This window comes from Myripristis murdjan, chromosome 1 (assembly GCF_902150065.1).
Source record: "Myripristis murdjan chromosome 1, fMyrMur1.1, whole genome shotgun sequence".
Lineage (NCBI taxonomy): Eukaryota > Metazoa > Chordata > Actinopteri > Holocentriformes > Holocentridae > Myripristis > Myripristis murdjan.
The window spans coordinates 866,499-938,587 of NC_043980.1; the positions used below are offsets into that span (position 1 = coordinate 866,499).

At 44.0% G+C, this 72,089-nt stretch overlaps 1 protein-coding gene and 1 long non-coding RNA gene across 3 annotated transcripts in view; both read left to right on the top strand.

Annotated features, from left to right (window-relative positions):
• The window catches only part of LOC115357293 (reticulon-3-B-like), a 6,709-nt gene extending 1,663 nt beyond the window's left edge, over positions 1-5,046 (top strand). Inside the window, exons 2-8 of one of the 2 annotated variants that reach the window (XM_030048718.1) lie at positions 1,318-1,468; positions 2,240-2,296; positions 2,581-2,719; positions 4,149-4,218; positions 4,402-4,463; positions 4,694-4,752; positions 4,860-5,046. In XM_030048718.1, coding sequence (XP_029904578.1) covers positions 1,318-1,468; positions 2,240-2,296; positions 2,581-2,719; positions 4,149-4,218; positions 4,402-4,463; positions 4,694-4,752; positions 4,860-4,908 — 587 coding nt within the window. In that variant the 3' untranslated portion in view covers positions 4,909-5,046. The remainder of the gene's footprint in view (positions 1-1,317; positions 1,469-2,239; positions 2,297-2,580; positions 2,720-4,148; positions 4,219-4,401; positions 4,464-4,693; positions 4,753-4,859) is intronic. The other variant, XM_030048726.1, reaches the window with a different exon arrangement.
• A 33,391-nt stretch (positions 5,047-38,437) lies between these two features.
• LOC115357324 (uncharacterized) lies at positions 38,438-40,124 on the top strand. The gene is made up of 3 exons (XR_003928100.1): positions 38,438-38,563; positions 38,716-38,857; positions 39,830-40,124. It is a non-coding gene; the product is annotated as an uncharacterized LOC115357324 (long non-coding RNA).
• The last annotated feature ends 31,965 nt before the right edge of the window (positions 40,125-72,089 follow it).

Here is a 72,089-nt window from a genome sequence, read left to right on the forward strand (position 1 = left end):
CTGCAGAGTTTCTCAGTTTTGAAACAGACGTGACGTCCTGCTGCAGAGCTGAGGGCTGGAGCGCCTTGTTCTCTGCACTGATGGATCATGGGAAGAAACTGTCAAAGCTGCCTCTCTCTCATTTTACACCAATAACTCAACGTTCAGAGACACTGGTCAGACTGGTTTCACTGGGACAGAAGCAGCAGGCAGCCGAGGCTGAAATTCAGCGGCATGCACCTTTAATTAATGCTCATTATGGTATGCAGCTCAGTGTAAGGAGGCTCACATGACCTGTGTGTGTGTGTGTGTGTGTGTGTGTGTGTGTTATGACCTGGATAATCCTCAGCTGTGCAGCAGCTGCTCACTGACCAGCAGCAGACTGGCTGTACTGGTTGTAATGGTTGTAGTCAATCAATCAAACTTTATTTATATATTGTCAAATCACAACAGAAGTTATCTCATGACGCTTTACAGGTGGAGCAGGTAGAGACCACGCTCTGCAAATTATAGGAGAAAAAAAACAAGAAAAAACAAGAAAAACAAACAATAAAAACAAACAAGAAGTGATTCTAATGGTTGTACTGGTTGTCTCTGCAGTGATGTGTGAGTGTGTGAGTGTGTGAGTGTGTGTGTGTGTGAGTGGTGTGCAGACATGAGGCATTGTTATTCAGATTATATATGGAATATTAATATTAATATTAATATTAATAGACTGACAGACAGACAGACAGACTGACAGGCTGACAGGCTGACAGACAGGCAGACAGACAGACTGACTGACTGACAGACAGACAGACAGACAGACAGACAGGCTGTGAGCCTCAGAGCCCTGCAGTCAGTGAGGACACAGCACCACCTGCTGGACACCAGCAGCATCACATGATGAATAAACCAGTTTCACCTTGTTAACCTGCTCACTGAGAAGAGAGACAGTTTACTGTGGTACTGATGTCTGTCTGTCTGCCTGTCTGTCTGTCTGTCTGTCTGTCTGTCTGAGTCTGTCTCTCTCTCTGAGCCTGTCTCTCTCTCTCTCTGAGCCTGTCTCTCTCTCTGTCTGTCTCTCTCTCTCTGAGCCTGTCTCTCTCTGAGCCTGTCTCTCTCTCTCTGAGCCTGTCTCTCTCTGAGCCTGTCTCTGTCTCTCTCTCTCTGCCTGTCTCTCTCTCTTTGTGGCTGTCTCTCTCTCTCTCTGAGCCTGTCTGTCTCTCTCTGTGTCTGTCTCTCCCTCTGAGCCTGTCTCTCTCTGAGCCTGTCTCTCTCTCTGAGCCTGTCTCTCTCTGAGCCTGTCTCTCTCTCTGAGCCTGTCTCTCTCTCTGAGCCTGTCTCTCTCTCCTCCAGCCTTGCAGCTTGTTTACTGGCGGGAGCCTAAGAAGTCGGCCGTGGCGTTCGGCGTGTCTCTGCTGGTGCTGTTCGCCGTGGCGACGCTGTCTGTCATCAGCGTGGTTTCCTATTTGCTGCTGGCCAGCCTCTGCGTCACCATCACATTCAGGTGGGCGGGGCCACTGCCACAGCCAATCAGAGCACACTGTAGTCTGAGGGGTTTCACTGCCTGAACAGCTGATGTTGCCCAGTATGAAATCTTGGCAATTTAATCAATAAAACAGCAAATTAATTCAGATTACTGATCAACAAGACAGCAGGAGAGGAGAGTGTTGTGTCCAGCGGGGGCAGCACTGAGCTAAACAGCCTGCAGGTCAGTGTTGTGTCCAGCGGGGGCAGCACTGAGCTAAACAGCCTGCAGGTCAGTGTTGTGTCCAGCGGGGGCAGCACTGAGCTAAACAGCCTGCAGGTCAGTGTTGTGTCCAGCGGGGGCAGCACTGAGCTAAACAGAGCAGAATCTGTGTGGGTCAGTGGGGCTAAAGGCTCTAAACTGATCAGTCCATTTGATCCAGATATTGATCAGTAACTGGACTGTTCCTGTCCATATTTCTGCTGCAGACAGGATTGACCCTTTATCTAAGCCCCGCCCCCCGGGCCACTGAAACGCCTCTCCGTCCACTCCCATTGAAAACAAGGTGATTTTCAGTTGCCTCATATTGACACTTAATGAGTCAGTTCTTATTTTAAGCTTGGTTGTAGAATAAAGGTACATCTCTGGGAGTCTACAGTGATGGGGGAAAACCTGTTATTTGGGAGTGGCTACGTGGAAGAAAAACTGCTGATTGGTCAGTCAGGGACCAATCAGGAGCCGGATAAAGGGTCAGGTGTGCACTGAGCGGTGAAATGATGTGGTCCTAACAGCCCTCTGCTTCCTGTGCAGGGTCTACAAGTCTGTGATCCAGGCCGTCCAGAAGTCAGACGAGGGACACCCGTTCAAGTAAGATACACCCACTTCCTGTTAGGGCGGGGTCAGAGCTGGGGGCGGGGTCAGGGCTGGGGGCGGGGTCAGAGCTGGGGGTGGGGTCACAATGTGAAACAGGCCTATTGAGAAATATAACAAATATAAACAGCACTAAATGATCTTCCCAAACTGTCGAGTAACAAAACACCTGAATTCATTTCTTAACCCCCTCCTCCTCTTCCTCATCGTCCTCCTCCTCCTGCTCCCCCCCTCCTCCTCCTCGTGCTCCTCCTCCTCGTGCTCCTCCTCCTCCTCCTCAGGTCTCTGTTGGACAGAGATGTCTCCGTCTCCTCCGAGTCGTTCCACCAGCTCTCAGAGAAGTTTCTGGTTTATCTGAACAGCTTCATCCGTCAGAGCAGGAGGCTGCTGCTGGTGGAGGACCTGGTGGACTCTGTGAAGGTCACACACACACACACACACACGCACTCACACTCACACACACACACACGCGCGCACACACACACACACACACACAGCATTGTTGCCATTGTTTGTTGATGGATGGCATTTTGTGGATTCTGTGTTTTTATGACTTTAGTTTGTTGTCTGACTGCTGTATTTTATATGACTGCTGGATGTTGTATGACTGTTGTCCAACTGTTGTCCGACTGTTGTCTGGCTGTTGTCCGACTGTTGTCTGGCTGTTATCTGACTGTTGTCTGACTGTTATCTGACTGTTGTCCAGCTGTTGTCTGGATCTTGTCTGGCTGTTATCTGACTGTTGTCCGACTGTTGTCCGGCTGTTGTCTGACTGTTGTCCAACTGTTGTCCGGCTGTTGTCTGGCTGTTATCCGACTGTTGTCCGACTGTTGTCTGGCTCTTGTCTGACTGTTATCTGACTGTTGTCTGGCTGTTGTCTGGCTGTTGTCCGACTGTTGTCTGACTGTTGTCTGACTGTTGTCCTACTGTTGTCCGACTGTTGTCCAACTGTTGTCCGACTGTTGTCTGGCTCTTGTCTGACTGTTATCTGACTGTTGTCCGGCTGTTGTCCGACTGTTGTCCGACTGTTGTCTGGCTCTTGTCTGACTGTTATCTGGCTGTTGTCCGACTGTAGTCCGGCTGTTGTCTGACTGTTGGCCTACTGTTGTCCGACTGTTGTCCGACTGTTGTCTGGCTCTTGTCTGACTGTTATCTGACTGTTATCTGGCTGTTGTCTGGCTGTTGTCCGACTGTTGTCCGGCTGTTGTCCGACTGTTGTCCGACTGTTGTCTGGCTCTTGTCTGACTGTTATCTGACTGTTGTCCGACTGTTGTCCGGCTGTTGTCCGACTGTTGTCCGACTGTTGTCCGACTGTTGTCTGGCTCTTGTCTGACTGTTATCTGACTGTTATCTGACTGTTGTCTGACTGTTGTCTGACTGTTATCTGACTGTTGTCCTACTGTTGTCCGACTGTTGTCCGACTGTTGTCCGACTGTTGTCTGGCTCTTGTCTGACTGTTATCTGACTGTTATCTGACTGTTGTCTGGCTGTTGTCCGACTGTTGTCCGACTGTTGTCCGACTGTTGTCTGGCTCTTGTCTGACTGTTATCTGACTGTTGTCCGACTGTTGTCCGGCTGTTGTCCGACTGTTGTCCGACTGTTGTCTGGCTCTTGTCTGACTGTTATCTGACTGTTATCTGACTGTTGTCTGACTGTTGTCTGCCTGTTATCTGACTGTTGTCCTACTGTTGTCCGACTGTTGTCCGACTGTTGTCTGACTTTTGTCTGACTTTTGTCTGACTGTTATCTGGCTGTTGTCTGACTGTTGTCTGGTTGTTGTCTGACTGTTGTCTGCCTGTTCTCTGGCTGTTGTCTGACTGTTGTCTGACTGTTTTGCTGCCTGTTCCAGCTGGCTGGTGTCATGTGGGTGATGACGTACATTGGAGCTGTTTTCAATGGCATCACCATCCTCATCCTCGGTAACGCAGACGCCGCCTGACTGACTGTTTGGTATCACACAGGCTCAGCATGACCGCCTCACGCTGACTGTCTCTCTCTCTCTCTCTATCTCTGTCTCTCTCTCCCTGTCTCTCTCTCTCTCTCTCTCCCTGTCTCTCTCTCTCTCTCTCTCTCTCTCTGTCTCTCTCTCTCTGTCTCTCCAGCTGACATCATCTTCTTCACCACACCGCTGGTCTATCAGAAGAAGAAGGTGCTGCGTGCGTGTGTGTGTGTGTGTGTGTGTGCGTGTTTGAAACTCTTTACATTCAGCCACTGAAACCGATTCATGTTTTCATTGTTACCATGACAACCAGACCTAATTTAAAGTCAGCAAAACTAACAGAACTGTGAAAACCCACTGTGCAGTCATGTTTTACTTTTGTTTAATGTGTGTGTGTGTGTGTGTGCGTGTGCGTGTGCGTGTGTGTGTATGTGTGTGTGTGTGTGTGTGCGCAGACACAGATTGACCGCTTCATAGAGCTGGTTCAGACCAGGATGGAGGAAACGCTGCAGAAGTGAGTGACATCACAAACTACAACACCAAGCTTCCAGCCAATCAGCAACCAGCATCTGCCTCACTCACTGTCTGTCTCTCTGTCTGTCTGCCTGTCTGTCTCTCCAGGCTGCAGGACAGGTTACCAGGAGCTGTAAAGCGAACCAAAGTGGAGTGACCAATCATGGCTCTGGCCACGCCCCCTGCTGTCCCTGTGATTGGTCGGTTAGCTGACTGGTTAAGCCGCTCAGTTCAGTCTGAGGAGAGTTTGTGAAAATTGGTTCTTCTACAATAAAACAAACTGTACCAAACGACAGCAGCCGGCTCGTTGATTCAGTGTGTGACTGATCTGTGTCGTTTAACAGCGTTCGCTCTGTTCGCTCTGGACGAACAGCCATAGGCGGAGTTTGAAATTTGCGCTGGGGGGGGCAAACATTTTTTTTTATTATTATTTTATTTATTACAATACCAAACATAATGTAATTCAGATTTATTTCTGAAAATAATCTTATTTTATTGCATTGCTTAAATGTTTATAGATATGTATACAGGAAAAAAAAAAATATTGGACCTATTTTTGACTCAATGTAGTGACACATTTCAGACGCTAGGGGGGGCAATGCCCCCCCTGCCTCCCCGCAAACTCCGCCTATGCGAACAGCGCCCCCTCTCTGTTGTGTGGCAGAATGCAGGTCTCCTCCGCCGTCACGGGTTTGTCTCATGTCAATGACCTAGAAGTCGCTCAGTCTTCTTTAGAAAACTTGAGTTTGCTGAACGAGCTGGTCCTCGTGTTGCCATGGAAACAGCAAACCGTTGTTCCTGAAACCCGCAGCTCCAAAAATGTCAGGTCGGCAAATTTACCTCCAGCATTTCAGTCCCAGTTAAAGACCAAACTGGCCACTAAACTCGCTGGCTTTTCTATTTCATAATTGACTCTTAATAATTCTGCTCCTAATTGGCCAAATTGGATTTGTTTTTGTTCTTAACCTCAGTTTTTTTTTTTGGCTAAATTTGTTTTTAACTTATTATTATTGTTGTGCAATCTGCTTTCATTTTAATGAACCAGTTTGTCTTAACTTGGCCTCATTTTTTGTCTCATGTTTTATCTGTCATTGTGAATTTAAACGTGCTGGAGGAAATAAACTGACTTGCATGAAAACAGGAAGGACGGCTGTTTTCAAAGGCTGCAGCATCAAAACGACAGGTCACACAGCTCCCATTCAACTCTCTCTCTCTCTCTCTCTCTCTCTCTCTCTCTCTCTCTCTCTTTCTCTCTCTCTCTCTCTCTCTCTCTCTCTCACACACACACACACACACACACACACACACAGGATAGAAATAACTGGTTGTGTGCAAGTTTAGAAATTAATATTTTGTTGATTGTATTGCTCATTATTGTTCTTTATTTTTCAAATGCTGCAAATCCTGTGTTGTTGAGAGATCCAGGTCAATCTGTTGATTGGCGTGACGTGACTGTTGAGTAAACCCCGTTGAGATGAGGCAGATTCATTTGACATCAGGTCATGTGTTAAATCAAAAGATTTACATTACCTTGATAAATGAGAACTGTGAGAATATAATTTGCAGTCAACTCAACAAATGGCTCTAACAGTGACTCAGCAGTTTCCACGTCACATCACTCCTGTGTGGATAAAACAGACGAGTCAGGCTTAATCTGTTACCACAACTGATGTCAACCACAAAATGCACAATCGTTTATTACAACTTCAGACATAATGCACTTTTTTTTTTTTTTTTATTGCTAAGGCACATATTTTTAGAAGAAGAAGAAGAAGCTGAGCAACAGCATCTGACCCAGTTTCCCCTCAGGGACCAATTAAGCATTTCTGATTCTGATTCTGATTGTTCCTGAGGTTTTTTTTCTGCTTGTAAATAGTTCAATAAGTTTATAAAAATGTCTTTGCAGTGAACTGTCATGTCAGCAGCTGTCTCTGATCAGCAGTGTGAAGACGCGACTCTCACTCCTCTTATCCGACACAGAGACACTGAGGAGTCAAACCAAACCCCAAAGCCCGGGTACAGAGGCTGAGTGAAGGTGCTGCTGAAGGTGTGGAGGTGGATCAGTGTGTTAGAGGAGACGCTGTAGAAGGACAGAGAGCCAGCACGCCAGTCCAGATACACTGCCACTCTCTTAGAGGAGGAGGGGGCACGGATGTCTGTCTCTCTGTTATTGTGTCTGGCAGTGAATCTTCCATCAGAGCAATCCAGACTCCAGGAGTTTTCATTCCCTCCAAGCTCACAGTCATCACTGCCTCCTCTCCTGCTGATTCCTCTGTAAGTCACTGCTATATAAACCAATCCTTCCCACTTGACCTCCCAGTAGGAGCGACCAGTCAGACCATCTCTACACAGGATCTGTCTCCAGAGCTCAAACCTCTCTGGGTGATCAGGATATGGCTGCTCCTCTGTCACTGCTGTCACCTTCCTGTTGTCCTTAGACAGGACGAGGCGTCTATTCACTGTGTTTGTGTCCAGTTTGAGTTCACAGGAATCTGATGGAGAGAACAAGACACAACAGACCCGCTGTGGTTATTATCTGCTGATTGATTCACAGTTTGATTATTGATTTGTTGACTCTTTGATGAAGACACATTGTGTCAGCCGTCCTCTTCATTCACAGCAGGATCTCAATGAATGGACATCACAAACTGCTGTGGAAATTCACTTTATCTGGAAGAGCCATTTACACACAAACTAAACTACATTTAGACTTCATATATGGCGTTATAGAGGTATGAAGATTTATATTATTATTCACTTGGTGTAAGCATGCAGCTGAGAACAAAGAGCAGAAACTGCAGCTGCACCATCTAAACAGCTGAAGGTTTTGTGTTGATGAATCAAACTAAATCCACACTTACACTTCCTCAGGCCTGGTTTCAACCTCTGCTCTCCACCATGGTCCACCCTGGAGGAAGAAACAGAGTCAGAGCAGCAGATTCTCTTTGAGGATGGAAACATGGGCAGTAAATAACCTTCCCTATGAAGGATTTAGCAGACCACGTCACTCATATCCACCATGAAACATGAAACAATACTCCTCAGCCCTCTGTAAGACATTGTGTGTGTCTCTCCATACCTGAGAGCCTCCAGTCTCCAGGTTGGATCCTCCAGTCCAGCAGAGAGCAGCTTCACTCCTGAGTCTCCTGGATGATTGTAGCTCAGGTCCAGCTCTCTCAGATGGGAGGGGTTGGAGCTCAGAGCTGAGGCCAGAGAAGCACAGCCTTCCTGTGTGAGCAGACAGCCTGACAGCCTGCACACCATCACAAACACAATCAGTCCACCACATCATCTGCTTTGTGTTTTCACAAAAACCTACACAGCTTAGGAATGTGTTCAGTGACATGAAGCTGCATGGAAATCAGGACTGAACTGGTCATGTGTTGAGCAGGTTGAGGAATCCTGACCTGAGAGCCTCCAGTCTGCAGTGTGGACTCTCCAGTCCAGCAGAGAGATGCTTCACTCCTGAATCCTGCAGATCGTTGTTACTCAGGTCCAGCTCTCTCAGACTAGAGGACTGGGAGCTGAGAACTGAGGCCAGAGCTGCACAGCTTCTCTCTGACAGATTACACACACTCAGCCTGAGGAGGAATCAAAGATGAAAAAAATTCTGTTTCAAAAGTATAGAAAATGTCATGTTATGTGTTTAATATGTCCAGTTTTCTATGAACCTACACAGATTTCCTGGAGGCTTTGACCACTGGCAGCAGCCTCAGAAGAGCCTCCTCTGAAGCAGAGTATTTCTTCAGGTCAAACACCTCCAGATCTTCTTCAGATGACAGTAAGAGGAAGACCAGAGCTGACCACTGAGCAGGGGACAGTTCCTCTGTGGAGAGATGTCCTGATCTCAGGTACTGTTGGATCTCCTCCACTAGAGAATGGTCATTCAGCTCATTCAGACAGTGGAACATGTTGATGCTTCTCTCTGGAGAGGGATTCTCCCTGACCTTCTCCTTGATGAACTCAATTGTTTCCTGATTGGTCTGTGAGCCACTTCCTGTCTGTGTCATCAGGCCTCGTAGGAGAGTCTGATTGGTCTGCAGTGAAAGACCCAGGAGGAAGCGCAGGAACAAGTCCAGGTGTCCATTTGGACTCTGTAAGGCCTTGTCCACAGCACTCTGGAGGAGTTTTAGTTCAGATTTGTTGTTGAATCGTGCAGACCACCAGGAGGCTGATTGTTGGAACAGCAGATTGTCTCCAGAGTTGATGAAGGACAGAAAGACATAAAGAGCAGCCAGAAACTCCTGAACACTCAGATGGACGAAGCAGAAAACCTTGTCCTGGTGCAGCCCACGCTCCTCTTTAAAGATCTGTGTGAACACTCCTGAGTACACTGAGGCTGCTCTGATATCAATGCCACACTCTGCCAGGTCTGCTTCATAGAAGATCAGGTTGCCTTTCTCCAGCTGCTCAAAAGCCAGTTTTCCCAGAGACAGGATCATCTTCCTGGTCTGTGGAGTCCAGTGTGGATCTGTCTCAGCTCTCCCATGATACTTGATGTTCTGCACTTTGGAGTGAACCAGCAGGAAGTGGATGTACATCTCAGTCAGGGTCTTGGGCAGGTCTCCTCTCTCACTGGTTTTCAACACGTCCTCCAGAACTGTAGCAGTGATCCAGCAGAAGACTGGGATGTGGCACATGATGTGGAGGCTTCGTGACGTCTTGATGTGGGAGATGATTCTGCTGGCCTGCTCCTCATCTCTGAATCTCTTCCTGAAGTATTCCTCCTTCTGTGGGTCAGTGAAGCCTCTCACCTCTGTCACCATGCCAACGCACTCAGGAGGGATCTGATTGGCTGCTGTGGGTCGTGTGGTTATCCAGAGGCGAGCAGAGGGAAGCAGGTTCCCCTTGATGAGATTTGTCAGCAGAACGTCCACTGAGGTGGACTCTGTAACATCAGTCAGGATCTGGTTGTTGTTGAAGTCCAGAGGAAGTCGACACTCATCCAGACCGTCAAAGATCAACACAACCTGGAACTGCTCAAACCTGCTGATTCCTGCTTCTTTGGTCTCAGTGAAGAAGTGATGAACAAGTTCCACCAAGCTCAACTGTTTCCCTCTCAGCAGATTCAGCTCTCTGAAAGTGAATGGAAATGTGAAGTGGACATGCTGGTTGGCTTTGTGTTCAGCCCAGTCCAGAGTGAACTTCTGTGTTAAGACTGTTTTCCCAATGCCAGCCACTCCCTTTGTCATCACTGTCCTGATTGGTCGTTCTCTTCCAGGTAAAGGTTTAAAGATGTCCTCACATTTGATTGGTGTTTCTGGTGTGTCTGGTTTCCTGGCAGCTGTTTCAATCCATCTGACCTCATGTTCCTCATTGAGCTCTCCACTCCCTCCCTCTGTGATGTACAGCTCTGTGTAGATCTGATTCAGAAGTGTTGGGTTTCCTGCTTTAGCAATCCCCTCAAACACACACTCACACTTCTTCTTCAGCTTAGATCTGAGTTCAGGTTGGCACGCTGCAGCGGCAGTTTCTGAATGAACACACAACAAAAACATCAGTAAGTGAATGTCACATTAATGAGAGAAATGTGGATATTTGCTGGTAAATGTATCTGAGTTGTGGCTGCATGGCATCCATTTAGCTCATAGCTGCTGGTGGAAAAACCAGTCCTGACTGTCTGCAGCCAAATGTGAAAGGCAACATTTTCCATGTCAACTTTGTGTTCAGCATTTTACACAAATATGAACAAATCAACACTTTAACCAGGTTCTCCATGAGGATTGTGCTCATTTCCCTTCCAATCTGGGTTGCTGAGCTCTTGTTTTAGAAATGTCTGTACTTCCAGCAGAGGTTACAAATGCAAACATTCAGTTTTCCCATCATTCCTCCTTTCCATCCTGTTAAAGGAGTTAAAAGCCTCTTACTGCTCCACAGGCACTCAGCCAGCTCCTCCTGCTTCATTCTCCTCAGGAGGTGCAGTGTGATCTGCAGAAAAGCCTTTCTGCTGCTCCACCTCTGCTCTTCCTCCTCACCGTCCAACACCTCCTCATCCTCCCTCTGCCTCTCTGAGCATTCTGGGTAATCTGGACTCAGTGACCTCTGGAGGTTTTTCAGCTCCTTCTTCACAAAGGTGTTGATGTTCTCCTCCAGCAGCTGCAACAGAAAAATCAAAGAATTCAAGTTCCATTTTCAAATTTGGACCCAAAACACAAAATCAGATCCAGGTTGAAGAGCCTGAAAGTCCAAAGTGCAGCATGGAGACGATTATGAGCTGAGCTGCTTCTCAGTTTGGACCTTGTTGTTCATTACACAACAGTTAGTGCCAGTGGAGCAATCTGATTGGACAAGAGGCGTTCCATGAGAGCTGATGTTCAGTAGAACAGCACTCGCTCTGGTGTCATATCGCTGCATTTACACACCAGAAATATGGAGGCCACGTGTGTTTGATGCTCCTGGGCAGACTGACCACTGGGATCCTCTGAGCTCTGCTGCTGGACTCTGAGGAGGACACACACACACACACACACACACACACACACACACACACACATATGATTAAAGGTGTTGTGCTCTGTAAGGATGAATCCTGGCAGAAACACAAAATGAACTCCATGTTAGAAGCTGCTCTGATTATTGGATGTGATGTTTTGAAAGAGGAAACTCAGTCAACAGAGTCTGAGGGGCCGAACACATTCTGGATCTTTAAATAATTACCCATCATCAGCAGAGGGCTGTGTGCCTTTGAATTCGTAAAATCGCTCCATAGACCAGTTGCTCTTGAAGGACACACAGCTGGGTCCAGGGGAGTCTGGTCTCTCCTGCTGGACCCTGATAGAAACATCATGAACACACCAGTGGTGTAAAAACTCATCAAATTCATTCTTAAGGAAAAGTAAAGACACATCGTTTAACAACAACTCAGGTAAGAATGTAAGTCATCCATTACAGTACCGGATCTTTAAATAATTACCCATCATCAGCAGAGGGCTGTGTGTCTCTGAAGTTAAAAAGTCGCTCCATAGATCCACTGCTCTTCATGGACACACAGCTGGGCTCAGGTCCAGGTCCAGGTCCAGGTCCAGGTCCAGGTCCAGGTCCAGGTCTCTTAGAGGCAGGGAGCCCCTCCTCTCTCTCCTCACACACATCCATAGCCGAGCCGACACCTTGACACAAACACAGCGGCTGATTGATGACAACAAGCTTTCCATGACAGGATGTGTGCTGTCTTCCTGTCAGCACCATGTCACATATACAGAGTGGACGTAACACTCAGAGCAGCCGCCCTTTACATCAAACCCACTGAGCAGCTTCATCTACAGAGGACTTTGAATCCTCTGGGACTCTTCACACATGGACTGGAAACTACTGACGTTTACAAAGCTCTCATTTCAGCCTCTCAGCAACATTCACTGCATTTTGGCTTTTCATTTTCCAGAGGGGAAGTTTTTAGTAACTTTGAGATGTTTATTCTTAGTAGTTATACATCATGTTTATTTGTTTTAGAAATTACTTTTCAGATTTTCTGGTAATAATTTTGCTAACATTCTTCTTTCTTTTGTGTGTTTTTTATTTGTTTATTGTTTAAGTTATAGCAGTGTAAAAAAATAAATATAAAAAAATAAAAATAAAAGTGAAACAGGTGAAATAATTGAGGAACATGTTTTCCTCTCTTGATGAGTCAGCAGCAGAAAAAGGGAACTTCAGTCAAGCTGATCCAAACTGTCCCACTGTGTGTTTCCTGTTTAGTTCAGCAGTGAAATGAGTTCAGAGTACAATCTACCTGAACTGATTTTGAACACGGATAAAAAGATAAAATACAAAAACATTTTAAATATTTTAGACAAAGTTAATTTTGTCCTCATTATCAGACATTAAAAGTGAACATGACGGTACAATGAATATTTATTTCTCTAAAACATATAAATCACATGTTGACAGACCCTCCCACCATCTTGTGCTCCCAGTCTGCTCTCAGTCTTCCAGCTGTGAGACACAAACATCTGTACTGATCCCTGGTCGGGTCTTTACCTGCTGAATCACATCCACATCAAATCCAAGAGACTTTCCAGCTTCATGTGGAGAGGAAACCCAGAGAGAGAAGACGCCGCTGCTTCTCCTGTTGCTCCGAGGCTGCAGTCACTTCCTCATGACTTCAGTGTCACAGTGTGGAAACGTCAGAGCCACATCCCAGCTGAGAGCGTACAAGCTGTCAGAGACATGAAGGGGCTGCTCAGGATGAAGGACTTGTCCTGAGCTGCAGGGAGAGCGGCCAGTCCAGTGGAGTCCAGCTGCTTCACAGCAGCAACATGGACAATCTCAACTTTCAGCACAGAGGGAGCAGCACGGCCCGTTCAAAGCAGCACCAGGCTCTGCTTTCACTCTCACATTCTGTTTATGGAGCGTGAGCGCCACCGGGTGGACAGGAATGGAAGTTCTCTCAATCCTTTTCATCCGTCCAGAGAATATCAAAGTGAACAGCAGGCTTCTGGACTTTTAGAAATGGCTTTGAAATCCACAGTTTTGAGGTGTTCTCATTCCAGAGCTTCTTGTCCTCCATGCCAACACTGTAAACAGCTGAGAAATATTTCTCATGAATCACCGCCCATTTGAATCTGAACAAGCCAGCTGCTAAATCTGCTGCCCTCTCCACGTTCCTTGTTAATAGCAGACTGGAAGACTTCTCTCTCTCTGCCTTAAAAATCTGTGGTTGTTTTGAATATGTCCATATGGAAGAAAAAATATCTCATTAACTCAATCATCACTCACACACACACATACACATACATTCACTCTCTCTTAGCTGACCATAGGGTCCGATGATAATGCTTGCTCCACGTAGGATGGGGTTGGGGGCGATATCAGCATTGCTGGCATTGGTGCTACTTAATGTGGTTATGCAGGCCAATGCGTATCCTCCTTTGAATTTAGATGTCATCAGTCTTTTCAGTCACCATGGTGCATGTAGATTTCCAGTCTGATCGGTTTAACACAGGGGATTCCAGTTGGCCAGGATTGATATTGCAGTGCTTGATGAGGTCTTTGTTGTGGTCCTTATACCATCTTTTCTGTCCTCCAGCAGCCCGCTTTGAACTTTTCATTTGGCTGTAGAGGACGTGGAGGGGGAGGCAGTGACTCGGCACACGGATGGTGTGTCCAACCCATCGAAGGTGTTTCCTCACCAAGCCTGCTTCCACACAGGTGGTGATGGCCATGAGAGGAATCTCTGTGTGAGGGATTTCAGTCTTCCCAAGACAAACTGAGGATTTTCTGTAGGCACCTGATGTGAAAACTCTCCAAGCTGGTTATATGACGCCTGTATGGTGTCCATGTTTCAGCACCAAAGAGCAGAGTTAAGATGCAGACTGCATTGTAGGCCGCTACTCTAGTGTTGACTCTCAGGTTTTTATTTTCAAACATGAGAGATTGAATAGGACGGGTGCCAGCACGCTCAGATTGTCCAGGAGAGCTTTGTGGGATTTGTGTCTTTCTTGTAGAAGTGATTGAATTTGGTCTGAGTGGCTGTTGAACCAGTCCTGGTGATGTTTTCTGGTTGTACCAGGAGCCTTTGATGCTGCAGAGTGGATGGCTCTGCATAGGAGTGGCCAGTCATTGGCTTCCTCCTGATCTTGCTCGAAGTTGTGGGCATGGAGTTTTCGGAGGTTACTGGTGGTGGTGGGATCTCCTAGTGCTGCACAATTGAGTCTTCTCTTTGGGGCCCCTTTGAGGCAGGAGGGTTGAATTTCCAGAAGAAGTTTGGATCTGAGCAAATGGTGGTCAGTCCAGCACTCGGCCCCACACATGGCTCTGGTGAAAAGAACTTGTCTGTCCCTCTGACGGACAATAATGTAGTCGAGAAGGTGCCAATGTTTTGACCGGGGATGTTGCCATGTGGTCTTGAACTTATTTTTCATCTGGAAGATGGTGCTGGTAATAACCAGCTGATGTTCTGTGCAGGGCAGAGGAGCCGCAGCCCATTGTTGTTCATTTTCCCCACTCCATGCTGGCCAGTGGTCTTATTCCAGGTATGATGTTCAGTCCCGACTCTGGCATTGAAGTCTCCCATAAGTATGACCTTGTCGGCTGCAGGGATATTCTGGATAGCAGCATTAAGACTCCTGTAGAAGACATCTATGGTGTTGTGATGTGCCTCCAGCGTTGGTGTTTAAACACTGATGAGGGCAGCAAACCGTTTCTGTGTGGGAGGGATGTGCTATATCATTAGCCTTTCACTGATCCCGATGGGGGATTCAGGAATGTGTTGTAACAGTGTGGACTTTAAGTCCGATTTATGGTTCTGCTGACTCTGGACACTGCAGTCACACAGTTGCTCTGCAGATGGTGTGTCAGACCTGTGTTCAAGGGCGGGCTTTAGGGGGCTGTGCCCACCCTGATCATCAGCTGGGCCCGCCCTGAACGAAAAGCATCAAAAAGCTTTTGTTATTTATTTTTCTCGACATGAAACATTTTACTATTGTCTCTTTGAGTTAAATCTTTTCTATCTGTCTCTTTAAGTTAAATCTCCATCACATTAAATCTCTGTGATGACTCCAGGGCTATTCTGCATCTTATTGGCTTACCTGTTATTACCAATCAAACTCCTCTGGCCTAAAACCTGACTAGAGAAGGAGAGAGACTTAACGTTAGTCTGTTAAAAAACTTAATCGGAGTGAATTAATTACAAATATGGATGCCAAACATTTTTAAAATTATTTTAGCGAGAACAATGCCGGCCGCTTCGCTGTGAGTGAGCCCTGAAGAGGCAGGAAGAAACATCTGAAGTCGGTTGGCTCTAACGCAACATTACGGTGACGGTCTGGACTTGCTTTAGTTTTCTGTCTGCTAGCTAGCTAGTAGCTCCAGACTCCACAAAGCTGCACTCTGACGTTAGCTATGAAATGACTGAGAGGCTGAAAAGACTGAAGCTGGAGGTGGGATTACAAAGCTTCTTCATTCTTGATACAGAGTGCTCTGACTGAGAGCTTGGCTTTCTCTCTCTCTCTCTCTCTCTCTCTCTCTCTCTCTCTCTCTCATTATTGTTCTTTATTTTTCAAATAACATTAGGGTCGTTTTCACAGGCTTGAACAAAAAAATGGATTAAATTTAATCTTGCCCAGGTACCTTTCTCTTGCCCTTTTCTCTCCCTCTGCGAGCGCACAGCAGTAATAATCAAACAGGCGAGTGATGACTAAAGTTAATTGCAGTGTAATGTAACATTTCATGATATTTAAATTATCATTTCAAACTGATTATAATAAGTATATTTGCGCAAATAAAGGCTACATAGCCTATATATGTGTATATATATATCCATTTAAAATTGTTTTAACATCTGGAAGAAAAAAAAATCATCATTCTGAAGGTGTGGCGACTTTTATTTTGCCGTGGCGGTGCGCCACGATGAATTACATGTATCGGAAACCCTGGGTGGCACTTGGGAGAGAATCGCCTAAAACTAGTGGTCAAACAACTGCTGTTTTCTCAGTGACAGTAAGTCCGAGCGGAAAATAAAAGGTATAAGGAGAAAGGTAAGGCTTTGGGCTTTCAAACTGTGTCGAAATATTCTAACTTATTTTCTAACTCGCGAGTTGAAAAAGTGTGTGTTTCTCCTTCTCTCCCCCAGACGTCTGTCGCATTTAGTTTAACTTTACTTTTTACTTTACTTTACTGTTCAGCTCGCTCAGTCCCCTTTTTTTACAGTTTATGCTCCCTGCTCTCGCTCTGTGTCTGTTCATTCTTTTCTTTGTGTTTTCTTGCGTTTCCATGGTTTCTCGCGCAGGTTGCACTGCAGACTGTAGCGTGTCTGCGCTCAGCCAATGGGCGTCTGATACGTCATCACGTAGCTCTGCAGCAGTGTTCATGGGAAATGTAGGAAGTACTGCCAGGGAGGCAAATGACCGAGAACTGTAGAGCGGCTCTGACTGACATGATTGCCTCATGCATCACCGGCCAAACTGGCTAGTAAGTTTTTATTAACACCGGCGGGTGTTAATTTAGAACCCTGGTTATGTCATATATGATACAGGCCATGTTGGCATAATCACTGTTTTTATTATTTGTAATAATTCGATTATACAACTATTAGCAACAAAATAAAATGTATTATCAAAATGTATCCATACTGTGGGCATTTCGCTCGTATTCTCTCCATTTCAGTGGAAATCCATGAGATCTGATGGTAACTAGTCCTTGTCAGCAGCCAACTTGGGCTTATCATGTTTTCTAGACATCGTGATTTCCCCAAAACTGAAAAAATACCACACACAGCAACACAGAACTGCTCTGCTAGCTCAATCATGTTGTATTTTTTTTCATGGACTGATAGTTATACTTCTGCCGACTTCTCAGTCATTTTTAATCTGACAGGTGCCGTGACAACGACTCACCAACACAGCTGATCTTTATCTACAACCAACTTATATGAACAGTTCTATTTAAATACAGGCTACTGCTTTCCAGTGTCAGCCACAACAAACATCTGTCTTTTCATAAACTCACCGGCAGATGTTTTATTTCAGCTGGGGGTGTGTCACTCCAATTTAACGTCAGCTCCGATTAATGTGGCTAAGCAGCAAAAGTAAGGACAGTAAGCAGTCACATTAAGGCTGAACAGAGTTATAGAATCACCTTTTCAGGCTGTTATCAATTTACCTCTGAAATAAAGACCACAGTTTTCACAGATGTGTTGATTTATTAAATGTTCATTTCAATGTACAGATGCAAACAAATTGACAAATTAATTAAATCAATGGCCTAGGAAACTCATAAAGAATAAACAAATTAAAAACAATTAATAGGCTAATTAATAACTGATAACATTAAAACATTAATAACAAGAACAAAGTTACAGCCGCACATCTCCATGGAAAATCTTACAGGCACTGTCCGTGGTGCTGAATCTGCCTCAGCAGGTACTGTCCGTGGTGCTGAATCTGCCTCAGCAGGTACTGTCCGTGGTGCTGAATCCGCATCAACAGGTGCTGTCCGTGGTGCTGAATCCGCATCAACAGGTACTGTCTGTGGTGCTGACTCTGCTGAGGCATGTCATTCTCTTTATTATAGAAATTAAAGCTCCATAAAATTCATGGAGGATCTTGTTTAGCTCTTCTTTCCTTACAGGTGAGAAATCAGCTGTTTGCCCAGTGTTTGTCAGGTAGTCTTGTAGACATTTGACGGCCCAAGACGTTGACCGGGCCGTACCGGCTTCATTTCCTGACCTCTCCAGCTGATCCAGCTCTTCACTCGTCACTCTCGCGTATCTCTCCTTTTTCTCTTTTGTCTTGTCTTCCTCGTTCAGCCATTTATCCAAACTTAGGTCGCCAAAGAAATCAAAATTGACAACAAATCGGTCCATTATGCAAGCGAACAAAGCTGACACTGGCTTTTGATGCGGGTTTCAGTGAAACATTTCGTGTTGCCATGGAAACCACACAGACTCGGGCAATAAGATATAGGCGGAGTAATATTTTCAGTGATGAGGTATTTTTCATTTGAGTACAGCTAGCCGTGCTGTCATGCTCATTTGAGCACATTCTAAACGTCTGATTGACCAATCACATTGTTGTATAATAGATATTTCATATGCATGCGCTATGCAGTTTGAGTTCTGCTGCATTAATTGACCCTTGGCCATGCCAAGGACCCCACCACACTTTACTGTCTGTCTGTCTGTCTGTCTATCTATCTATCTATTTATACAGACAGACAGGCAGACAGATACACAAAGACAGACAGGTAGATAGATACATTTATGTCAAAAACACAGAGGTAGGCAGGCGCAGTGGGGGGGTGGGGGGGCTTTTTGGGGCTTAAACCCCAGATCTTTCTTCAAAAGCCCCGAATCTTTTTTGAGCATTATTTCTTATTTTATCATTATTTTATTATCCTATACAAGAAACGTGCATCTTGTGGGGAAGAAGCGGTGTGTCAATTTTTAAACCGATCGGACTTTGCATTTTTTTGTAACTTAACAACATCAATGAGCAATGGTGGTCAATAAGCCTAAACTCAAACAAAAACACAAGCCCCGATGGCAAAGTGGCTAGTGTTCTTACCTGCCATGCAGAAGGCCGTGTGTTAGATTCCTGACCTGTACAAGAGAGCATCCATACCTTATTACCTAATTTTTGTTGTTAACAATGACAATTAAGTGATTCTTATTATTCTGCCTTTCATTGGCTAGAGGAAACACACAGTGGCATTTAAGGTTTCTGTCATTTTTATTTCTGAGCTCTTTTTGTGAATTTGTACTGTAACCCAGGTGCAAACGGTAGCCTGTTGCCTGGTTTCAGGAAGTAGCTTTGCGGCTGCTGAGTCGCGGTTGTGACAGTTTGCTGCAGGTGGGTTTGGAGTTATTAACAGTTTTATTGATATATCGCTTTATACTTACCGTGACGAGCTCTAACCTTTAGGAGCGGCTTACCGCTATGTTCCGCCTCAACTTCCCAAAATGAAATGACAAGTAGTGTCTCACAACAAATCATAGGGCACATTGTGAGGGAACTGAAACAGGCCAAGATGTACTCTGTCAGTGAGTATGTTAATGTGAAAAATATGGCATCGTCAAACAAATTTAAATATAAGACAAAGATAACACAAGTAAACACAAAATGCAGTTTTTAAATGAAGGTTTTTATTATTAAGGCGGAAAAAAAATCCACACCTACATGGCCCTGTGTGAAAAAGTGTTTGCCCCCTAAACCTAATATGTGGTTGGGCCACCCTTAGCAGCAACAACTGCAATCAAGTGTTTGCGATAACTTGTAATGAGTCTCTTACAGTGCTGTGCAGGAATTTTGGCCCACTCATCTTTGCAGAATTGTTGTAATTCAGCTACATTGGAGGGTTTTCAAACATGAACCGCCTTTTGAAGGTCATGCCACAGCATCTCAATAGGATTCAGGTCAGGACTTGGACTAGGCCACTCCAAAGTCTTCATTTTGTTTTTCTTCAGCCATTCAGAGGTGGACTTCCTGGTGTGTTTTGGATCATTGTCCTGCTGCATAACCCAAGTGCGCTTGAGTTTGAGGTCATGAACTGATGGCCGGACATTGTCCTTCAGGATTTTCTGGTAGAGAGCAGAATTCATGGTTCCATCAATTATGGCAAGTCGTCCAGGTCCTGAAGCAGCAAAGCAGCCCCAGACCATCACACTACCACCACCATGTTTGACTGTTGGTATGATGTTATTTTCATGAAATGCTGTGTTAGTTTTATGCCAGATGTAACAGGATGCACACCTTCCAAAAAGTTCAACCTTTGTCTCGTCAGTCCACAGAATATTTTCCCAAAAGTCTGGGGGATCATGAAGATGTTTTCTGGCAAAACTGAGACGAGCCTTTATGTTCTTTTTGCTCAGCAGTGGTTTTCGCCTTGGAACTCTCCCATGGATGCCATTTTTGCCCAGTCTTGTTCTTATTGTTGAATCATGGACACTGACCTTCACTGAGGCAAGTGAGGCTTGCAGTTCTTTAGATGTTGTTCTGGCTTCTTTTGTGACCTCTTGGATGAGTCATAGCTGCACTCTTGGGGTAATTTTGGTCGGCTGGCCACTGATAAACCACAGTGAAGTTATGTTTTAACAGGGGGGCAAACACTTTTTCACACAGGGCCATGTAGGTTTGAATTTTTTTTCCCCTTAATAATAAAAACCTTCATTTAAAAACTGCATTTTGTGTTTACTTGTGTTATCATTGTCTTATATTTAAATTTGTTTGACGATCTGAAACATTTAAGTGTGACAAACATGCAAAAAAATAAGAAATCAGGGAGGGGGCAAACACTTTTTCACACCACTGTATATATATATATATATATATATATATATATATATGTATATATATATATATATATATATATATATGTATATATATATATATATATATATATATATATATATATATATATATATATATATATATATATATATATATACAGTACAGGCCAAAAGTTTGGACACACCTTCTCATTCAATGCGTTTTCTTTATTTTCATGACTATTCAGTTATTTCACCTTTTTTTGTTAAGTACATAACTCCACATGTGTTCATTCATAGTTTTGATTCCTTCAGTGAGAATCTACAATGTAAATAGTCATGAAAATAAAGAAAACGCATTGAATGAGAAGGTGTGTCCAAACTTTTGGCCTGTACTGTATATGTGTGTGTATATATATATATATATATATATATGTATACACACACACACACACACACACACACACATATATATATATATATATATATATATACACACACACATATATATACACATATCTATATACTGTATATACACATATATATCTATCTATCTATCTATCTATCTATATCTATCTATCTATCTATCTATCTATCTATCTATCTATCTATATATATATATATATATGTATACACACACACACACACTAAAGACAATAAGGGCTAATTATATACAATAGACTAACCTAAGAATAACTATCATTATTATTACAAACAATTATTATTATTATTATTATTATTGTTGTTGTTGTTGTTGTTGTTATTATTATTATCATTATAACCTTTCTGGATAGTTTTTGTTTTTTGCGTGAATTTACAATAAATGGAATCCTGTTTTGCTTTAACTCCTTGTGTCACCTCCCATTATTTGCCATGGTCTTGAGCCAGCAATGACAAATTGCATAATTATGTGAAGTTTTTCTCATTTGTAGCACATTGAACTGTTTTGAGAGAAATGTGTAAAAATCTAATGGAGAAACTGTGATCATGTTTGCAGTGGAGCATCAGATCTGTTTGTGTTTGGTTCAGCAGGTAAAAGCAGCTGAGAACAAAGAGCAGAAACTGCAGCTGCACCATCTAAACAGCTGAAGGTTTTGTGTTGATGAATCAAACTAAATCCACACTTACACTTCCTCAGGCCTGGTTTCAACCACTGCTCTTCACCATGGTCCACCCTGGAGGAAGAAACAGAGTCAGAGCAGCAGATTCTCTTTGAGGATGGAAACATGGGCAGTAAATAACCTTCCCTATGAAGGATTTAGCAGACCACGTCACTCATATCCACCATTCAACATGAAACAATACTCCTCAGCCCTCTATAAGACATTGTGTGTGTCTCTCCATACCTGAGAGTCTTCAGTCTCCAGGTTGGATCCTCCAGTCCAGCAGAGACTGGCCAGAGAAGCACAGCCTTCCTGTGTGAGCAGACAGCCTGACAGCCTGCACACCATCACAAACACAATCAGTCCACCACATCATCTGCTTTGTGTTTTCACAAAAACCTACACAGCTTAGGAATGTGTTGAGTGACATGAAGCTGCATGGAAATCAGGACTGAACTGGTCATGTGTTGAGCAGGTTGAGGAATCCTGACCTGAGAGCCTCCAGTCTGCAGTGTGGACTCTCCAGTCCAGCAGAGAGACGCTTCACTCCTGAATCCTGCAGATTGTTGTGACTCAGGTCCAGCTCTCTCAGACTAGAGGACTGGGAGCTGAGAACTGAGGCCAGAGCTGCACAGCTTCTCTCCAACAGATTACAGCCACTCAGCCTGAGGAAAGATATATGAACATAGAAAATTTTCCAGGGTTTTATTTAAACTGTTGATCTCCCTGCAGGATGTATTTGTGGTTTTGAACCTGTGGTCTGATAAATATAGTTTCACAGCTCCTCTCTCTGGCCTTTCTCCTGGAGCTCTGGCATCACAGTTTGTTTAGCCAATCAGAAGAGAGAATCAGCACCTCTCCACTGATTGGCTGACTGTTTTGAGTGACATATGGTCGGGCCAATCACAGAAAAGTAATTGAAACCTATGCTGAGCCGAACAGACGAGCAAATTTGGACCAAAATCCTGCGGGACAATCACCTGCTGGTCTGTCCCGTGAGTTTCTTTTGGAAGAGTGAGCAGTGAAACATGAGTCTGCTTGCATCGTCTGTGGTGCAGCAATGTTTCTTGGACATGTGGCTAACCTGTTAGCTTGTTACCAGTTAGCTTGTTACCTGGGGAGCGGAGGCGGGCTGGCTAGTTTAAGTGGGCGGAGTCGCCTTATGTGTGACATCACAGAAAGTTGAAAGTGCTGTCCGCTCGTCTACAAGGGAGAGTTTCAAAGAACGGGCTGTGTGCATATCTCTGTTTATCACAGGTTTAATGCATGGGACAGTATTTATGTGGCCCAGAAACCTTCCCTGTTACCAAAACACAACAAAAATTGCATTTTTCATCCCATGGAGCCTTTAAATATTCAAAACACTGACCTGAGAGCCTCCAGTCTGCAGTGTGGACTCTCCAGTCCAGCAGAGAGATGCTTCACTCCTGAATCCTGCAGCTGGTTGTGACTCAGGTCCAGCTCTCTCAGACTAGAGGACTGGGAGCTGAGAACTGAGGCCAGAGCTGCACAACTTCTCTCTGACAGATTACAGCCACTCAGCCTGAGGAGGAATCAGTGATGAAGAAAACAGCTGTCATTTTTCTCTCTTGAGTAGAAAGCATCATGTGTTTAATATGTCCAGTTTTCTGTGAACCTACACAGATTTCCTGGAGGCTTTGACCACTGGCAGCAGCCTCAGAAGAGCCTCCTCTGAAGCAGAGTATTTCTTCAGGTCAAACACCTCCAGATCTTCTTGAGATGACAGTAAGATGAAGACCAGAGCTGACCACTGAGCAGGAGACAGTTTGTCTGTGGAGAGACGTCCTGATCTCAGGTACTGTTGGATCTCCTCCACTAGAAAATGGTAATTCAGCTCATTCAGACAGTGGAACAGGTTGATGCTTCTCTCTGGAGAAAGATTCTCCCTGATCTTCTTCTTGATGAACTCAGCTGTTTTCTGATTGGTCTGTGAGCCACTTCCTGCCTGTGTCATCTGGCCTCGTAGGAGAGTCTCATTGGTCTGCAGTGAAAGACCCAGGAGGAAGCGCAGGAACAAGTCCAGGTGTCCATTTGGACTCTGTAAGGCCTGGTCCACAGCACTCTGGAGGAGGTGTAGTTCAGATTTCTTGTTGAACCTTGCAGACCACCAGGAGGCTGATTGTTGGAACAGCAGATTGACTCCAGAGTTGATGAATGTCATAAAGACATAAAGAGCAGCCAGAAACTCCTGAAAGCTCAGATGGACAAAGCAGAAAACCTTGTCCTGGTAAAGCCCACACTCCTCTTTAAAGATCTGTGTGAACACTCCTGAGCACACTGAGGCTGCTCTGATATCAATGCCACACTCTGTCAGGTTTGCTTCATAGAAGATCAGGTTGCCTTTCTCCAGCTGCTCAAAAGCCAGTTTTCCCAGAGACAGGATCATCTTCCTGGTCTCTGGCGTCCAGACTGGATCTGCCTCAGCTCTCCCATGATACTTGAGGTTCTGCACTTTGGACTGAACCAGCAGGAAGTGGATGTACATCTCAGTCAGGGTCTTGGGCAGGTCTCCTCCCTCACAGGTTTTCAACACATCCTCCAGAACTGTAGCAGTGATCCAGCAGAAGACTGGGATGTGGCACATGATGTGGAGGCTTCGGGACGTCTTGATGTGGGAGATGATTCTGCTGGCCCGCTCCTCATCTCTGAATCTCTTCCTGAAGTATTCCTCCTTCTGTGGGTCAGTGAAGCCTCTCACCTCTGTCACCATGCCAACGCACTCAGGAGGGATCTGATTGGCCGCTGCAGGTCGTGTGGTTATCCAGAGGCGAGCAGAGGGAAGCAGGTTCCCCTTGATGAGGTTTGTCAGCAGAACGTCCACTGAGGTGGACTCTGTAACATCAGTCAGGATCTGGTTGTTCTTGAAGTCCAGAGGAAGTCGACACTCATCCAGACCGTCAAAGATCAACACAACCTGGAACTGCTCAAACCTGCTGATTCCTGCTTCTTTGGTCTCAGTGAAGAAGTGATGAACAAGTTCCACCAAGCTCAACTTTTTCCCTCTCAGCAGATTCAGCTCTCTGAAAGTGAATGGAAATGTGAAGTGGACATGCTGGTTGGCTTTGTGTTCAGCCCAGTCCAGAGTGAACTTCTGTGTTAAGACTGTTTTCCCAATGCCAGCCACTCCCTTTGTCATCACTGCTCTGATTGGTCCATCTCTTCCAGGTAAAGGTTTAAAGATGTCCTCACATGTGATTGGTGTTTCTGGTGTGTCTGGTTTCCTGGATGCTGTTTCAATCCATCTGACCTCATGTTCCTCATTGAGCTCTCCACTCCCTCCCTCTGTGATGTACAGCTCTGTGTAGATCTGATTCAGAAGTCTTGGGTTTCCTGCTTTAGCAATCCCCTCAAACACACACTCACACTTCTTCAGCTTAGATCTGAGTTCACGTTGGCACGCTGCAGCCTCAGTTTCTGAATGAACTAACAACAAAAACATCAGTAAGTGAATGTCACAATAATGAGAGAAATGTGAATATTTGCTGGTAAATGTATCTGAGTTGTGGCTGCATGGCATCCATTTAGCTCATAGCTGCTGGTGGAAAAACCAGTCCTGACTGTCTGCAGCCAAATGTGAAAGGCAACATTTTCCATGTCAACTTTGTGTTCAGCATTTTACACAAATATGAACAAATCAACACTTTAACCAGGTTCTCCATGAGGATTGTGCTCATTTCCCTTCCAATCTGGGATTGCTGAGCTCTTGTTTTAGAAATGTCTGTATTTGCAGCAGAGGTTACAAATGCAAACATTCAGTTTTCCCATCATTCCTCCTTTCCATCCTGTTAAAGGAGTTAAAAGCCTCTTACTGCTCCACAGACGCTCAGCCAGCTCCTCCTGCTTCATTCTCCTCAGGAAGTGCAGTGTGATCTGCAGAAAAGCCTCCCTGCTGCTCCTCCTCTGCTCTTCCTCCTCACCGTCCAACACCTCCTCATCCTCCCTCTGCCTCTCTGAGCATTCTGGATAATCTGGACTCAGAGACCTCTGCAGGTTTTTCAGCTCCTTCTTCACAAAGGTGTTGATGTTCTCCTCCAGCAGCTGCAACAGAAAAATCAAAGTTCCATTTCAAATTTGGACCCAAAACACAAAATCAGATCCAGGTTGAAGAGCCTGAAAGTCCAAAGTGCAGCATGGAGACGATTATGAGCTGAGCTGCTGCTCAGTTTGGACCTTGTTGTTCATTCTACAACGGTTAGTGCCAGTGGAGCAATCTGATTGGACAAGAGGCGTTCCATGAGAGCTGATGTTCAGTAGAACAGCACTCGCTCTGGTGTCATATCGCTGCATTTACACACCAGAAATATGGAGGCCAGGTGTGTTTGATGCTCCTGGGCAGACTGACCACTGGGAACCTCTGAGCTCTGCTGCTGGACTCTGAGGAGGACACACACACACACACACACACACACACACACACACACACACGTGATTAAAGGTGTTGTGCTCTGTCAGGATGAATCCTGGCAGAAACACAAAATGAACTCCATGTTAGAAGCTGCTCTGATTATTGGATGTGATGTTTTGAAAGAGGAAACTCAGTCAACAGAGTCTGAGGAGCCCAACCCATTCTGGATCTTTAAATAATTACCCATCATCAGCAGAGGGCTGTGTGTCTTTGAAGCTAATGGGTTCACCCATAGACCGGTCGCTCTTGAAGGACACACAGCTGGGTCCAGGGGAGTCTGGTCTCTCCTGCTGGATCCTGATAGATACATCATGAACACAGTGAAGGGATCTGTGTCTCTATGAACAACACTGTTTTACTTTCTTAGGAACACTAACATACTCACATAATAATGACTTACTTTCTGGTAACACTGTGTAGCTCCACTTTTTGTCATGGCTCATGAGCCAGGTCATGACAATGACAACAAGCTTTCCATGACAGGATGTGTGCTGTCTTCCTGTCAGCACCATGTCACATATACAGAGTGGACGTAACACTCAGAGCAGCCGCCCTTTACATCAAACCCACTGAGCAGCTTCATCTACAGAGGACTTTGAATCCTCTGGGACTCTTCACACATGGACTGGAAACTACTGACCTTTACAAAGCTCTCATTTCAGCCTCTCAGCAACATTCACTGCATTTTGGCTTTTCATTTTCTGCAGAGATTTTGGTGATAAGCTTAAATGTGTATTTATTATAGTTATAAATAATGTTTACTTGTTTGAGTTATGACTTTTCTGATTTTCTCGTTATAATTCTGTGAATATTTTTCTTGTTTGTGTCTTTGTTTTGGAAAGAAAAGTTAATTTATTCATGTGTCAAAGGGTCAGTATTGAATGTTCCGTGATAGCAGTGTAAAAAAATAAAAATAAAAGTAAAACAGCTGAAATAAACGATTGACATGTTTGTCTCTCTTGGTGAGTCAAGAGCAGAAAAAGGAAACTTCAGTCAAGCCTCTACAAGCTCTCAGACTACCTCTACAACATATTTGATCCATGAGGTGTGTTCAGATTACAGTCTACCTGACACTGACTTTACCATTAAAAACAAGAGTCAAGTAAAACATTTTAGACAAAGTTTGTCTTCAGTGTTAGACATCAGTGCTGAAAATAACAGTGCAATAATTAATTAGATCAGTAAAACATATAAATGACATGTTGACAGACCCTCCCACTATCTTGTGCTCCCAGTCTGCTCTGCAGTCTTCCAGCTGTGAGACACAAACATCTGTACTGATCCCTGGTCGGGTCTTTACCTGCTGAATCACATCCACATCAAATCCAAGAGACTTTCCAGCTTCATGTGGAGAGGAAACCCAGAGAGAGAAGACGCCACTGCTTCTCCTGTTGCTGCGAGGCTGCAGTCACTTCCTCATGACTTCAGTGTCACAGTGTGGAAACGTCAGAGCCACATCCCAGCTGAGAGCGTAGAAGCTGTCAGAGACATGAAGGGGCTGCTCAGGATGAAGGACTTGTCCTGAGCTGCAGGGAGAGCGGCCAGTCCAGCTGCTTCACAGCAGCAACATGGACAATCTCAACTTTCAGCACAGAGGGAGCAGCACGGCCCGTTCAAAGCAGCACCAGGCTCTGCTTTCACTCTCACATTCTGTTTATGGAGCGTGAGCGCCACCGGGTGGACAGGAATGGAAGTTCTCTCAATGCTTTTCATCCATCCAGAGAATATCAAAGTGAACAGCAGGCTTCTGAACTTTTACAAATGGCTTTGAAATCCACAGTTTTGAGGTGCTCTCATTCCAGAGCTTCTTGTCCTCCATGTCAACACTCTAAACAGCTGAGAAGTATTTCTCATGAATCACCGTCCATTTGAATCTGAACAAGCCAGCTCCTAAATCTGCTGCCCTCTCCACGTTCACCTGTTTGTGGTGGTGCAGTGCTCCTTCTCTCCACAGAGAGGCGCTGACGGGTCAAAACTGAAAATACCACAACTATCAGTTCGGTATCTACAATTCCACCAACTACACTCCTGTAGATATAAAGTTGGTTTGAGTTTGACACAGCAGCTCCTCCTGCACGCGCTGTGTGGGCGGAGCTGGAATCACCACGACGTCAAGTTTCATGCTGCCTCACAAAATCATCAAGAGCACCAAACTATTTTCAGAGGGACTTTCAAAAGAGAACGATGTGCAGCTGAACAACAAGCTGGGACAGGGGCGCAGAATGGGGCAGGGAGTCCAGGGCCACGTCCCTACCAACATCCAGCCACTCCTGTACAGTCCCTACCAACAGACACACTGTCCGTCAGTGTCTAGTCAATGCTGATGGTACACAAAGGCTTAACAGTCGCTCTCTGCTACAAGTCCCGCCTCTAGCCTAATATCGCTCATTGATTGGCTCTGCCGTTTCCTGCTAATATGTGATTGGCCGTCCCCGCTGTCACTCCATGTGGTTATAAAAAGCGGCAGAGGACGTTTCCAGCGGAGTTTGTTTCAGTGTGTGTGTGTGTGTGTGTGTGTGTGTGTGTGTGTGTGTGTGTGTGTGTGTGTGTGTGTGTGTGTGTGTGTGTGTTTGGTAATAAGGCACAGCCAGGACGGGTCCCCAAAAAAGAAAAGTGGACATAAGAAGTTTCTTTAGAAGTCAAAGTGGAAGTTATTCCAAGAAAACAGGCCCACTTTATTTATTATATTGCTGATGTGGAGTTGATAATAATGGTGATAACAATAATAGTCAAATGAGCTACTGATGTTTTTCTTCACTGTTTATTTCGTCAGGTGGTGTTGTCTCTAGGGAAGCAGGAATGATCCATTTTTACTAACCATGATTTAAAATGTCAAGCTTATAGAACTGTAGAGCCTCAACAACACAAAGATTTTTTTTTTTTTTTTTCAAATCAGAGCAAGGCAGTGGACACTAATCTGTTTGTATTTAGGTGTTTAGTGTCAAACATTTATTAGATTTTATTTTATTTTATTTATGTTTCTGTATGGTGTTGATATTCAGGATGATGCACAGTTGCACTAAAGATGAGAACTTTTAAATTGGCTGCTTGTCTTTCTTTGGTTGCCTTTAACTTACAACATGACAGAATTATTAAATACTTGTAGTCAGTATAGATATTCAGATATGCAGTATAAACACTAATGACAATCCCCGAATAGTTTTTTTTTTCTGATTATGATTGTTTGCTTGTTTATCAGCTCTACATGACGTGAAATTGCAGTCAAAAATGCGAAAAAAAAAAAAAAATGGGGAAAAAAAAAAATAAATAAACTTTCAGGGGCGCCGGCTTGCATTGTATTGTATTGTAACAGGTCCGTGAACGGAGGAACGGGGAACGACGAGATAGCCTTGACCTTCGAGGTCACCGGTTTAACTTGCACTTGGCAAGGTTAAGTGTAAGAGTGGCGTCACACAACCTCCTAAACACTGTATACAACTGTTGGATGGTTTCATCCCATGAACTGGAATAGAATAGAATAGAATAGAATAGAATAGAATAGAATAGAATAAAATGTTTATTGTCATTGTACAAGTACAACGAAATTGAATGCAATCCTTTGGTACATAAATAAAAGAGATTGGAAGATAAAAAAACTACACATACTGTAAATAATAATAAATTAATAATAAATAATGTTAGCTCCATGTATTGCACTTAAAAGAATGAATGTCACATCGCACACAGCTTCATGTGTAGCACATAAGATAGATTTAGTTTTTAGCAGCATTCAAGGCAGCAACGGCTCTGTGATAAAAACTGTTATTAAGCCTGTTTCTTCTTGCTTTAAGAGTTCTGTATCTCCTGCCTGATGGCAGGCGTTCAAACAGTGTGTGACCGGGGTGGGACGGGTCCTTCTGAATGTTTTTCGCTTTTTGAGGCAGCGGGAGCTGTACAGTTCTTCCAGTGAGGGGAGAGGGCAGCCAATGATCTTCTGGGCGGAGGTGATGATTCTCTGGAGTGATTTCCTGTCTACGGCTGTGCAGCTGGCAAACCACACACTGATGCTACATGATAACATGATACATGTTATGATGCTCTCTAACGAGCAGTGGTAGAAGGCTACCAGCACCTTCGCAGGAAGTTGTTGTTTCCTGAGCAGTCTGAGGAAATACAGTGTCTGCTGAGCCTTCTTAACCAACAAAAAGCTGCGCAGCCTGATAAACCCGACAAAACCGTATTAACCGAGCGTTGAAATGTTGCGGGAGCGTTATGCACGCCAAACGGCATTACCATGTACTGCAGGAAAGCGTCAGGAGTCACAAAGGCAGAGATTTCTTTTGCCCGAGGAGTTAGCGGCACCTGCCAATAACCCTTCAACAAATCAAGTTTGGTTACATAATTTGCACTGCCAGCATGATCAACACAATCCTCCATACGTGGAAGAGGATAACAGTCTGGTTAGGTGACCCTATTCACTTTCCTAAAATCTGTGCAGAAGCTGCCTGAGCCTTCAGATTTATAAGCTAAAAGGCACGGTGAACTCCAACAGCTAGAGCTGGGCTCTGCAATGCCGTTCTCCAACATGTAGCTCACCTGCTTTTGCAACCGGAGACGTTTATCAGGATTTACTCTGTACACATGTTATGTTGTTTAATTGGCCGTAAATCCTCCACATCGATGTCGTGCTGTGTCACTTGCGTCCGAGTCAGCGCATCTGAAAACAGACTAGTGTGATTCAATCAGTTTGACCACATCCTCACGCTGAGACCCAGTCAAATGCGGAAAACAAATGTCAAGCGTCTACAACATTTCAGAGTTTTTTAGCTGTCCGTGTACAACAGCACTGGACGGAGTGACAACATCTTCAGCAAACTCAGACAATGCTGATGCAACCGGCGGCTCAATGGAATCAGCACTGGACAGCGCCACGACCGAGCGGACCTGATCGGTGGTTTCAGCACTGGACAGCTCCACGACCGAGCGGACCTGATTGGTGGTTTCAGCACTGGACAGCGCCACGACCGAGCGGACCTGATCGATGGTTTCAGCACTGGACAGCGCCACGACCGAGCGGGCCTGATCGGTGGTGACAGCGCCACGACCGAGCGGACATGATCGGTGGTTTCAGCACTGGACAGCGCCACGACCGAGCGGCCCTGATCGGTGGTTTCAGCACTGGACAGAGCCACGACCGAGCGGGCCTGATCGGTGGTGACAGCGCCACGACCGAGCGGACCTGATCGGTGGTTTCAGCACTGGACAGCGCCACGACCGAGCGGCCCTGGTCGGTGGTTTCAGCACTGGACAGCGCCATGACGGAGCGGCCCTGATCAGTGGTTTCAGCACTGGACAGCGCCCAGGCAGCCTTGACCTCTGCTCTGACAGCAGAGGGAAAACAAGCGGCCCTCTCTTCAGCATGTTAAAATGACACAGTCTACTTTGTCGCCTGCATTCTGGAATGGACAATGGGCTCTAGTTTCGCAGACCGGGCGAGGCGGGTGCATAGCGCAGATGCGCTTCGCCAACTGGGTGTGGCCAGGCGGATTTTGCAAGTTTGGCACGCCGTGCTCAGTGGCCAAGTACTCCGACGTCCCTCCTACCGGCGGAAGGGAGGAGAGAAGGCGTGGAGTGGGTTTGACACAGCCGATTCACTTTAAACCAATCAAATGAGCCCCTGTCCTCGCCTTTAAAATCCGCTGCGCGAAGGCGTAATGAAAGTTTACACGATTGACATGGAGGAAGAGAGCAACACCAACACACACTCAAGACAATGAGTCCAGTCTTGGGTGCTGGAATGTTGCTGGAGCTACCTGCCATCCATCTAACCACCCATCCATCCATCCATGCATCTATCCTTTCATTCGTCTTCCTCAGTCCCCTTTCTTTCTATTACCTACCTGCCTCGCATCTTTTTTCCAGCTCTGTCGCAGTCTATTAAAGTTATTGATTTTTACGAGCAAATATAAATTTAACTGTGAAGCCCCCATTTTTAATGAATGTTTTTACCTCAAAGGATAATCCTTGCCATATTCATATAAATAGCCTACATGTTTGTTTTGCAACTTTCGACTCCATCACTGATGCAACAACACACTAGAGATTAAAACAAAATCCGGTTCATGAAAGCTTTTACATTCGCTGTTCTAAACGCCCAGTGTCTGGCAAGGAATTGATGCATTTTACATTTTCGATTTGTGTGCAATCAGGGTTTCCGCTAGAAAAAATTGGCACCGAACAACGTGACCGGCAGGTTTTCAATTTACCGGACAAATGTTTGAAATTCCGGTCAAATATTATCTGAATTTATTGAGCTTAATTTGCAAACAAAACAAAACAAAAATGGCTCATACCATTTTAATAACGCTGCGTACTGCCAACTTGAAATCAAATAGATGCAATAAAAACTTAATTCAGCAGCTGAAGTAAAATCAAAAGTCTCAAGTGTCTCTCCGCAACTTGCAATGCGCATCAGTCTTGTGACCTTGTTTTCCCCCAGGCGACTTCGCTGCTCTGTTTTGATCCGGTTCTGCAGAGAAAAACCTCTCTCTCTCTCTCTCTGGTACACTGGAGACAGGGATCACGCAGGCTATTTTTTTTTTTTAAATAAATAAATAAAATTACGTGGAAATTGACTTTTAATAAAATTCAAATTGTGCTCAGAGGGAATATTTTCACCGGACATTTAAAAATTACCGGACTTTGGCAGATTTTACCAGTCATAGTCCGGTGATTACCGGATAACGGAAACCCAGTGTGGAATATTTAAATATATATGGAAGAAGAACTGTGTAGTTAACACAAGCAGCGCCAGACACAATGACTGGAAAAAAAGACATCACCGTACTGGACACATGTTTGACTGACAGGCGATCAGGTTGGGTTTTCATTACGCTGCCAAACGGTGCACTGTAAATAATTTCTGTAAATTTACGGCAGAATTTCAACAGTATTAAGGTGTTTTTTCAATAAACAGTGCTTTACTGTTAATATTACAGAAAATCAGTGAAATTACAGCTCATTTACTGTTTTTTTAACTGAACTCTACTGTATTCCTATTATACAGCACTTTACCGTCAAAGTGTCTAAATGTCTGTGAAATTAACATTAATATGCTGTAAAATTGTGACATAAAAAACAACAAAACAAGAAAAACAATGAATCAATGTATAATTTAAAGCAATATATTGTGAAAAACAAAACAGTTAATAATTGTTGATTTTACAGTTAGTATATGTTAAAAGGATGATATTTCCTTGTAGAATTTATATGTTGCTGTATTATAAACATAGAAAAAATGTAATACTTGAACCAACACAGTACAGTTAAAATTGCAATACAGCTTGGTTTATAGAACTGAAATAAACTGTATAGCATTTTACAAATTAATATGTTGTGATTTCCAGATAAGTACTGTTACTAATACTATATGATATCATGGATTAGTTGAGAATCAATATAAACATGTTTAGAACTGAGACAGCATTTGTAGTTCTCTTTTTGACAATATAATCTAGATTGACAGCTCTTTCTGTAAAAGACAAAAGAAAAAAAAGCTCTCTGTGTGTTTCTTTAATCAGTTCACTATTTTTCTTTCTTTTAGATTATGTTTCTGTGATTAAATACGCAGCCTGCTAGAGCACATAGGGAAAAAAATACGGGAAGACATAAACGCTGCGTTAGAATTTAAAACTGCTCGGATCAATCATAGAGCAGCACCGTTTGTGTACTCTTCTGTCATTGGACGCTACGTTATTGCGGGAGCACTCGGCGCGGACACCTGAAATTGTGGGAACAGACACAAGGAGAGTGAGGAGCAGAAACGTGGAGCGAGAGCGGGAGACGAAGAGTCGGAGCAATTGGGGAAAAAAAGGAGCAGTTGAGGAGAAGAGAAGTCGAAGCAGTGACGAGGAGCGGGAGCAAGAGGCAAAGAGGAGCGGTCGGGGAGAAAAGAAGTTGAAGCAGTGGCGAGGAGCAGTCGGAGGAGTCGGAGTAGGGACGTGAAAAACGTCGAGGAGACAAGTGGGAACAGGTAAGCTACGTTGAGGGGGCAGTAACAAGCTAGCTAACGGGAAGCTAACGGACTTGAACTTATGCAGCAACATGATTAGCTAGCTTACACGTGCTTTCAGTATTTCTTAAAATGATTACATGCCGTTTTTGTAGCAAAACACTGCTAACATTGAGAGGCTATGTTCTGCATTGCCGCGTTCATAGAAATGAACCACGTTGTTTTTTCCAGTGTGTTGGCGTCGATTGCAAGAGGTCATTTTGCACATATGCTGCTTTTAAAGCTCATTTCTACCGTCAACACAATGTGCCAGAACCCCCTCACAGCAGAGCTGTTCTTACAGATTTAAAATGCGCCATTTCGCTGTGCTCGCGCCAGTTTCACACAGCAAAAGAACTCGTACATCATTTGAAAGAGCATGTAGTTGAGGGAAGAGCTGTATCATGTCCTGTGATTGGTTGTAAAAACGTGTTCACTAAAAAATCGTCCTTCACTGCTCATATGTCGCGCAAACATAGAGAATGTTCTGTGGAAAACATAAGTGATATGTACAGGGAAACAGTGTCTCAGTCTACTAGCACTGTAACGTTATGTGAGGATGCATCCCAGATCTCAGTAGATCCACCAACCAGTGAAAACTGTGAACTCCCACAGAATTTCAATGAGACCTTTCTCAGGAATATTTGTTTATTCTATCTAAAACTGCAAGGGCAGCTCCTTCTCCCTGCTTCAACAATACAGACTATTGTTGAGGAGATTCAAAACGTGCATGAGTTAGGACAGGACTTCACTATAAGTAAACTTCGTTCACTTTTAAAAGATGAGATGAGTCTAACAGATGATGCCGTCACCAAAATCTGTGATTGTGTTAGAGATTCAGACCTATTCTCTGCCTGCCATCAGGGGCCACTCAGAACAACATATTCAAGAACTCAGACATTCAAAAATATGTTCAAGTACACTGAGCCCAAAAAACTAACATTAGGGATTGATGAAAACATGACACAGCGATATGCGTATTACATTCCGGTGAAGCAAACATTGAACACCTTATTAGAATCTGAGTTATGGAAGAATACAGTGTGTCAACAGAGTAAAGAAACAGACTCACAGGAGTTTAGTGACATGCATGATGGACAAACTTATAAGTCAAACAAGTTCTTCAATGAAAATCCAGGTTGCTTAAAGATAATTTTGTACCAGGATGCTTTTGAAATCGCCAATCCTCTTGGCTCTGCTAAGAAAAAACACAAAGTCCTAGCTGTCTATCTCTCTGTGGCAAATTTGCCTGCTTATGTGCGGTCAAATACTGATCACATGTCTCTTGTGTTGTTGTGTGGAGAGAAAGACCTAAAACAGTTTGGATGTGATAAAGTTTTCTCAGAGATGTTGGAGGACTTAAAAGATTTGGAGGAGAATGGAATCTCTGTGGACTCTAAATCCATTAAAGGGGCTCTGTATTGCATTGCAGGTGATAATCTTGGGTCACACAGCATTGGCGGGTTTACAGAGAACTTTAGTCGCTCAAAGTATTTTTGTAGATACTGCGAAATCACACGAACTGAGTTTGAAAATGATGATCCCAATGTCTGTGGTCCACAGCGCACACCTGAAGCTTACGACTCAGCTGTCAACGATATTGCATCTGGAGACGGGGAGGACGACAAAGGCATAAAGGTAAACTCTGTGTTCAATGCTTTGAAAGCTTTTCATGTTTGCCAGCCTGGTCTCCCACCGTGTTTAGGTCACAACATATTTGAGGGTGTGTTATCCTATGATGTAGCACTGTACTTGAAATATTTCATCAAGAAAAAGAAGTGGTTTACATATACACTTCTGAATCGGCGAATCAGTCAGTTCAAGTACAAAGGGTCTGATGCACTCACAAAACCATGTACTGTCAATGAGGGTCCTAAGCTTTCAGGCCAAGCCATCCAGAACTGGAACTTTTTGAGGTTGCTGCCTGTTTTAATTGGTGACAAAGTGCAAAGCCCTGAAGATGAGGTGTGGCAGTTAATTCTCCAACTTAAAGATATAGTTGATCTGATATGTGCACAAAGAATTTCTGTGTCACAGGTAGCATATCTTGACATCATAATCCAGGAATATTTGGAATCAAGGAAGTGTTTGTTCCCGGAGTGCACATTGAAACCAAAGCATCATTATTTGCGACACTATCCGGCACTAATTTTGAAGTTTGGCCCCCTGATACGACTGTGGACGATGCGATTTGAAAGTAAACACAGCTACTTTAAGAGATGTGCCCGGCATCTGAAAAACTTTAAAAATATTTGCCTTACTTTGGCCGAGAGACATCAGATGTTTCAGGCATATGTTTCAGTGGGGCCAGGAAGCAGTCAGCCTCTGCATGTCAAAGACAGCTGTACATTTTACGCCAACCTTTACAGTGAGACAATTAAACAAGCAGTGAGCGAGTTTGGCTTCTCAGAAAACAACACAAGTGTTTCCACAGACATACAGTACAAAGGAACAATGTACAAAAAAGGGCATTTCCTTGTGTCAAAAAATGATGAGACTGTGGAGTTTGGAGAGCTTCTCATTATTTTAATTAAAAATGATGCAGAGGTGTATTTTGTGATGGATATACATAAAGCTGACTATGATCCTGAGTACCATCTCTACTCCGTGAAAAAAGACAGTGTGATGTTACAATGTCTTGAAATCAGTGACTTGGTTGATTTTTATCCTTTAACATCCTACATTGTTAATGGGCACCAAGTGATTCCTCTGAAGCACAGCATCTTCTCCAGATAAACATGATTTTGGGCACTTGTGGGGAGAAAACACAAAAACATTTCATTTTGCATGTTATTTTTCTCATTGTACCAGAAATGACAGACTTGGAGACAACATTTTTGCGGAGTGCCATCAATGAGGTCATACCTGACCTAGCTGATGTATCGAAAGACATTTTGGAGGAGACATTGCAGTCCCTTGGCATCGAGACGAGTGATGATTTCAAGTTTCTCGAGGAAAGTGATTTGTTGACGGCTTTGAGGCCCATTCAAGCCAGAAAGGTGCTTGCTGCTTGGAAATTGAGAAGTAAGTATTCCAACATGGGATGCAGTTAGTTCCCATAGAAAAACAAAAACATTCTCATAATGTGTTTGTGTGTGTGTGTGTGTCTCTCTCTCTCTCTCTCTATGTCCGTGTGTCTTTCTGCAGGCCAAACTGCTGAAAGTAGCAGCGCATCTAGTCCCTCACCAGCACTTCCACCATCCCTGGAGTCTGTCTCACCCAGAAGTCCATCTTCAGACTCTGTCAGCAGCTGCCAAAGCCCTGGTGTTGACTGGGTGAATACATACCAGGTTCCATGGGACAAGTTCCCAGAAGAGTTAATTCAGACTCTAGAGAGGGGAAAACGGCCGAGCCCTCGTCTAAGAAGGGAGATGGTCCGCATCGTTGTTTCTGATATGATGCGACAAAGTTCTTCAGTGAGTAAGAGAAACTCAACAGATGTTGCCAAAAAGATGGTGGCAAAGTATCCAAAATCTTTGCAAGACATTATAGAGGGAGATGTCATAGGCCCAGGTTACCACTCTCTTGTGAAGCAACTGCAAAATAGAGTAGAGAACGTGAAGAGATCTACAACACCAAAAATAAGAAAAAGAAAGAGTCGCACAGATGATTCTGACACAGATGAAATCTCTCCGCAACAAAGAGCAGCGATCCAGGACACATATGGGTGCATCAACTGGTATGTAAAATTCCTGCCCCTTGGAGAGACCCTGGAGAGCCAGCAAGAGAAGCAAGAAAAACTGAAGCGGATGTCCCGGCAAACCAATGCAGATCAGGAGGCGGTCAAACAATTAATGAAGGCAACATTCTACACACAACGAAAACAAGTCAACGAGGGGAAAAATATAAAAGACCTCCTGGAAGGCTGGCCCTCTTGGTTCAGTGAACTTGGCATGGGTGTGCACTTCAAAGAGCTCACAGGAGTAGCACTTAAAGAAACTTTCATACAGAATGTGGACCTGAAGGGGAAGCGGCTCCTGAACTTCCTGAGTACAGTTTGCATGACCAAGAGCAAGAAGTTCTTGCAGGCTGCAACCAAGGTGAAAATGTTGAGAGGTGCTGAGCGGAGCGGCTGCTCTGAAGATGTGAAAGAAATGGTCCTGCTGCTGCTGGCCTATTTTGACGAAAGGGAAGAGATGATGCTTTCTAATGTGGAGGACACCTGTCTGGCAGGGGAAGTCCAGACGGACAAGCTCCCCTTAACTCCTACCATCATTGTCTGTGGTAAGTTAACTTTTTGTTGCTGTTTTTCATTTTATGTCTGAATGAATTCTGCTTGTTTTTGTTATTGTGAACAGTGTAAATCCTGTGGGTGTGTGAGAGAGAATATACCTGTGTGAGTCTTTAAGTCTGTCTGTGCCTGGAAGTGTTTGAGGAGCACAACCATTTGTTTCACTTATGTTTGTTTTTGATTTCCTTCCCTTTTTTAGGGCAATCCTGCTTTACTGCTACACGATGTATGCTCAGTGTTGACAGAACCATTGTTCAGGAGAACATCCCCTCCTTTGTGTCATCATTGTGTCTGATGTTTGGAAGCTACTACAACTTCAACATCCATTATCCATCCGGACTGGCATCCACCCTGGAGTTCCTGCAGAGGTGTGTCATTTTGGATTGTTCAGCCAACATTTTCTTTTTATTGAACTGTAACAAAAAAGCCAAAAAAAGTTGCTTGATGTAGTATTTTATTGTTGTTTTGGAAGTTATTTTATCATTAATACATGTCTCTGTTTTTCTCCTGTTTTTCCAAGATGCTTTTTCTCCATAAATCCCGAGAAGGGCACGAAAGTGGAAAAGACCAGCACCTCCCGTCTACACGTGAACCCCAGAGTCCTCACGTTGATACAAGACCTTTCAGATCATGAGTGGCGGGACATGTGAATAAAGACTCAAGTAAGTCTTAGTAGTAGTTTAATTTTCGGTCCCTAAGTCAATCAAACATAGATGCACCACAGTAAAGCTGTACATATAAATAAATGAACCAAAAAATGTTTAGGCTGAAGCCGTAGACAAGTCATTGTTTGTGGTGATGCCCCAGTAACAGATAAAAGTTTTCTTTAGGTGGCTTAGTCTTTTAACCCTCTGATACACCTTCAAAATACTTACACTAACACACCTTCACACAAAAATGTGTGCTTGAAAATTAAAGCTATAAAAAAATTGTGAATTATCATTTTGAAAATCTTTTTTTATTTTGGAAAGCAACTTCTGCCCTAACCATACATATCAAATAGTATTTTTTTTTTAACCCTTTAATTGCCCTTTAATTTTTTTGATCTAAAAAAGCATTTTATTTGATTTATTTTCATATAATTGATGCAAACTGGATCATTTTTTGTTTTATTATGGCAGCCTGGTATATGTGAAAGATTAGCAGCAACATTGATTTTTTTTTTTTTGCATTGTTATTTTTATAATTATACATTATATACTACCTCCTTTTGCATGCTAATCAAAATAAAGCTGTTCAATATTCAAAGTGTCAATTAAAAAAATCAACATGATTTTTCACTTTCAGTTTATTTTTAGTTTATTCAAACTTATTCATGCTGAGGAAGGTCCTGAGTTCACTCATTTTAAAGCAGTGCAACGCGCACACAGCAGACACGCGCACACACAAATATTGTCACCTCAGACCTTGTGTGGCACATAAATGTGTCAAGGTGTAACAGAGGGTTAAGCTTTAACAATAAACGTTACAGATGAAAATATTTGAAGTTGTGTCAGAGTTTGCGTTTGTGTGCCTATGAGTGTCTGCCTCTGTTTGTGAACCTGTGTGTATCTGTGGGTCTGTCTGAGTCTGTGTATGTCTGTGAGTCTTAGTGCATTCATTACATATTTGTCTGTTTTCTTCTGTTTCCCAAGATGCTTTTCCACCATCAACACAGAAGGCACCGAAGTGGAGAAGAGCGACAGTTCCTGTCTACAACCCCAGAATCCTCACCCTGATTGAAGAAGGTTTCTTCATGCTTAGTTCATTAAGCTTTATTTGTAAATGTTACAGATAAAAATACGTTATAGACTGGTTATAGTTGTTGCAATTGAATTTTTTCATATTCGAGGCATTATTTCAAATGTTTGTTTGTTTTTCCTTTGAGGAAAAATGGAAAGGAATACTTAATTCCTTAGTTTGATGTTGAGACAAACAAAATACACACAACTGTTCAAAACTGAAAATATTTTTGCATAACTTTGCAATAATTAATAAAATATTAAAATAACGAGTTGGTATTGTACTTGATTTTTAAAAAGGTCTAATTGCTCCATACCACAGGGTATAGTTCTCTACACATTTCTGGTAAAAGCCAAACATAAGAAAGTGCAGTTGTAACCATAAAATATAGAAGTGGTCAATCAGTCGTCAAAAAGTTTTCTTTAGGTGGCTTAGTTCTTTAAGTTTTAACAGTAAACATTACAGATGAAAATCTTTGTTTGACGTTGTGTCAGAGTTTGCGTTTGTGTCTGTGCCTGTGAGTCTTAATTCAGTTATAGTATGTAGATGTTTATTTCACTACAAAACAATGCTTTTAATATTACAAAATACACAACCTTTTAATAAATTAGCAGGAAAAAACAGTAAAAATTACTATCTTATAATGAGGCCTTTACTGTTTAATAATGCCTTTTGTCTGAAGTTTTTCAGTGAAATTTAATGGGATTAGATGTAAAATAAGCAACCACCACATGTAAATTGTACAGAAAAAAATGGCTTTAATAACGGCATGGTCATGCTAATTTGACTTAAAAGGGATGTTGAATTTACCAGTTCAGCATGTCATTTTTAAAATGTTATTTTGTAAATGATAACAGTTTTAAGTTGTAAAATTTACAGTTGCTTCAGTAATGTGGTTTACACTCTGCTGTATTTTTTACAATATTATTCTGGCAACCACAGCTGCCAGTTTTTTTCCGTAAAAACAACGGGTTTTTTTTTACAGTGTGCCAATCTCCTTTGATCTGACATCAGTTGTGACGGGACAGTCGATATGGAGATACATTTACGTGCTGATTGAGATTATAGCATTGAAACGTGTGCCTTTGTCACCCGACCATTTCTTGCAGCACATTGTGATCCCGACTGAGAGATGCAGCAGCTACTTTCCAGAGAATGAGCATGTGACAACTCTGTGAAATGTTTGCCAGCCAGAGGAGCCTATATAGGCTCTGGCTGAGCTCAGTGATGAGGTCATCACTGAACACAGAGAGCTGATTGGTCAAAAGGCCGTGACATCACCCACAGCTGGAGATGCTGTTCTTCTAACACAGTGGTCCTCAAACTACGGCCCGCCTCCACATTTGGCCCGGCCCCCTGAACAATACCAGAGACGCATTATGATTTTTTTTTTTCAGTCTGGCCACGCGATCGAGACTAATACACGCATAGAACGTGACAAGCCTACTGGAACCTACAAAAGGATTATAAGGAAGGAACACAAGAACTTTGAGAGACTGCTCATATGAGTCATTTAAGCAGTGGCAGTTCTGCCTATGTTGCCGCTCTAGGCGATATTACTGGCTTGCGCCCTTTCATGTTACTAATCCAACCCCCCCGCCCCCGCGGCACCAGTCGGGCGCGGCACCGGGGTAGCATCAGTCGGCATCAGCCGAGCCGGCACTGGCCGGCATTAAGCCGCTCACCTGTCAGATCCGGCAGACCAGACCGGCCCGCCTGATGCCGACTGATGGTACCCCGGTGCCACAGCATGTGCGGGTCAATATGGTAGTCTAGAAAACTGGCGATTTTTTTTTTCTCGTGCGCCCCTAAGTAGATTGTGCCCTGGCCCACACTGCCCATAGCAAAAACCGTCCCTGCATTTAAGTTAGAGATTCTGCTCTGACAACTAAGCTGAACTTTTACCTGTTAAGATTGTGCACGGCACAACAGAAAGTTAATGTTCCATGGACTTTTTTTCTGTGAAGAACCCAGAGAGGGTTATTTGGTTATTATTTATTTCATAAATAGTGTTATTATATATTTCCTGACTTTATTTTTTCTGTGAAGAACCCAGAGAGGGTTATTTGGTTATTATTTATTTCATAAATAGTGTTATTATATATTTCCTGACTTTATTTTTTCTGTGAAGAACCCAGAGAGGGTTATTTGATTTTTATTGATTTCATAAATAGTGTAATTTATTTCATTAATAGTGTTATTATTTATTTCCTGAATTTTTTTTTCTGTGAAGATCCCGAAAAGGGTTAATAATATTTGGTTATGTGTGGCTTTCTGGAAAACAATAAATGTTTACGTTTAGGCACCCCTGCGATCGTCACACTTTTTCTGTTACAAACTGACCCCGGCCCCCCAACAGAGAAGGGAAAAGTTATGTGGCCCAGCAGCCATGAGCCCTGTGACATCATCCTCTATGATGACATCATGGTTTATGATGTCATAGGGGTCTTTGTTGGAACACCGGTGCTGTTGTGTTTTTTAAAGCTTTACAATGGCAGAAAATGGAGAAAATGGTAAAAGCAGCCTGAGTTGTGGCTGCAAACTCCTCCAAAGATCCTGAAGGAAGCCACTTATTTATCATGTCTTTTCAGGGACTGAAATTGTGAAATTCCTCCACTATTTTCAAAAGTGTTTTAGGGAAGAATTTCCCCCAGCTGTTTTAGATCAAAGGGCTGCACAAATTATGCTTGTGATTGTATTTTTCTGTCCATGGTGCTGAAATATGAGCCAAAACAGCGACAGTGACAGCTGTTTTTACTGCTCCTTCTTAGTCGCACCTTGATTGCAAACATTAGGCATTGTGAATGTGAGAGAGAGCTATTTGTCTGTGAAAACAGTTTTCAAAAGAATAATCACTTCTGTCCTGGCTGCTCGAAGCCTGAATCATGCAGGAAATGTTTGTTTGCTGTTTGCACTCACTTCGTAGCGTGGGCCTTGGTTGGTGTATTTCAGGCAACTGAAATTTTATTGTTGCCATATCACACACATCTCTGGCAGTTTGGGGTTTTTAGAATCTACTTGAAAGAACTGTTGCAAGGACCGGCCTGCAGTGTGATTGTGCCCCCTTTTTTATTTAGGGGCTAACTAATGGTGTTGAATGACTCGTGTGCGTCTTCATGTGTGATATTTATGCTTGGAGTAGGACACACTGCAGCTGCTTGTTGCTGCCAATACACTCAGCGTAGGCTGTAGTTAACCCCTCACCCCCATCATAGGCTGTAGTTAACCCCCCACCCCCATCGTAACGTCGCTGTTTTCCAAATCAAACAGTTTTTAAGTAGTGAAACTATTTTGCTGATCAAATAGCGAGGTAACGTCCACAGAAGCTACATCTTCCCAGGCTTGGCATGGCTTTCTTTGCCATCATCTTGAACAGACTCTCAGTGGTGTTGTTTGCATTCCAGGCACTTCCTGTCTCACTCTTCCATTTTCGTTGAAATTCATACAGGAACTTGGAGGGACATTCATCTTGTTTTAGCATTTCTCCTTCCAACCTGGAGGGGTCCATTCTCTCTGGATTTTGTTTCCTTAATTCTGCCCATATCACCCCTCGATGTCCTCCAAATCCCACGTGGTCCACGGCGTTGCCTGTGATGACCATAGATAGTCCTGCTGCTTTAAAGATGTCTTCAGTCACTGCAGTGCCTGCCACACGCATGAGCAAAGCTTTCACATCTCCCAGTGCCAGTCTCACTCCTGCTGTAGTTTCTTCCAATGCAGTGATCCACTTGCTGGCTCCCTCGGTCAGGGCCGGCAGTCTGTCAGCCAAGCCCACCATGTCAGCGAATGACCAGGGCACATAGCTTCATGCCCCCCCTTGACTATCAATGGGCACATGGGTTCGATATTTTCTTGACAGAGATCAATCATTGACCGAGATCTTCTCTCATCACCCAGGTTGTATATTTCGTTTCTCAGTGGTTCATCTCCCTGCCTGGGGAGTGTTCCCAACTCTGTTCCACTTCTTAAAGTCATTCCTTGGCCAACAGTATCGTCTCTCCAGCACCTCTCCATCCTAGCCTCTGACCTGGATGCCTCCATCGGCCCTTGGGGAATTTCTGCATCATTTCCTGGGGTAATAACGCCACTAAAGTGAACTTTCACACGTCCAGGCAAGGCCCAACTCTGTGGTATTGAGCTAGTGTTCTGGGCTTCTTCTTCTTGCCCCTGTTCATACCTTTCCTGTTCCCCTTCCTCATAGGTAGATAATTCAGCTGGCAGTCTGCATTCTCTCTCATGCTGTGTGCTTCCTTCTTTTCTCAGTTCATTTTCAAGCTCTTGCTTTCTGCTCTCCATTCTTTGTAGTCTCTCCCGATGCGTGTCTTCTAGTTGAGATATGCATTTGAGTTCTTCCATTCTTTCCTCTCTCTTCTTTAGGAGGCTTGATGACAATGTATTTCTTTTGTCAAGGGTCTGGGAGAGATGTCTGTATGCTTCTCTCTCTTTCACTGAGACGGGTGTTGTTGATTTCAGTTCAGCTTTTTCTCTCGATGGTCTTGTGGGGGTTTTCCCTCCCCTGTCCCTCGGCAATTTTGTTGTAATCTTGTCTATCATCTTCTGTGGAAGCATGACTTTGTTCTTCATGCATGTCATAATCAGCTTTGTCACCTTGGCATGATGATGACTTCTCCGAGTCACTGAAGTCACTAGAGTCAGGGCTGGCTGTTCTAAGTCGGTATCTAGTGCTGAGTGAGACCACTTTCTTTTTGGGCCTGGGTCTGAGGGTCTCTATCTTTCCTCTGCTCTGGCTGTGGTGTCCTCTCCTTTGCTGCTGTTCATTGGTCATGGTCAGAGTGAATTTCCCTTGTAGCTCGCCGGTCACTGGTTGCTCGCTGCTGGCTGCCTTGGCTCCTGTCATCACGAACTGTCCAGCGCTGAATGGGTTTTTGTCATCAGGATAAGGCGGCGGAGCTGGATTCAGCCATTTAGGGGGAATGGCGGGCCATGGATGTGGTGCTGCTTCGGGTGTGGGTGGAGGGGGAGCAGTGGGGGCCCTTGCCTTAGGTTTCTTCAAAGCTGCTGATTCTTTCTTTTCCAAGTCTTTTTTTCTCATTCCCTTTTTCTTCTTTCTCTACTTTCTTCATTGTCTGTGTTTCGGTTTCCACTGCTCCAGCCACTTGCTATCTCCTAACTCCCTCCTGTCTGAACCATTGAAGTATCTCTCTTTCTTTCACTCGCTTTCCCTCTCTCTTATCACTTGTGTCTTTGGCTCTGTAGTGTTTAATATTATTACTCACCTCATCACAAAAGATCATGTTAAAAGAGCCCTCTTTGGGCCATTGTCTGTCTCCTGAGGTTCTTTCATGCTATTTTTTCATGCACTGTACAATTTGGTTTTGTTGTTGAGGGTGATTATTGATAATAATTTGCATGAGGGTTCCCTTTTTACCCCCAGTAGGCCCCATTTTTTCTTTTTCTTGGCTAACCCTCATAATTCCTTGTAATGCACTATTGGATTGTTGTCTTAAAGCTTCTGGCTCTGCATCAGTTTTTTTTTTTTTTTTTTTAAATGTATTTATTCATTTATTTAATTTGGGGTGTATTTGCACTAATATTGCTTTAGCAGTAATTCCTAATTTTATATGTATTACCTTGATGAGGGTTATAGTAATCTCTCTGATCCTTTCTTGCATGTAATTTTGTCAACCAGCCAAATTCTCCTGTCTCTTACTTTACCTTCCTGGGGATAACAGTAGTGCACAAACGTGGATTGCTTAAAAAATAGTTATTTATGCTGTTAATTTGGTAGCCTTCAGAGATACTTAAGAATATATTCAATGGAAGTGTTGCTGTCTCTGTGAAATGTGCACATAAACGTTCTGAAATGCCTGTTCACACTGTCCACAGCCCACGTATGATTTTCCACGGCACCAAGGGAAAATTAACTTCTATTTGGGTGAGATTAATAAATTTAGTTATTTGCCACAGTTTTAAATTAATTAACTGAGGATTCCACCACTGTTCAGCTCCTATTGCGTCTCTATAAATCCTTACCAGCCAGAAATGAGTTCTTACACCCTGTATCTATTTCTCCCTTATCGCTAATGTGCTCCAAGCAAAATTCCTCCTTGCCTCCCACACCAGACGAGCCAGTCAGACACCCTGCTGTATCTACCCAGAAATGTTTGGACAAACAAATATGTAAACAGTCTATCTCTACTTTATTTAAACTAACCTTTTTACTTTACACAATAAATGCTCAAACACACAAACACATTAACAGTCTAGCTATTGTATTTTCATTTACTTTTCCAATTCACTTCTTATTCTTTTCTCTCTTTCTCTTCTTTACAAGAAAAAATTATTTATGCCACTTTTAACTACTTTCAAAGCTTTATTTTACAAGCACTGTACAAAATCATACAAAGTTTATGACCAGCTGGTTGTTATATATATATTTGTTATCTTCTTACTTATGAGACAAACACTACTACTATCCTTGTCCAACTGCTGTCATCCGTTAAAAACAAACAAACAAACAAAAAACAAATCCCACTATAACGGAGCACCTGCTGTCATCCGTTAAAAACATCGGAAGGCAACTACTGTATTTTCCTTTATTAGGGCTTCTTTAATTACAACGAGGCAACTACTGTTCTCCTTGACTTGTTTTCTCTCGTCCGGATGGAATATATCTTGCTTTACACTATCCTACACACTTACACACACACACACACACACACACTCCCTGCCTCACACTCACTCGCGCACACACACACACACACACACCCTGTCTCGTAATTTCTCTGGCCTTCTCCAGGCTCCACACACTCATACACACACACACTCTGCCTCTCTCAAGGTCGGTGAGGATCTATGCTGCTCGCCCCCTGTTTCATACAGAGTCGGCAGTGAGCAAAGCTTTGCCAGCCCCCTACTTCATATAGAGTCTGCAAAAACTTTTACTGGTAGGCCTACTCTCCCTAAGCAGGAATAACAGAAAAGAGTCTTTTTTCTCTCATCCTTCTTTTCCCAGACGGTATAACTAAATCTACTTTAAAAGAAAAAAAAATTCTATCAGCCCTACCGCTGCTCGGCAAAGCAGTTATATATTCTTATCCACTTTACTGTCCTTACTGCTAATCTGATTCTACACCACAATTCTCAGAAATCTCTCTAGCCGTACATGCTAGATAAAACAGCTGTCTATAAATCACTTGTGTCCCTACATAAACAATTAATTCACATGCAACTTTCATAACTCATCTCAAGGCTACTCTTAATTCTTTTTTACGCTGTCATATACTGATGTGGATGAGTTCTCGTCCAGATCAGGCCAGATTGGCTGCAAAAATTCTCTTTAGCTTCGTACCAAAAAACACCAATAAAGAGTCTTGAAGTCTTCAAAAATAGAGTCTTGAATAAGGCAGAGTTTCGAGCGTACAAGTTTATTTGCGTTTGAGATCTCAAATCAAACAAACAGGGAGTCGTGCAGCATAGACAAAACGACTGACTTTCTTTGTTTCAACTTCTGTTTTTATAGCGTAAAACTTGGCAAGTCAGCATTCAAGATCATAAGGAGTGCGGCACCTCACGTCATGCCAGCTGGGAGATCATAAGGGTGCCGGTGCTTACATAATACCAACTGGGAGGTTAGGGACTTTCTGAGTGGCCGCAAGTTGTCTCTGATGTGCAGCTGTTTGGCTTTAACCCATGTAGTAGGGTGTTTCATGTAGGCCGAGCTACGTGCCTGGCACTTGCTTCAAGTGTGAAGCCGCCCAACGCGTGCCAGGCACGTGCATGTTTTAAGTCGGCCGAACCACGTGTCTGGCCCTTACTTCAAATATGATGCCGCCCAACGCGTGCCAGGCACGTGCCTCGGCTTCGATTCAAACTGTGGGGTCATGTAAAGTTTACTAAGCGAGTGCAACTGAGGACATGAGCGCACGTATTGCTGGGCTTGTACGATGAGTTCAACTGAGGACATGGGCACACAGAATACAGGGCTACTACAAGAGGCATAGTGAGTTTTTGTGTTAAAAAGAAATCCATCTAATGGCTACACCAATAATTCAAAGTTTTATAGGGATAGTGCTTTCTGGGTGATGTTGAGTATTGTTGTTCATTCCGAGCTCTCTTATCTTGTTACTCCCTACAATGTTGAGACTCATTCACAGTCAGAATTTCCTCCACATGTCCCCCCTTTGTGACTAAAAGTCACACCATCATAAAAACCATTCCAGATAAATCATTACTTCCAGTGTACGCAAAAGAATTCCAGTGATTATATCAATGCTGTGCCAATGGTTATTCAAAATCAGTAGCATCTCTTACAGTGTAGCTACCATCAAAAACATAAGGTATATTATATGAAGGTATTATGGTTATACGTAGCTTTGGATAATATGGTTATACGTAGCTTAAACACACAGTAATATAATAAACATAAACTTAAAACACTATAAAGGTAATACTGGATAGTAAAACAAGGCACTTAGTAGTACATATAATGCCCTTATAATAAACCAATAGAATACATATAATGCCATGATAATAAAACATATTATAGGGTCTTTTTTTTATTTTTTTTTATATATATATATATATATATATATATATATATATATCCAGAAAAAGTAAAAATGCAAATATTCCATTATGCATGTTCCAACATATAAATGAACATCTTCTCGTACCAATATAATGTATAAAATGCCCCATTAATAAGACATAGTACGGGTTCCCTTCTTTTGTAATAATAAAATGTAAATAGCCCTTCATGTATGTTCTGACATATAGCTGAACATTTTCAAATAAAATAAAAGCACACCAGTGTAAATATAATCATTACTCTCTACTGCTACTTCCAGTGTATATAATATGAATATAGCTCCAATATATATATAAAATGGCACAGGCACTTCCAGTGTAAATGATGAAAGAGACTCTTATACTTTCATTGGTCATAAAGTGTAGGTGCAGTACGTAGCATAATACAGTGGTACAGTTACATTCTACATTGATCGTAAAGTGTAGGTGCAGTACGTAGCATAATACAGTGGTACAGTTACATTCTACATTGATCGTAAAGTGTAGGTGCAGTACGTGGCATAATACAGTGGTACAGTTACATTCTACATGCTCCAACAGTGCAGAAACAGTATTCGGTCTGACCCTCTTTGTCTGCATAGACTGCATCCTCCACCTACTGATGATCCTCGTAGTCATTGGTAAAAGTTCAAACGCTCGCCGAGTATTGAATGTTGTCGGTAGAGAACCATGAATCGTTGGTCATGCTCCATGCGTTGTTGGTTGAGCTCTGCAATGCGCTGATCGCGCTCTGCCATTTTTTGGTCGAGCTCTGCGATGTGCTGACCGCGCTCTGCCATTTTTTGATTGAGCTCTGCAATGCGCTGACCGCGCTCTGCCACTTTTTGGTCGAGTTCTGCAATGCGCTGACCGCGCTCAGCCATTTTTTGGTTGAGCTCTGCAATTTGTTGGGTGAACTCCACCTCTCTTTGGTCGCGCTCTTCGAGCTGTTGTTTGAGCTCTGCAATTTGATGACCACGCTCCATGTTGTTTTGGTCAAGCTCTGCATTTTCTTGGTCGAGCGCAGCATTTTGTTGGTTGAGCTCTATATTTTCTCGGTTGAGCGCTACATTTTCTCGGTCACGCTCTGCAATTTGTTGGTCGCGCTCTGCAATCCGTTGGTCACGTTCTGCAATTTGTTGGTCATGCTCTGCAATCTGTTGGTCACGCTCAGCAATCTGCCTCTGCGAGCGGGCCATTTCTTCATGTACTTCCTGATCCATGCGACACTCGTGCTGATAGTGACTTTGTGATGCCACAAGTGTCACAGACGTTGCCAGTGCTGCCTCCTGCTCAGATGTATTTGGTACCCAGACACGGACCTCATTGTATGACATGGTAGCATTATTCTGGGTTACATGAATTTCATCATTTGGGTAAGAAATTTGGAGCTCATCCACTGGGTCAGGGGTGGTAGGGGAAAAGTTGGGAGAGCTACTGTCTTCCGCGACAGGATTAGGGGAATTTGGTGGAGTGAATGGGCTTTGGGCTGCGCGAAATGAAATGGGAGTGGCAATACTTTCCCTGTCTTGGTTATCTGTTGACTCCCTGTGATCTCCCATGTTAGACCCGGAAGGTCCAGGCAGCTCATACGTGATAACATGGGGGGATGGAGCCACGGGGTTGAACCAGCCCTGGTGCTGGTAAAACGTAGATCTGAAAGGAGGGAGTGGTGGGGGTACTGTAACCCCTGTCTGGGAAAATCCAATTGCTTGATCCTGGTAGGTTGAATGCCAGGTGGGATGCCAGGTCAAAGACTGGTTGGGTGCGTAGCTCCTAGGCAGAAAACCTTCCGGATTCCATTGGGGGACGGTTCCGCTGGTGGCAGGCACTGGGTATGGAGGGTAAGGGCCCAGACCAGGTCCTGGAGTGGCTGATGGATAAGGTTCCATTGGGACAGGGTGCAGGGTGATCAGGTGGTGTGGCGAATTTGGCTGCTGCAGGTCTCCTGTAAGTAGATCTTGTGAAACTGGCACACATGGTGGTGTTGGGCCCACCCATGGTTCCCAAGAGCTCTGATGTCCATCAGCCATGTCTTCTGGCAAGACAAAGCACAGTCTTAGTTAAACAGTTTATTGCTCCTCCCGACTGGAGGAGTCATCGTCATACTGTTCATCATGCAGCTCTTGGCAAAACCTTAGCACCTGATCTGTCTTCCTAATCCACCTGAGCCATTTGTCAAACGCTTCCTTAGTCCTAGGAAATCCCCCTACCCCCTCTGAATCCCAATATTTGTTATATTTACCATCTACCATAAATGGTTTTCCTCTCTCTTCCTCTGACAGGTAAGGATAAGGTGATTGAGATTTAAGTAGGATTAGTATTTCAGTACAAGGGCATTTGTTTATCACATGAGTGCAGATGGATAGATTATCTACCAAAATCGTTATCCAGGTCCCTATAGAAAATGATGACGTTGGCCTATGCTTGCATCTGGTCCAAGTTACTTTGATCAGTGGGTGTAATAGTAATGAGCAGGTCTGTCTCCAACATGTATTAGGTCTGGGCTGCATTTTCTTAGCAGGCCAGAAAATAGGCCCCATTTTTTAATGCCAGTTAAATAATCCTGTGGACATTTTCCATGGTTCTAATTTTCCTGGCTCATAAGGCCTTTTGAGTTTCCTGCACAGTTTTAGATAATGGCCTCTCTTACCACATTCACGACACCTTTTAAGTAATGCTGGACAGAATAGATAATTAGCATCATGATCTAATGAGCCGCATCGTAAGCAATGCATAATTATTTTACAAGTTAGCCGGGTCTTACACCCTGACGCCAACTACCCTAAATCATTTTATTCCATCGCCTCATCTTCTTTGTGGTGATTACAAGTCATTACCGTGTAGACTACCCCCTGCATGTCCTCATAAAGGTTTATAGTTTTAATTGTAGGTGAGGGCACATCATAATGGTTTTGTTCAATAGATTCATTCTCCACTGATTCTTCGTTTATGATTTGTTCATACATTTCTTCTTCTGTTTCTTCAAGTATTTTGACGGGGTATTGTCCCGTTAATACTCCTACGGTTTTTGTTACCACTCTCTTAAGTAAAGGAAGTATACAACACAATAGCAAGAAAGCCATAACTAATACCAAACCAAGGAAGGTCCCAATTGCTCGCAGTCCCTGAATCCATGACAGGGTGGCCAACCAATCCCAAAAGTTATTCAGGTGAGTATTCCAATTAGAATTAGCTACGTGTGTATCTCTCAATCTTATTAATCCTTTCAATGCTGCAGTGAGATTTCCGTCTTCACCTGTATGCATAGGAATGACTGTGCAACATTCTTCACCAATAACATCACAGATTCCCTGATCTGGAGCCAACAGGGACTCCAAAACAAATCTGTTTTGAAGGACCATGATGGATGTGGCATGCAACTGTTCATGTACTGCCTCTAATGCTTGAATGGTGAAGTTAATGAACCTTTGTTGATTGTACCATAAGTAATTTATCCATTTACTGTTACGTCCAATGAATTGTGTGTTAGGTATGTTACCCACCCACGGAACTGATCCTGCAATACGGCCTGACTTTATCCAAGAAGAACTTATAGCAGCATATTGTTCAGGCACCCCTACAGGTTCCTGAGTCCCAGCGACGACATATACATTGTCATCTTCTTCCCACTCTAAGGCTCGTCGCCTTCTAGTCTTATTAGTAAATGGAGTTAGTATGGTTAGCCGTCCTGTCAGCATTACAGGCGCACAGATGCCCTCCCAATTTGCTTTCAAGTAAGGCCTAAGTTCTTCATCATCATCACAAATCCAAAAGATATCTCCCAGTGGTGCGGTTCCATGGTCATATTGAGGGATTGGGTATTGACTAATACTTGTACGGGTTTTTTCATAAATTACTTGCCCCCCTTGTGGCACTACTTGCTGACACCTGATATTAGCATATTGAGTAGTGTTACACCATTTTAAGGACATCGGGGTTTCATCATCATCAGAGGGGGCATACCAAGTTTCCTTAAAGCATCTTACTTTACCAAGAGAGTGACGCGTCCATGGTGTATCGCGGTTAGCTAGGTCTTCCAATTCACTGCCTCTCACCACGCAAAAAGGAAATGTTAGTTCTTTTGGTTTTCTTATTACTGGGGGTAGGATAAAATTATCTTCCCATTGTATGTTATCTATTCGTTTAGGGCATACTCCAGCATCCTCTGTCCAACCGTCCCAATGGCCTGCCATCTGCATAGTGCATGGAGCAAAACATCTAGTTACATCTGCACAACTTCCTAATTTACTTCCAGGGATAGGCATGACTTGGGGAAGTCTTTTGGCATTATAGCAGGCGATGCAGTCTTCCTGGACCACTTGTTGGGCTGAAAACTCTAGCCATTTGTAAAACAGATTAGACTCCCATCGGGAACTTTTTAGTTGTTCAAGCTCATTATAGAATTCAACTGTCATTTGTTCTGAGTCTGTTTCGACGGTGGGCAAGAGGGTGCTGAAGAATGTTAATGTCAGTATTAAGGGAAATATTTTAATGCTAGGATAAGCAATTCTTTGTTTACTCTGTTCCTGAACCTTGCTCCCTCGCGTATTGGCTGCCTTTTTTCCTTGCTGGCTTTTCCTGACCTTTTATGGATCGGTTTGACTACTCTTCTCCTTCCTGCCCTCCCTCTTTTTCTGCTGCTCTAACTGGGGGGCCTTTTTTGGTGGATATCTTGGCAACCCTACTAATGGAGGCTCTGGGTGGGGTTGGTGTACTACAGGCCTGGTTACTGCCTGCAGTTCCTTCACGACCCTGCAGCGCTGCCAACCGTGGCGATCTCCTAATTCCCTGCGGGGAGGAGTCTCCATCCCCTTTGGTGTCTTGCTCCATTGTCTGCGGGGCGACCTCGTCATCCCCAGATTGGTCCTGTTCTGGCTCTGATGGGGTGGCATCGTCATCCCCTTCCGGCTGGTTAGCTGGAGTTTGCCTATTATATGCTGTCAGAGTTCTTTCTGGATCTTCTGCTCTACAGCAGTGATTAAGATGGTACCAAAAGGGTTTACCTTCAACTTTGAGCGCAGTGGGGGTAGCTAAGACAACCTTGTATGGCCCTTCTCGCCGGGGTTCCAAACTTTTTCTCTTGAAGACCCGGATGTACACAAGGTCACCTGGCTCGATTGTCTGCTTTTCGCCTGGGATTTCAGCGTCCCGTTCCTCGGTGGCTCCTTTCACCTGTGAAAATATTTCTTTATGGATATGAGTCAGATGTTGGAGGTAGCTTTGCAGCTCGCCTTCCAGTTGCTCAAGCGCTGGCCCCTCATAGGGACCTCTAAGATAAGGCACAGGCATGGGTCGACCCGTGAGCATTTCATGCGGTGTTAGATGCGTAAGCCTGTTAGTACTCATTCTCATAGACATCAGAGCCAACGGCAACGCTTGCACCCAGTTCAACTTACTTCCTTGCACAATATCTGCTAGTATTTTAGCTAGCTTTTCTTTCAAGGTCTTATTAGCTCTTTCAACTTGTCCTTGTGACTGGGGATGGTACACACAACCAAACTTCTGCTTGATTCCCAGCATTTTCAGCGTTGCTTGGAATGTTGCTGCAACAAAATGTGGTCCATTATCCGAGCTAAGGGTATCTGGGATGCCAAATCTCGGGAAGACTTCCCTACACAAAAACTTAGCCACTGAGCTAGCATCTGGACTGCTTGTAGGGGATGCTTCTATCCACCTACTGAACCGGCAAATAACCACCAAGACATACCTCAGTTTTCCAATTCTTTGAGTCATGTCTATGTAGTCAATCATTAGATGTCTGAATGGCCCATCCGGCGGAGGAATGTGCGCAATGGGAGCCGAGAAGGCCTTCCTGGTGTTGTATTTAGCACACACATCACACTCATGCAACACTCTATCTACCGTGGCTGCCAAAAAAGGCGACCACCAGACTGCTTGCAGACGCCTTATGACCTCCCCCCTTGCGCAATGGTCTCGACCATGCGCATTCTGAATTGCACAGCGCAACAATGCAACAGGTAGCACAAAATGTCCTTGGCTACTTCGCCAAAGGCCCTGTTGTGGGCCATCCAGAGTGTTTTTGACTGCTCCCCTTTTGAGCCAGACTGATCGTTCTTCTGGTGAAGCCCTGGCTTGGACTTGAATTAATGATGTCATAGACATCAAAGGAGCCAAATCAGCTTCTACTAAGATAGGACACATGACGGACTGTTGCAGTACCGTCATTGTATCTGCTTCATCACCCTGATAGAGCTGTTGCATTGCCGCCTTTTTTGCTGCTTCATCTGCCATATTATTGCCTTGTGTGACGAGAGAGGTGTCTTTTTGATGAGCACGACACCTCAAGACAGCCACTGCTGAGGGTAACTGAAGAGCACTCAGCAGTTTGGAGATGATTTCACCATGCTTGATTTGGGTACCATCTGACCTGCGAAACCCTCTCTGTTTCCATATGTTACCAAAGAAATGGCACACACCAAAAGCATAGTCTGAGTCAGTGTAAACATTGAGTTTCTTACCCGAAGCCAACTGACATGCTGCTGTTAGTGCTTTCAATTCTGCCATTTGGGCTGAACAAGGCTGAGTCACATAGGATGTCTGAACAGTGGTGAATGAACCGTCAGGGTTCAACTGCACAATGCCATATCCTGCATGCATACCTGTGGCATCTCTGAAACAGGAACCATCTACAAACAAAGTCATATCTGCGGTTATTGGTTCACTGTACAAGTCATCACGTGCTTTTAAAAACTCATCTGTAGTTTTAACACAATCATGAGGAGTACCACCATCAGGCAACATCATCTTTGTGGCTGGATTGATGGAATTGCATGCAATTCCAACTTCATAGCTTGTGCGTCGTGCTTGGGTCAAAACAAAACGCGGACTTGTGAGCAGTGCATGTAATTGGTGAGATGTGTAAAGAATCACTGGATGCCCCATGGTCAAAGATGAGGCTCGTTGAAAGGCAAATGCAGCCGCTGCCAATCCCTGATAGCAGGGTGGCAGTCCTGCTTCAATGTTATCCAATTTGGTGCTATAGTAAGCCAAAGCTTGCTTACCTGTGGGCGTGTCTTGCATCAGGACTGCTGTAGCATATCCTGATTTCTCTGCCACATAAAGATGAAAAGGCTTACCATAATTTGGATTCCCCAATGCTGGGGCTGACTGCATGTCACTTTTGAGAGCTTCAAAGGCAGCTTCCGCATCTTCTGTCCAACTCAATTTGGCTGCTCCATTCATTTGGCCTGCAACTTTAATCAAAGCTCGCAAAGGAGCAGTTTTTAGTGCATAGTCACAAATCCATGGTCTGCTGTATCCTGCCATCCCCAAAAAGGTCAACATTTGACCAACTGTGTCAGGTTTTGGAGCAGTTGTTACTGCTTTAATTTGTGATGGTGCAATCAGTCTCTTGTTTCCATGTAACAATCTTCCTTGGTATTCTACCTGTGGTTGACAAAATTGGAGTTTGTCTTTGCTGACTTTGTGACCCCCCTTTGCCAAGACTGTTAGTACTTCCACAGAATCTTTCTCACATTGTTTTTTGGTAGAACTACAAATCAACAGATCATCCATGTACTGAATGACTGTACTGGGCACATCCAGATGCTGCATGTCTTCAGCCAGCACTTTGTTGAACATTGCTGGACTGTGGAGAAACCCCTGTGGAAGTCTGGTGTATGTGTATTGCTGTCCCTCATATGTGAAAGCAAACAAATACTGTGAGTCTGGATGGAGTGGTACACTAAAATATGCAGAGCATAAATCTATCACAGTGTACCACTTGGTGTCTGGTGGAATGTTAGACAATAATGTGTGTGGGTCAGGAACAACTGGTGTTTCTTCCATGACAATTGCATTTATGGGTCTGAGATCATGCACCAAACGATAGTCTGGTGAATGTGGTTTTGGAATGGGGCAAATTGGAGTATTACAGGGACTTCTTGTTTTGATCAAGACTCCGGCCTCCATTAGGCCAGTGATGATGGGTCTAATGCCCTCTATGGCCTGTTGTTTAAGTGGGTACTGTTTTTTGTATGGTAATTGTACTCTTGGCTTCAAATTTATGCGTATAGGCTGAGCGGATTTGATGAGCCCTACATCTGTCTTATGTTTGGACCACACTTGTGGAGGAACCTGGTTTAAAAGCCCTACATGTTCAGCTGTCATTGACATTTGAGCGGATGGTCTGGGTTCCAACAACACTTCCTCTGCCACTGTGTCGTCATATTCTTGGATGGAAATTTTCAGATAGTGTTTGTCAGCTGACACATGCACTTGAGGTGTTTCTGTTTCAGTCCATTCCTGAATTGCCTCAGCCGTCTTCATCATGGGACCCAGTTCATGAGATTCATGATGTGCTTTGATAAGCAATGTGACATGGGGAACAGAGTCTGATACTTGAAACCAATCTTGCAGTGGTGATGGAAGTTTCACTGCTGCAGCTGCTCCTTGAGGTCCCACGTAGATAGTAGTGCTGATGATGAAATACTGCATTCTGTTGATCATTTCTTCCCAGCAAGCTCTATAGTCAACTTGACTCTGATTTTCATCAAACATCAGTGTACAGTGTAATGGCAGGCGTGGTTCTGTGGCCGCACCCGTTTTGGATCTGATGAATTCTTCCCATTGTTTCCATTGTTGATACAAAGCAGACATTGTGCCTTTCAGGCGCAGCCAGTAGACCAGTGGTCGTTTCACCTTCTTCTCTGTGTTTTGTATCATCATGGATGTTGCTTCCAGGCACTGATCATCAGGAATCTGAAGGTGCAAACCATGAGGGTTGCAAATGATGGTTGCTCTTAGGCGACATAACAAGTCTCTTCCTACCAGGTTGACAGGGGTGTCGATGGAGTAGAGGATGGATGCAACGATGGTTTTGTTGTCAATGCGTATGGGGAGTGGCTCTGTGAATGGAATTATTTGCACTTTCCCAGAGAAGCCTACAGTTTTCACTGACATGTTGGAGAGGGGGAGATGGGAGCCACTCTTCCCAATACAAGTGTATGTTGCCCCTGAATCCACCATAAAGGAATGTGACTGGCCCTGTATTTCTACAGGAATGGTGGGTTCTTCATGTGGTTGTAATGATAGCACAGGTAACATTGTCTCCCCCTCAGGCTTCTCTGGGCACCCCTAGTCCCACCTAGGGACGTCTCCTTGGCGTGGATAACACATGGGCTCCTGCTGGTATTGTACAGCAGCTGGCTGTTGCTGATATTGTGGTTGCTGGTGTGATTGAGATTGCTGTCGCTGTTGGTGGGGGCACTCTCGCTGAAAATGGCCGTACTGTCTACATCCCCAACACTCTTTTCCAGAGGATGTAGTATTCAGCATTGGTTGAGATTGGGCTTTCTGAAACCCTGGTCGGGGTTGGCCTCTGCCTCCTCCCCTGGCTCCTCGGAACTCAAATCCTCCTTTTCCTGGTGGCATTCCTCCTGAAGAGTGTACATGTACATGCACTGGGGCCGTAGGGGCCGCTGCTGCTGGAGGCTGTGGTGGTGGGGTTTGAATGTGCGTCTGGGGAATCACAGGAGCTTGGAGTGTTGGATGTTCTGGCTGTAAGATAGGAGCTTGAGTCACTGTTATTACCGGGGCTTGGACTTTGGCTTTGTCTTTATCTTTGTCTTTTTTCTGCTTGGTTAACTCACTTAGCTGGAGCTGGGTTAGCTTATTAACCAGCTGTTTGTTTTGTTCCTCAGCTTGTCTCTTTTCTTTTCTGTAGTTTTCCACATGATGGACTATGTGCTCCATGTACATCGGCCAGTCCATTTTCATTAACCCCACCACATTATCCAGGCGTTTTTGCACTTCAGGTGGCATGGCTTTCTTTGCCATCAATTTGAACAGACTCTCAGTGGTGCTGTTTGAATTCCAGGCACTTCCTGTCTCACTCTTCCATTTTCGTTGAAATTCATACAGGAACTTGGAAGGACACTCATCTTGTTTTAACACTTCTCCCTCCAACCTGGAAGGGTCCATTCTCTCTGGATATTGTTTCCTTAATTCTGCCCATATCACACCTCGATGTCCCCCAAATCCCACGTGGTCCACAGCATTGCCTGCGACGACCATAGGTAGTCCTGCTGCTTTAAAGATGTCTTCAGTCACGGCAGCACCTGCCACACGCATGAGCAAAGCTTTCACATCTCCCAGTGCCAGCCTCACCCCTGCTGTACTTTCTTCCAACGCAGTGATCCACTTGCTGGCTCCGTCAGTCAGGGCTGGTAGTCTGTCCGCCAGACCCACCATGTCGGCGAATGACCAGGGCACGTAGCTTCGTGCCCCTCCTTTGACTATCAGTGGGCACATAGGTTCAATATTTTCTTGACAGAAATCAATCATGGATTGCGATCTCCTCTCATTGTCCAGGTTATATGAGTCATCACTCAACAGCTCGTTTAAACGTCTTGGCAGTGTTTTTAATTCTGTTCCGCTTCGCAAAGTCATGCCCCGGCCAACAGCATTGTCTCTCCCACACCTCTCCAACCTGGATGTCTCTGTGGGCTTACGGGGCATGTCTGCATCATTGCCTGGAGCTATAGTGCCACTGAAGTGAACTTTCACACGTCCAGGCGTGACCCAACTCCGTGGTGTTGAGCTGATGTTCTGAGCTTCTTCTTCCAACAACCGTTCATAATTTTCCCGTTCATCTTCCTCATGGGTAGAAAATTCAGCTGGCAGTTTGCATTGTCTCACATGCTGTGAACTTGTTTCGTTTCTCAGTTCATCTTCCAGTTCTTGTATTTTGCTCTCCATTCTTTGTATTCTCTCCTGATGCTTGTTTTCCAGTTGAGCGATACGTTTGAGTTCTTTCATTCTTTCTTCTCTTTCCTGTTGGAGGCTTGATGTCAATGTGTTTCTTTTGTCAGAGATCTGGGAAAGATTTCTGTATGCCTCTTTTTCTCTTTCATTGAATTGGGTGTTGTTACTTTCAATTCTTTGCCGTTTTCTCGTGACGATTTCATAGGGTTTTTCCTTTCCCCGTCCTTCGGCAATTTTGTTGTAGTCTCGTCTATCATCATCTGTGGAAGCATGATTTAGTTCATCACGCATGTCATAGTCAGCTTTGTCATCTTGGCATGAGGATGACTTCGCAGAGTCACTGAAGTCACTAGAATCAGGGCTGGCTGATCTGAGCCAGTGTCTGGAGTTCTGTGAACCCTTTTTCATTTTGGGTCTGGGTCTGGGGGTCTCCTTCCCTCCTCTGCTCTGGATGTGGCTTTCTCCCCTTTGCTGTTGTTCGCTTGACATAGACAGAGTGAATTTCCCTTGTAGTTCGCCAGTCACTGTTTGCTCATTGCTGGCTGCTTCGGCTCCTGTCATCACAAACTGTCCAGCGCTGAATGGGTTTTTGTCATCAGGGTAAGGTGGAGGATTCAGCCAATTGGAAGGAATGGCAGGCCAGGGCTGCTGTGCTGCTTCAGGTGCGGGCAGAGGGGGGGCAGAGGGGGCCCTTGCCTTGGGTTTCTTCAAAATTACAGATTCTCTCTGTTCCAGGTCTTTTATCTCCTTAAGTTTTTCTTCTGTTTCCGCCTTTTTCTTGGTCAGTGCTTCAGCCTTTATTGCTTTAGCCACCTGCTGTCTCCTTACTCCCTCCTGTCTGAACCATTGTAAAACCTCCCTCTCTTTGGCTCGCTTTCCCTCTCTCTTGTCACTTGTGTCTTTAGCTTTGTAGTGTTTAATGTTATCACTCACTTCATCACAAAGGATCAGATTAAAAGAGCCCTCTTTGGGCCACTGTTTGTTTCCTGAAGTTCTTTCATGCCATTTGGTCATGCATGATGCAATTTGGCGTTGTTGCTGAGGGTGATTATTAATAATAAATTGCATAGGGGTTCCCTTATTGCCCCCAACAGAACCCATTCTGTCTTTCCCGTGAATGTTCCCCATATTCCCTTATAATGAACAATTTGGTTAGTGTGTTAAAATTTCTGGCCCTGTGTCAAGTTTTTTTTTTTTTTTTTTTTTTTTTTTTGTTAATCAATCAATCAATCAATCAATCAATTAGCCAGTCAATCAATCCATCAATCAATCCACCAATCAGTTAATCAATCAATCATACAACTGATCAATCAACCACTCAATCAACTGAACAAGCACTTCATCAACAAACCAATCAATCAAGCAATCAATCAATTCCTCCATTAATCAATGTGGGGTGTATTGGCCTTAATACTGCCTTAGCAGCAACTCCTGATTTTTATATTTATTACCTTGTTTAGGGTTAAACTGTCTTTCTTATCCTATAATTTTGTCAACCACCAAATTCCTCTGTCTCTCACTTTAACTTTCTGGGGATAGCAATAGCACACAACCAGGACTTACTTAAAATAGTTATTTATGTGGTGATTTGGTAGCCTTCAGAGACACTCAGGAAAGTTTTGAATGAAGGTGTAGCAGGTTTTGTAAAATATGCCCACAAACGTTCTACAATACGGGTTTGCACTGTCCACAACCCACGTATGATTTTTCCCAGCACTAAGGGAAAATTAACTTCTATTTTGGTGAGATTAAGAGTCAATTTTTTCACAGTTTTAAATTATTTGACTGCAGAGTTCACCACTGCTCAGCCCCCCTGCGAGTCTTATTAAATCCCTTCCAGCCAGAAAGGAGTTCTTACACTTCTGTGTCTATCTCTTGCCTGTTACTTATGTGTTCCAGACAGAATGCCTCCCCGTAGTTGACCTTGGCTGCCCCAGCCACTCACTCCCCACACCAGATGCGCCAGCCAGACACTCCGCTACTCTTACTATGGAATGTTTGTTCCAACAAAATATGCAAACAGTCTATCTCAGCTTAATTAAAATTGGCCTTTTGTTATTTTCACACAATAAGAGCTCAAACCTCCAAATATATGAACAGTCTACTCATTATATTTACAGTTATTCACCCGATTTACTTCTTAGTACATGCTACAAGAAAAAGAGGAAAAGAGGAGAAAAAAGAATAAATGATTTTGCTACTCTTGACTATTCTCGAAGCTTTATTTTACAAGCACTGTACAAAATTATACAAGGTTTATGACCAGCTGGTTATTATATATGTATATATTGTTATAGTCTACTTTATGGGACACACTATATCCCCTACTTATTAATATAAATCCCACCACAACAGAGCATCTACTGTCACCCGTTAATTAGGCCTTAATTATAACGAGGCATCTTCTGTCCTCGTTGGAAAGCATCTACTGTCATTTCCACCACAACGGAGCATCTACTGTCACCCGTTAATTAGGCCTTAATTATAACGAGGCATCTTCTGTCCTCGTTGGAAAGCATCTACTGTCATTTCCACCACAACGGAGCATCTACTGTCACCCGTTAATTAGGCCTTTACCTTACGTTGGAAAGCATCTACTGTCATTTCCTTTACCTTACATTGGAAAGCATCTACTGTCATTTCCACACACACACATTGGAAAGCATCTACTGTCATTTCCACACACACACATTGGAAAGCATCTACTGTCATTTCCACACACACACATTGGAAAGCATCTACTGTCATTTCCACACACACACACACAGGCACACACACTGCCACATTTAAGGTCAGTGGGGATTTTCCGCTGCCAGCTCCTTGTCTCACACAGAGTCGGCAGCAAACAAAGCCCTGCCAGTCCCCTACTCCATATAGAGTCTGGCAAAACCTTGTAACCGCTAAACCTACTCTCCCTAAGTAGGAATAACAGAAAAGAGTCTTTTTCTCTTCGTCCCTCTTTTTCAGACGGCACAACTAAATACTCACTCACACTCTCTTTCTACCTTTTTTCCCTTCTCTCCAACCGTCACACATGCACACTGCTAATAGGGCCCTTTAAATTCACACACACACTCACACACACACACCTACACACATACACCAACTTTTACCCTCCCTTACTCTTCAAACTGAATCTCTCAGGCCTGCCCTGGGACACACATATTCACAGAGACGCACACACACACTCTGTTCTCCTTGAAAGAAAAGAAGGAAGGGAAAAAAAAATTCTACCAGTTCTACGGCTGCTTAGCAAAGCGATTACTTCTTTTTACCAGAAAGTTTCAACAATATCACAATTCTTAGAAATCTCATTCCCATTGTATATGGTAGATAAAACAGCTGCCTATAAATCACTTGCGTTCCCACACACACCAGTACTTCACATGCAATTTTCATAACTCATTTCATCTCCCACACTCCTCAGTACTAATATTTTTCCTTACCAGAAACCCTATCTCCTGTCTAATTGCCTCTATTGTTAACCACAACAATCCACCTCCACCATATAATAAACAACTGCAACACTCTACCTTTCATTCTTGCCGCACCATGGTTTTAAGCAATAGATTCATGCAACATGCAACGCAAGAAATTCATGCAATATACATGCGTGCTCTTAACTCTGCCTTTATTTTGTTACTTTTTGACACTATTAAATTTAAATTCTAGGTTCTTTTGGAAGAGGGAGAAATACCTTTAACCTGGGCGGGCTTCCTGCATTCAGATACACTCAGAATTAAGCAGAAAAAAGGTCTGCCTTACCTTAGTTTTTGGTGGCCACTGTGGAGGAAATTCTGACTGTGAATGAGTCTCAACATTGTAGGGAGTAACAAGATAAGAGAGCTCGGAATGAACAACAATACTCAACATCACCCAGAAAGCACTATCCCTATAAAACTTTGAATTATTGGTTTAGCCATTAGATGGATTTCGTTTTAACACAAAAACTCACTATGCCTCTTGTAGTAGCCCTGTATTCTGTGCACCCATGTCCTCAGTTGAACTTACTGTACAAGCCCAGCATTACGTGCACTGATATCCTCAGTTGAACTCATCGTACAAGCCCAGCCTTACGTGCGCTCATGTCCTCAGTTGCACTCGCTTAGTAAACTTTACATGACCCCACCGTTTGAATCGAAGCCGAGGCACGTGCCTGGCACGTGTTGGGCGGCATCACACTTGAAGCAAGTGCCAGACACGTAGCTCGGCCTACATGAAAGACCCTACTACATGGGTTAAAGCCAAACAGCTGCACATCAGAGACAACTTGCGGCCACTCAGAAAGTCCCTAACCCCCCAGTTGGTATTATGTAAGCACCGGCACCCTTATGATCTCCCAGCTAGCATGACGTAAGGTGCCGCACTCCTTATGATCTTGAATGCTGACTTGCCAAGTTTCACGCTATAAAAACAGAAGTTGAGACAAAGAAAGTCAGTCGTTTTGTCTATGCTGCACGACTCCCTGTTTGTTTGATTTGAGATCTCAAACGCAAATAAACTTGTACGCTCGAAACTCTGCCTGATTCAAGACTCTATTTTTGAAGACTTCAAGACTCTTTATTGGTGTTTTTTGGTACGAAGCTAAAGAGAATTTTTGCAGCCAATCTGGCCTGATCTGGACGAGAACTCATCCACATCATTTGGCGTAGCCAGCCAGGAGGTGACGGGACCTGTGACCTTGGGGGACGACCTGCATCTCAGAGACACCAAGCGCGCAACCAAAGGTAAGCAGACCTTTTCTGCTTAATTCTGAGTGTGTCTGAGTGCAGGAAGTCCGCCTGGGTTAAAGGTAATCCTCCCTCTTCCAAAAGAACCTAGTACTAAATTTAATAGTGTCAAAAAGTAACAAAATAAAGGCAGAGTTAAGAGCACGCATGTGTGTTATATGTATTTGTTATATGTTGTATATATATATGTTGTATGAAAGTTGTGTGTGAAGTGAGTGTGTGCTACCTGGATCCCCACTGGCAGTATGCGTGTGTATGTATGGCAGAGAGTGTGTGAGTGAGTGTGTGCTGCCTGGAGCTGCTTTATCAGTGTGTGTGTGTGTGTGTGTGTGTAACTTTAAAAGGAAACAAGACAGATAAGCGCTATAGGGTAAGGACATTAATAAATGAGGGATATAGTGTGTCCCATTAATAAGTGAGGGATATAGTGTGTCCCATTAATAAATGAGGGATATAGTGTGTCCCATTAATAAGTGAGGGATATAGTGTGTCCCATTAATAAGTGAGGGATATAGTGTGTCCCATTAATAAGTGAGGGATATAGTGTGTCCCATTATTTGCATCAATAAATAGGGGATATAGTGTGTCCCATTATTTGCATTAATAAATGAGGGATATAATGTGTCCCATTATTAAGATAATAACAATATATACATACATAACAACCAGCTGGTCATAAACCTTGTATAAATTTGTACAGTGCTTGTAAAATAAAGCTTCGAGAGTAGTCAAAAGTAGCATAAATCATTTTTTTCTTCTCCTCTTTTTCTTGTAGTATGTACTAAGAAGTAAATTGAGTAAAAAACTGGAAATATAATGAATAGACTGATCATATATTTGAAGGTTTGAGCTCTTATTGTGTAAAAAAGAATAAAAGACCAGTTTTAATTAAAGCAGAAATAGACTGTTTGCATATTTTGTTGGAACAAACATTCCATAGTAAGAGTAGCGGAGTGTCTGGCTGGCGCATCTGGTGTGGGGAGTGAGTGGCTGGGGCAGCCAAGGTCAACTACGGGGAGGCATTCTATCTGGAACACACAAGTAACAAGCAAGAGATAGACACAGAAGTGTAAGAACTCCTTTCTGGCTGGAAGGGATTTAATAAGACTCGCAGGGGGGCTGAGCAGTGGTGAACTCTGCAGTCAAATAATTTAAAACTGTGAAAAAATTGACTCTTAATCTCACCAAAATAGAAGTTAATTTTGCCTTAGTGCTTAGTGCCCTAGTGCAAGTTATTATTAATCATCACCCTCAGCAACAACGTCAAATTGTATTATGCATGAAAAAATGGCATGAAAGAACCTCAGGAAACAAACAGTGGCCCAAACAGGGCTCTTTTAATATGATCTTTTGTGATGAAGTGAGTAATAACATTAAACACTATAAAGCTAAAAACACAAGTGACAAGAGAGAGGGAAAGCGAGCCAAAGAGAGGGAAGTTTTGCAATGGTTCAGACAGGAGGGAGTTAAGAGACAGCAAGTGGCTAGAGCAGTGCAGGCTGAAGCACAGATAGTGAAGAAAGCAGAGAATGAAGAAAAACTGAAGGAGAAAAACGACCTGGAACAGAGAGAATCTGTAATTTTGAAGAAACCCAAGGCAAGGGCCCCCACTGCCCCCCCTCTGCCCGCACCTGAAGCAGCACAGCAGCCCTGGCCTGCCATTCCTTCCAAATGGCTGAATCCAGATCCTCCACCTTACCCTGATGACAAAAACCCATTCAGCGCTGGACAGTTTGTGATGACAGGAGCCGAAGCAGCCAGCAATGAGCAAACAGTGACTGGCGAACTACAAGGGAAATTCACTCTGTCTATGACAAGTGAACAACAGCAAAGGGGAGAAAGTCACATCCAGAGCAGAGGAGGGAAGGAGACCCCCAGACCCAGACCCAAAATGAAAATGGGCTCCCACAGCTCCAGACACCGGCTCAGATCAGCCAGCCCTGATTCTAGTGACTTCAGTGACTCAGAGAAGTCATCCTCATGCCAAGATGACAAAGCTGACTATGACATGCGTGATGAACTAAATCATGCTTCCACAGATGATGATAGACGAGACTACAACAAAATTGCCGAAGGACGGGGAAAGGAAAAACCCTATGAAACCATCACAAGAAAACGGCAAAGAACTGAAAGCAACAACACCCAATTCAATGAAAGAGAAAAAGAAGCATACAGAAATCTCTCCCAGACCCCTGACAAAAGAAACACATTGACATCAAGCCTCCAACAGGAAAGAGAAGAAAGAACGAAAGAACTCAAACGCATAGCTCAACTGGAAAACAAGCATCAGGAGAGAATACAAAGAATGGAGAGCAAAATACAAGAGCTGGAAGATGAACTAAGAAAAGAAACAAGCTCACAGCATGAGAGACAATGCAAACTGCCAGCTGAATTATCTACCCATGAGGAAGACGAACGGGAAAACTATGAACAGTTGCTGGAAGAAGAAGTTCAGAACATCAGCTCAACACCACGGAGTTGGGTCACGCCTGGACGTGTGAAAGTTCACTTCAGTGGCACTATAGCCCCAGGAAATGATGCAGACATGCCCCGTGAGCCCACAGAGACATCCAGGATGGAGAGGTGCAGGAGAGACAATGCTGTTGACTGGGGCATGACTTTGAAAAGCGGAACAGAACTGAGAACACTCCCAAGGCGTTTAAACGAGCTACTGAGTGATGAAATATACGACCTGGACAATGAGAGGAGACCTCAATCCATGATTGATCTCTGTCAAGAAAATATTGAACCCATGTGCCCACTGATAGTCAAAGGAGGGGCACGAAGCTATGTGCCCTGGTCATTCGCCGACATGGTGGGTTTGGCTGACAGACTACCAGCCCTGACTGATGGAGCTAGCAAGTGGATCACTGCATTGGAGGAAAGTACAGCAGGGGTGAGACTGGCACTGGGAGATGTGAAAGCTTTGCTCATGCGTGTGGCAGGCACTGCCGTGACTGAAGACATCTTTAAAGCAGTAGGACTATCTATGGTTGTCACAGGCAACGCTGTGGACCACGTGGGATTTGGAGGACATCAAGGTGTGATATGGGCAGAATTAAGGAAACAATATCCAGAGAGAATGGACCCCTCCAGGTTGGAGGGAGAAGTGTTAAAACAAGATGAGTGTCCCTCCAAGTTCCTGTATGAATTTCAACGAAAATGGAAGAGTGAGACAGGAAGTGCCTGGAATGCAAACAACACCACTGAGAGTCTGTTCAAAATGATGGCAAAGAAAACCATGCCACCGGAAGTGCAAAAACGCCTGGATAATGTGGTGGGGTTAATGAAAATGGACTGGCCGATGTACATGGAACACATAGTTCATCACGTGGAAAACTGCAGAAAGGAAAAGAGGGAAGCTGAGGAACAAAACAAGCAGCTGGTTAACAAGCTAACCCAGCTCCAGCTAAGCGAATTAACCAAGCAAAGAAAAGACCAAGACAAAGCCAAAATTCAAGCCCCTGTGATAACAGTGACTCAAGCTCCCACCCCACAGCCTGAAAATCCTGCACCCCAAGCTCCGGTGATTCCACAGAAACATATTCAAACCCCACCACCACAGCCTCCAGCAGCAGCCCCTACGACCCCAGTGCATGTACATGTACACTCTTCAGGAGGAATGCCACCAGGAGGAGGAGGAGTTAGATTCCGAGGAGCCAGAGGAGGAGGTAGAGGCCAACCCCGACCAGGGTTTCAGACAGCCCATTCCCAACCAATGCTGAACACTGCATCCTCTGGGAAAGAGTGTTGGGGATGCGGACAGTCTAGCCATCTTCAGCGACACTGCCCCCACCAACAGCAATTTCAACCACACCAACAACCACAATATCAACAACAACCAGCGCTTGCACAATATCAGCAACAGCCCATAAGTTATCCACACCAAGGAGAAATCCCTAGTTGGGACTAGGGGTGCCCAGAGAAGCCTGAGGGGGAGACAGTGTTACCTGTGCTATCATTACAACCACATGAAGAACCCACCATTCCTGTAGAAATACAGGGCCGGTCACATTCCTTTATGGTGGATTCAGGGGCAACATACACTTGTATCGGGAAGAGTGGCTCCCATCTCCCCCTCTCCAGCATGTCAGTAAAAACTGTAGGCTTCTCTGGGAAAGTGCAAATAATTCCATTCACAGAGCCACTCCCCATACGCATTGACAACAAAACCATCGTTGCATCCATCCTCTACTCCATCGACACCCCTGTCAACCTGGTAGGAAGAGACTTGTTATGTCGCCTAAGAGCAACCATCATTTGCAACCCTCATGGTCTGCACCTTCAGATTCCTGATGACCAGTGCCTGGAAGCAACATCCATGATGATACAACACACAGGGAAGAAGGTGAAACGACCACTTGTCTACTGGTTGCGTTTGATAGGCACAATGTCTGCTTTGTATCAACAATGGAAACAATGGGAAAATTTCATCAAATCCAAAACGGGTGCGGCCACAGAACCACGCCTGCCATTACACTGTACACTGATGTTTGATGAAAATCAGAGTCAAGTTGACTACAGAGCCTGCTGGGAAGAAATGATCAACAGAATGCAGTATTTCATCATCAGCACTACTATCTACGTGGGACCTCAAGGAGCAGCTGCAGCAGTGAAACTTCCATCACAACTGCAAGATTGGTTTCAAGTATCAGACTCTGTTCCCCATGTCACATTGCTTATCAAAGCACATTATGAATCTCATGAACTGGGTCCCATGATGAAGACGGCTGAAGCAATTCAGGAATGGACTGAAACAGAAACACCTCAAGTGCATGTGTCAGCTGACAAACAATATCTGAAGATTTCCATCCAAGAATATGACGACACAGTGGCAGAGGAAGTGTTGTTGGAACCCAGACCATCCGCTCAAATGTCAATGACAGCAGAACATGTAGGGCTTTTAAACCAGGTTCCTCCACAAGTGTGGTCCAAACATAAGACAGATGTAGGGCTCATCAAATCCGCTCAGCCTATACGCATAAACTTGAAGCCAAGAGTACAATTACCATACAAAAAACAGTACCCACTTAAACAACAGGCCATAGAGGGCATTAGACCCATCATCACAGGCCTAATGGAGGCCGGAGTCTTGATCAAAACAAGAAGTCCCTGTAATACTCCAATTTGCCCCATTCCAAAACCACATTCACCAGACTATCGTTTGGTGCATGATCTCAGACCCATAAATGCAATTGTCATGGAAGAAACACCAGTTGTTCCTGACCCACACACATTGTTGTCTAACATTCCACCAGACACCAAGTGGTACACTGTGATTGATCTATGCTCTGCATATTTTAGTGTACCACTCCATCCAGACTCACAGTATTTGTTTGCTTTCACATATGAGGGACAGCAATACACATACACCAGACTTCCACAGGGGTTTCTCCACAGTCCAGCAATGTTCAACAAAGTGCTGGCTGAAGACATGCAGCATCTGAATGTGCCCAGTACAGTCATTCAGTACATGGATGATCTGTTGATTTGTAGTTCTACCAAAGAACAATGTGAGAAAGATTCTGTGGAAGTACTAACAGTCTTGGCAAAGGGGGGTCACAAAGTCAGCAAAGACAAACTCCAATTTTGTCAACCACAGGTAGAATACCTAGGAAGATTGTTACATGGAAACAAGAGACTGATTGCACCATCACAGATTAAAGCAGTAACAACTGCTCCAAAACCTGACACAGTTGGTCAAATGTTGACCTTTTTGGGGATGGCAGGATACAGCAGACCATGGATTTGTGACTATGCACTAAAAACTGCTCCTTTGCGAGCTTTGATTAAAGTTGCAGGCCAAATGAATGGAGCAGCCAAATTGAGTTGGACAGAAGATGCGGAAGCTGCCTTTGAAGCTCTCAAAAGTGACATGCAGTCAGCCCCAGCATTGGGGAATCCAAATTATGGTAAGCCTTTTCATCTTTATGTGGCAGAGAAATCAGGATATGCTACAGCAGTCCTGATGCAAGACACGCCCACGGGTAAGCAAGCTTTGGCTTACTACAGCACCAAATTGGATAACATTGAAGCAGGACTGCCACCCTGCTATCAGGGATTGGCAGCGGCTGCATTTGCCTTTCAACGAGCCTCATCTTTGACCATGGGGCATCCAGTGATTCTTTACACATCTCACCAATTACATGCGCTGCTCACAAGTCCACGTTTTGTTTTGACCCAAGCACAACGCACAGGCTGTGAAGTTATCCTAACAGCACCTGAATTAACTATCAACAGGTGCAATTCCATCAATCCAGCCACAAAGATGATGTTTCCTGATGATGGCACTCCTCATGATTGTGTGAAAACTACAGACGAGTTTTTAAAAGCACGTGATGACTTGTACAGTGAACCAATAACTGCAGATATGACTTTGTTTGTAGATGGTTCCTGTTTCAGAGATGCCACAGGTATGCATGCAGGATATGGCATTGTGCAGTTGAACCCTGACAGTTCATTCACCACTGTTCAGATATTCTCTGTGACTCAACCTTGTTCAGCCCAGATGGCAGAATTGAAAGCGTTAACAGCAGCATGTCAGTTGGCATCAGGTAAGAAACTCAATGTTTACACTGACTCCGACTATGCTTTTGGTGTGTGCCATTTCTTTGGTAACATATGGAAACAGAGAGGGTTTCGCAGGTCGGATGGCACCCAAATCAAGCATGGTGAAATCATCTCTAATCTGCTAAAAGCTCTTCAGTTGCCCTCAGCAGTGGCTGTTCTGAGGTGTCGTGCTCATCAAAAAGACACCTCTCTCATCACACAAGGTAACAATTTGGCAGATGAAGTAGCAAAAAAGGCGGCAATGCAACAGCCCCATCAGGATAATAAAGCAGATACGACGACGGCACTGCAACAGTCCGTCATGTGTCCCATCTTAGTTGAAGCTGATTTGGCTCCCTTAATGTCCATAACATCATTGATTCAGGCTCAAGCCAGAGCCTCGCCAGAAGAACGATCAGTCTGGCTCAAAAGAGGGGCAATCAAAAACACTCTGGATGGCCCACAGCAGGGTCTTTGGCGGAGTAACCAAGGACATTTTGTGCTACCTGTTGCATTGTTGCGCTGTGCAATTCAGAATGCGCATGGTCGAGACCATTGCGCAAGGGGGGAGGTTATAAGGCGCCTGCAAGCAGTCTGGTGGTCGCCTTTTTTGGCAGCCACGGTAGATAGAGTGTTGCATGAGTGTGATGTGTGTGCTAAATACAACACCAGCAAGGCCTTCTCGGCTCCCATTGCGCACATTCCTCCGCCGGATGGGCCATTCAGACATCTAATGATTGACTACATAGACATGACTCAAAGAATTGGAAAACTGAGGTATGTCTTGGTGGTTGTTTGCCAGTTCAGTAGGTGGATAGAAGCATCCCCTACAAGCAGTCCAGATGCTAGCTCAGTAGCTAAGTTTTTGTGTAAGGAAGTTGTCCCAAGATTTGGCATCCCAGATACCCTCAATTCTGATAATGGACCACATTTTGTTGCAGCAACGTTCCAAGCAACGCTGAAAATACTTGGAATCAAGCAGAAGTTTGGTTGTGTGTACCATCCACAGTCACAAGGACAAGCTGAAAGAGCTAATAAGACCTTGAAAGAAAAGCTAGTCAAAATACTAGCAGATATAGTGGAAGGAAGTAAGTTGAACTGGGTGCAAGCTTTGCCGTTGGCTCTGATGTCTATGAGAATGAGTACTAACAGGCTTACGCATCTAACACCGCATGAAATGCTCACGGGTCGGCCCATGCCTGTGCCTTATCTTAGAGGTCCCTATGAGGGGCCAGCGCTTGAGCAACTGGAAGGCGAGCTGCAAAGCTACCTCCAACATCTGACCCATATCCATAAAGAAACATTTTCACAGGTGAAAGGAGCCACAGGGGAACGGAATGCTGAAATCCCAGGAGAAAAGCAGACAATCGAGCCAGGCGACCTTGTGTACATCCGTGCCTTCAAGAGAAAAAGTTTGGAACCCCGGCGAGAAGGGCCATACAAGGTTGTCTTAGCTACCCCCACTGCGCTCAAAGTTGAAGGTAAACCCTTTTGGTACCATCTTAATCATTGCTGCAGAGCAGAAGATCCAGAAAGAACTCTGGCAGCATATAGTAAGCAAGCTCCAACTAACCAGCCAGAAGGGGATGACGATGTCACCCCACCAGAACCAGAACAGGACCAATCTGGGAATGAT